Genomic DNA, 60,948 nt, shown 5'->3' on the forward strand with positions numbered 1-60,948 from the left:
AGATAACTATTAATGAAAATTAAAAATTTAGAAGTTAGATTCACACAAGCTTCATGTAATATTCAGTGAGATGGCTTGATGGAACATATATAACCTTCAAAAGATTCTTGCCAACAGTGTAGAGAGCTATTAACTAGAAAAGACTGCAAATCAACCATATGATTATCCAAATTCATCATCTACATGAAAAACAAACTCCCAAGCCACCAATAGAACAAGAAATCATAGTAGTCTACATTCAGAACACCGAAACCTTGGTTCTAAAACTAGCATTTCAGGCTGTCTACAAGGCAGCCAATCTTATGATACTTCTAACAATACATATATTATCAAGTAAAAGAGAGTAATAAACTTACAGCGCCGTTCAAGGAATCAATGGCATTTTCAACCTCTTCAGCAGAACTATAAGTAACAAAACCAAAGCCCCTTGATCTACCACTCTCCCTGTCGTAGACCACCTTAGCATCCACAACCTTCCCTTGCTCACTGAAAAAGCTCTCAAGTGCCAAGTTATCAACACTCCAAGAAAGGTTACCAACATATAACCTGTTGCCTTCAAGAGATTCGCCGCCGCCACCGCCGCCGCCGCCGCCAAACCTTGGGCTTCTAGAGAAGGAAGATTCCCGCTGGGGAGGAGGTCCAGAATTAACCCTCAGTGCCCTCCCTTCAAGTTCCTGCAATTGTAACAAACTCATGCTTAGATCAATCACCTCGCTTAGAACATAAACCACGTCATAGACAAACAAATGTTAAAATCAATTAGACATCAAGAATTATTGCACCACTAGATAAGCTCCTAAAATGATCTTCAATATCACCTAAAACTATGCACCATATAAAAATGCAGTAAATATTTACCCAATACGATACTTCAGCTTCCAATTATTTGCACAAGGGTAATTTATCTCAACCAAAAAGAAGTCGCATTTAAACCCAATACTCCATACATTTTCATACAAACAGAGACGCAGAACAAGTCAACTTACATAGCCATTGAACTGCTGAGCAGCAGCTTCAACTTCATCAATAGATGACATGGTCACAAAACCAAATCCTCTGCTTCTTCCAGTTACTTTGTCATATATCACCTTCCAAAAAAGAAAGGACACTTCATTTTAGCAAAACAAAGCAAATAATTACTAAACAGAGATTGATTAAACGCCTACACTATATCACCTCCATTATTTCAACAAAAACATTCTAAAGTTTGTGTCTTTACTACAAACTCAAGCGCCCTTTTCCACTAAACATTCAAAATTAAGCAAATTTCAACCAATTCTGTTCACAAAAATAAATATATAAAGCAAATGAAGAGGAAAAATAGGTTCTTTCATAATATTAACTATGACCAACCACTAAAAAGAGCAAATTATAAGCAACAAAATTTAAGCAAAGGAAATTGAAAAAAAAAATTATACCTCAACCATCTCAACATTTCCAGCGCTTTCAAACAAACCAGCAAGCTGAGCACTGTCAACATTAAAAGGAAGATTACCCACAAACAATTTAAGGTCTTGAGAGAAACTAGACTCGTCTCCATCACTAGAAACATCCTCTTCTTGTCCAAATTCAGAAGAAATGGCAACGCTCGGAACGAACCGAGAAGAAGAAGAATAGGGTTGCTGCTGGAGAGGTACAAAGGAACTGAAAAGTGAAGAGGGAATTGAGATTGGTTTTGCATGGAGCTTGAAAGAGAGTGAAATGGGTTTATTAGGGTTACATAAAGAAAGGGTTTTGGGATTGAGAGAAGGGAGAACAAGAGAAGAGGCAGAAGCGGTAGACATGGCTACTGGTTTTGAAAACTTGAAAGGATTGAGAAATAGATAGGAATGAAGGATAAGGTTTTGGGTAGAGAGTAGAGAGGTTTATAAAGGGGATTTTTGGGAGAGTAGATATTTTTGGGGCTAGTTTTGGAGTGTCGAGCGTATTACTCCTATTCTATATGCCCTTTTGTTTCAACAAATATTACAATTTTTGTAGGATTTTTGTTCCTTTTCGTATTCGACTGAAATTTGAAATTGGGATGTTTTGGGTTTAAATTAGATTCTACACTCGTGTTCATCGTAGCATTATGAACAAGTAACCTTGCTTTTTTAATTTTATCTAATTCTTTAAATAATAAAATAGTTATATTACAAACTAATTAATTATATTTATATTTGATATGTGATAAATTAATAATTTTATTAAATCTTAAATTTTAAAAATAATTTTATATTTTATTAAATATTTAATTATTTTTTTATTAAAAGTTTTATTAATAGGTACTCTACTCATTCCATCCTAATTGATATTTTTTTAGTATTTTATTTAAATTAAGAAAATATTTAATAAGCTTAATTACAATAAACAAATAGCCAATTGAGACTAAATTCTTCTAAATGTGTATATTAAATGAATTTTAAGTGTAGATTTGATGAATTTATAATTCGTAGATTATGAAGATTTGATGAATTTATAATTCGTAGATTATGAATTTGTTGTTTTAATCTATGAATATTGATTTGTTTTATGCACAGACGGTATATTCATCACTTATAATTATTATTAATGTAAACATGAACTCTAGATTCATCGTTTATAAAATATACATTCATTTGTTAATGGTGACAAATTTATTAAACATAAATTTTAAATTCATTATTTATAACTTGTATATTCATCTGTTAAATAAAAAATATATATCCATTAACTCTCATTTATAATATTTATTCTTAACATATAAATATGTTATTTATTATTTATAAAATATATATATCCATTTATTATTAGTATCAGGTTCATTACTTATATATTATATATTCATATTTTATTACTGTCAAATCTATTAAACATAAATTTTAGATTCATTATTTATAATTATATATTCATCTATTATTAGTGCAAGATTTATTAAATATAAAGTGTATATTTATTAATTTTTACTGGTGAACTTATTCTTAATATCTGAAGTTGTTTTTTTAATTTATGATCTTTTAATCTATAATTTATAACCTCAGATATATGTATAATGAATCTATAATTTAAAACATATGTACCTATAAGTCATTTTATAAATTTAAATCATAATGTTGATGTTTGGAGAAAAAATTGTTAAAATTATCTTTATTTTTTTGAAAATATAAAATTAATTTTTTTTTATGTTTACTCTTAATTATGTTGATTAAAATTTGTATTATTTTAATATATAATATTTTTCTTATAAAAGTATGAACATATTTTGAGAAAAGAAATTTAATGTTGTAGTAAAAAATAAATATAAAATACAATAAATTAAAAAAATGAAATAAAAAACATAATAATTTTTTTAATAATAATATAATATGTAATTAAGAAATGAGACATGATAAAAGAATATTTATAGTATATTGATTCATCTATTTTGTAATGAATTTAAATTTAGAGTGTTAATTATTATTTTTTTGTCTATTAGCCATATAATGATATAAAATGTCAATTAATATCTAATAAAATAAATCTTAATTTCATAATTTATCAAAACACGCGTTTTGTAATCTAATAATACATGTATATTTTGATATTAGATGCATACTTGTTAATGTTTTCAAATGCATGATATAACAATATGATATTTTGATATAAACCCTTGAGTTATCTTTAGATTTTCTCTTTAGAAAAAAAAGTGTCAATTTTGAATGATCACTTTATGCTTGATGCTTGCGCTTGAAATTAGAATGAATCAAGGCATGTATTAAATTTGAAATTAGAATGGCCACCGCTGGTTTGGAGCACATCTGAACCAGACCTAACCGGGCAAAAACTGAGCCAAAACCATAATTGGAACTCCAATTAGGTATGTTGTCTATCCAATGGGATATTAGTCCATTCTTAATCCCTCTTCTTGAAAACCGAATTAAAACTGAACCGAAATAGCCAATTGATATTGGTTCATATTGCTTTCTATTATATATATATATATATATATATATATATGTTTACTCCAATTAGATATTTATTATTTTTTTATAAAGTTACTTTATTGTGTAACTTTTTGAAATGAAATCTCGAAGTTAGTCTTGAAATTGTCTAGGAAAATTGGTGGCTCGGAGGGGCAATTGGTGACAGCATTAAATGAATTAATACAGAGAAGTTGAGACACAAGTTGGCCAGTTGGGTGCCACTAGGTTGTTGGACGGAGATGGCGGATGATAAAGATGTTGGCTTCCGAGAAGACCCTCAACGCATATTTATTACTTGTAAAAAATACAAGGAGGGTCTTAGATTGGAGCTGTGAGGATTTGATTAAGAACATGAATCAGGAGCATCACATTTTAGGCTGATATCCTCTGAAGAATGGTCAACAGAAATCTCATGAAAACAAGAAAGGAAAGACATAAGTTTCTTTTGCTGTCTAAATGTGTGTTGCTCTTTTAATATTTCTTTGATTAAATGTCAAGAGGTCAATTGGAAATGATAGCACAACAAAGGTGCATTGTCAAAGACAAGCTCTCTCATCTCTTCTTTTCTAGATTTTAAGCCTCTTTCCTTAGAGGTGTTTTGTTTTTTCTCTCTTTTTTAAGAATTTTTCTTGATCTTTTCCTCTAGGGTTTAATAATACGGAGTTTGTTATTTTCACCTATGTTCTCTTGTATAGAAGACTTTCAAATAGTGAAAGTAGAAGTTTTTTCATGAATGAATGAATTTATGAAGACTAATTGGCGTGACGGTCAAAATAATAAATTATTTTGGATTCTTTTTGGATGTGTCGTCACAAATTTATCTTTTTCAAGACCTTCAATAGACATTATAGACATAGTTTTTGAGTGGTAGAATATAAAACAATGCTTGTACCATTGTTTAAGGCTTTCCTCTTCCCCATTTCTAAGACAACCTCTTCTCACTTGAATCATTGTAATTTAATTGAAGTTTTACTCATGAGTTTAGTTGTCAATGGAGGTGGCTCTTTCTCTCCTTGGTGTTAGAGTTGTCCTAATTTTCTAAAATATTTTAGAATGAACTTTTTTTAATTGGGTAGTTATCTTTAACTAGGTTGTACTTTGGACTTGAACTTATATACTTATTGTATTTTATTTCTTGAGAAAATTATAAAATATCTATATTTTTTTATTTTTTATTTTTACTGTGTTAAAATATCAAATAATATATTTTTGGTTTTTTTTTCTTTAGTTGTTTTTTGGTAAAACAAAAGAACAACTGTAAAATAACCACGTCGTAAATTTGAAAGAAAAAAATTTAAAAAAATAGTATTTTTTGACACAGTATAAATAATATTTTTTGTTAATTTTAGAATATTTTTAAAAAAATCTTATTTCTTGTATTTCTTTGTGTAGGTAAAAAATTTCAAGTAATGAAGTGTTATATTAAAAAAATTGAAAATAATAACTAGTAGTATGTTGATTTTGAGGAAAGCAATTTTGGGAATAGAGTGTCATGCTTCTCCACTTAATTGTTTTTGGAGAGTGGGAGAGTTAGATATTGAATCTTTATGTGTATTATATTTTAAAATATTCATATTTTTGCAAACTCAAAGGAAATAAGATTGAAAATACTATAGTATATACATATGAAAGGTATTCTTAGAAAATTTAAAATACAAAATTGATTTCATATTTAAACAAACTTTCATTTCAGTTGAAACAAATTCTAGATTTATTATATAGCATATCAAAGAAAAAAAAAATCATTAAAATAAGATTTGAACCAAATGCAGACTAATATGAACTTAAACTTCAGCAGCTGAATTAATTTATTTTCGCAAATATTCCATGCCATTATCTAGCAACATTTGTTCCCTTTGCGAGATGAGTCAAGCAATGTTCTGCCATGTCAAGAGACAAAATGTATATTGAAATGTGGGTTTCTTTATGATCTCTTGCAAAAGAAAAAAGAGTTTAAGCAATGAAGACAGATAGCTAATACCCACTTCAGTTCTTTAAATATCAAGAGAAGCAAGTGGCTTCTGCAAAGTAGCATTTGTTCTGATATGTCAGAGAAAATGCTCAAAAGAATAGCATATATAGTTTGTAACACCTGAAGGATAGCCTTGGACCTAATAATTATTACAAAGGCTACTTTTATTTTGTCTTGAAAACAACTATAGATGCCATCTGATCAGAGGCCAATTTGAATTGGTTTAACCTCTCGTTAACATGAGATGGTAAAGAAGCAAAGTGAAAGATGATCATCTCCTTGAGATATTTAGCATGCTTTAGCAAATATTTTCCAAGCTCCAATTCGTTTCCTCCATTGAAAACGGCCAACTTTACTTTCTCCAATTCATCAAAACATGGCAAGTTTTGGCTTTCCCAATACCTCGTATCAAGCCCGCATCCTTCAAAAGGTAGTAAACTTCTCTTATTCTGAAATAACACGAGATATTAACAATATTAGTCAAAATGCACCTACAAACTTATTCCGACAGTTATTGTATATCTCAACTTAATTAAAGTTTCGAGTTTGAGTTATCTTTTTCTCATTCGTAATAATAAAAGAAAAATAAACATTGGCCGAACTTAATAAAAAATTCACTTCAAGTGCATGCACAGTGGTAAGATATTTAAACTTACGTCAGAGTTTTCCCCTTGGATGCATAAAGTTTTCAAGTTATGCACTCCAGTAAGAAGAGATACAATTGCTGGAGGAAAGAATGTTACATTTAAATCCTCATCTTCATTGACATGTATGAATAAGTTTTGTACATCATAGGATGGCCTTGTCAAGCAACCATGCTCATATAGATCCTGACAAAAATAGGAATAGAGATTAAAGATAAAAGACACACCTGATCTGGCAATAAGTATATATCTTTACTATACATGTATATCTTTTCTACACCAAAGGGAGAAAATAGAACATTAACTGTAACCAAATTCCATCAACCAATACATTAGTAATTTGTATTGTGTGAGTCTATCAGATGCAAATATACATAATTCTCTTGCTCACCATTATAGTTTCGCCATCAATGTGTAGAGTTTTAGTACTTTCCACACTGCCAAGTAGGTTGCACGAAATAGGAGAGGTGTATTCCTTAGCAGGAATAAGAGACAACACTGCAGATTCTAAATGCAACAAATTTTGCATTGTAATTTGAGATACAAAATTTCCACTCCATCTGAAGTACTTAAGATTGGGAGTGCGAAATCTCAACAATTTGCCTGTAGAAGAGTTGAAATTCCACTGCACAGATAATGACTCAATTCTGTCACCTGAAACACTGATATTGACGAGTCTAGAGTTAGAATCATTTATGAGTTCGAAAAGTTCCAAGGACGAACTCTCGATGTTGATGTTCTCCATCCCATAAGTTTCTTCAAGATATAGTTTCTTGATAGTGCGACAGGTCGAAATCCATTCTCCAAAACCATCGTGGATTTTCATGTCTTTCAGATGCAAGTGCTCAAGATTAGTGAATGTGAACGTAGAAGGGAATTTAACCGATCCATACCCAAGATCCAAACTCAAAGACCGCAAAGATTGACATCTATAGAGTTCCCTTGGCAAGGAATAAATATCAGTGTTTTCCATTAATCTAAGCTTGATTTCTTCAACTTCACATGCGAATGAGTAGAGCAAATATATCACAGCTCGATAGCTGAGGTAGAAAGAACTCCAAACCATACAAAGACTTGTAATCTTTACATAACCTCGGCGAAACAAGAACAAGTACAGAGATTTTGTTATATCAGAGGGGTCGATACCAGATTGCCTTATCAACGATGAATCAATAGTTATGGATGAGTTCAAAAGGCATAGATCTCTCCATCTTTTCGACAAGCAGGTCGCTCTGAGAATGTCATCTATATTAAGGAACGAAAGAATGTGGTGAATAAGTTCATCAGGAAGAGTACTAAATCTGTCGGGCTCTATCTCCGAGCAAGCTTGAATTGCCTGGTCTGCCATGATTTCTGATAGGGTAAGAGTTAGTAACTCGCAGGAATTCAAATTGATTATTATATTTTCGTCTTCTTATAATATATATATATATAGAGTAAATTATGAAAAATATAAAATAATTAGAAGGAAATAATTTGTAAAAGCAATGCAATGATGGGCAGAATATATAGTGGCACTGTAACTAATATCTGAGCAACGAAATAATTTGTACACAGCAAGTATTAAGTACGACTGATCACAAAGTAAACAAACAAAAGAAAAGTACAAAGGAAAGATATATAATGGTAGCTTAGTTAACTCGTTGAAAGTTTTGGAATTTGAGCAGGAACTGAAAATTTGCAATAGAGGCAATATCCTCCTTTGCTTTTTAGGGTTTAAGCGGTTGATGATCAAGTTGTGATTTTTTGTTTTCAATTTTTGCAAAAGTTTATATTGAGTTTTTTGAACTCCATTGTAGGTGTATATATACTATTTGATATAGTAATTCATCAATTTTTTATAGGATTAGGAATTATGATAGGATTAAAATTGATTTAAATTAAAAACTAACTAATTCTAATGTGATTAGAAAACTAAAATAATTATATATAGAATTAGAATAAGATAAAATTAATAATTAATTTTAGTGTCATTCTAATCTACTATAGGTATATCATATCATATAAATCTATAAAAATTAATTTTATTTTGATTTTAATAATATACTAACATAATTAAATATTATATTTGTCAGTTATATATAATACTTAGTTATTAATCAATCAAATATCTTATTTTTATTTATTATCTATTTCTAGAATTTATTTAGTAGTACTCTACAATTATGAGATTCATCTACATAATTTTGAATTATATAAATAATTAAAAATTATATATAAACTCATTGACAATCTAAATTTAATAGAAGAAAGTATATAACTAATAAATTATTTAAAATAATATTAATAATTAATTTTCTATAATTAAAAATATAATGGTAAATTACCATAATAATACTCTAGTAAAATTCTTAATTTTAATATATTTTAATAAATTTAATTTTTTTTCATTTCATACTTTTATATGTATGATAAATTAAAATTAGATAAATTATTAAAATTAAAGTATTGAACTCTTTTCCTATTTTTTCTTTATTAATATTTAGATTTTATTTCAATATTTTTTGTTGAATAATTAATAAAATAATATAATTAAATTACTTTAAGAGAATAAATAAAAATAATCATTCAATTAAAATAAATTATTTTTGACAAATAATAATTTTAATAAAAAACTTAATTTGATAAAATAAAATGTAAAATTTAGTATTGATAATGAATCATTGATGAAAGCAAACAAAAATGTTAAATATCTTATGATTTTAAATAAATCTTTTTAAAGTATAGTTAATTATTAACTTTCTAACATATGAATTCCTAATATACGTAAAAAAAAAAAATACTCATAAGTTTAGTTAACTGTACTTAGTGAATATTATATTATATACTAATTTATCAAGTATTTTTATTTTATAATTTTTATAATAATAATTTACATATGTAAAGCACATGACAGAAAATACTAATATATATATATATATATATATATATATATATATATATATATCTTAAAAATAGTAATATAAATTATATTTTATATTATTAATAATATTAAAAATTAACTAATAAATACTTTTAAAATAATTTTTATATTATTGCATTTATATTATTAAAAATATTTATTTATTATGATTTTAATATTAAAAATTATAAACTATTAAGAATTCTATTAAATTTTATTTACAAATTTAATTATTTTATTATTTATAATCAAAATAATTACAATAACCGTGCAACGCGCGGATAAATAACTAATTCTATTAATAATTTAAATAAAATTAATGTTCATATTAAATTAAGACAATTGATATTTTTAATTATAATTAAATTATGCTAAATGAAAACTTGCAAATAGGATCGTGATAGAATGATGTAAAATTTATTTAATATTAGTATTTATATACAATAAATTTTATTTTATTTTTAGAAATGAATGCTAGAGTTTTAATTATGTCATAAAATCGTTAAGAAGTTTTTTTCGATTTTAGTACTAAAAATGATTAATATTTAACATTTGCATTTTGTGTTTAGACATGAACGGGTTGATTAATAATTTTTAAAAAATTAAATAAATAACTTATGTATTTATATATGAATTGGAAATTGTTCGAAATAAACTTTTAAGAGCATAAATCATTCAAAAATAAGAAAAGCTAATCAAACCTAAATTAGTGCATAATCAGCATTAAATAAGCAATATGTATATCATGTTTAGGATTGGAAATAGAATATTCATGTTTACAGACATTTATATACAATGTGCTTCAAAGTAATTTCCGAGCTATATTATGTTACATCATGGCAACTTCTCATAGAGCCTTCCATCTAATATCAACAATTATTATTCCATTTTTGGAATTGATGAGATGATACTTCTCATTGATGCGCCCATTGTACACCACATCCACAAGATTAATATCCACATACCCCAACATTTCCTTCAACAATTAACAATGATCATTACAGAAATAATTACTATTAGATTATGTTTAAGATTAAAACAAATATATATATATTAGACCAAAGAATAAAATGGAAGAAAGAAAGTACAACCTTGGGTCGGAAGCTGAATCCTGTCCTCCTACTCATCACTTCAATATGGATCTTTTCCTGCAATGGAGCTTCTCCTAGTACAAACTGGAATTCTTCATTCCAACTCGGGTCTCGAGTTTTCTTGATCAGCTATAGAAGAATCACAAGGGTAAATTTTAAGTCAAGAACAGAAAAACTGAAATTATACAATCTTCTGCAGGACTATTAGCTTGCGAGTTAGACCTCAGTCAAGCCGGAAAAAATAAAAGGGTTAGAACTGTTGTATCTCAATTTTCTGTTTTCATGATCAAGTCTCTTCAGTGAAGATATTACCTTAGTTTTCTTTTGTTCTCCCCTGAAGATAACCAATGCATAAGGGTTATTGTGATGCCTTCCCTCAACATCCTCGGCTCTTTGAACTGTAACTAAAAGCAAACCACCTCTATATAATGAAATGTCTTCAGGAATTCTTCCAATGCTACTTCCTTTCCTCTCGTAACTATCTAAAGGACCGCTAAATCTATTATTATCTTCTTTGAAAGGATTAAATGTCATCTCCACAACAAGCTTGCCTCTATGTTTTTTGTTATGAGGATCGTTGCGATTTGTGTTCTTGACCAAGTCAAGTGTCAATCTTTTAGTTTCACAAGGACTAAGTAATCTCAATGGAACTACTTGCATCCCCAACTTATCATGAGTTCCAACCTGTGACAACAGCCATTTAAAGTTTGATCTAAATGAAGTTCCTAATCGTCTTACAAATCATAAACATGTAACTAAGGAATTAATGAGTACCTTTTCCCAGTCATAAACATGCAATTGAAGAACTTGAGAGTCAGGATCCTTGACAATAAGCTTGAAGTGCTCATTCCACTCGGGGTTAAGGTTCTTCATCTTAATAGAAGTTTTCTTTGCTGGAAGCCTTTCTCCAGACAGGCTGAGTTTAACAAAAGGATCAGAAGTTCCCAGCAAATCCATCTTCAAGAGTTTAAGTGCTCGTACGATCTTCACATGCAATATGCCCACAGGCTTCTTAATAGCCCCTCTGTTTGTTGAAGGCAAAAAGGAAGATATGTTATTGAAAAATTCTGCTATCTGCTACAGACAGTTCAAGTTAATTAAATGGGAACCAGCTAGCATTGTTCTTCCTAGTCAGCAATTTATTTTCCTGAGTAACCATTTATAATATTCTATCCAAATATTCCATCTCTATGTTTTACGACACCAGTGTTTCTTGTGGACAAGGACAAGGACAACTAGATTTATGTCATCCATCGTTAGTTAACATAAATACTTACACTGAACCATCAAGAATCGGTATGTCAAGTGCTTGTGGCCAGAGATAGAGACTAGCAATTTGTTTTGCAATTAATTCCTGGTTTCCATGAAAAGATATATCATTACATCAGAATATAACGTATACAGACACTAATACAAGGACATGCCATTCTCAGTCTTCATTTCTGATTATGTCTAATCTGAGCTTACTCTAATTAGGATCTCAATGATACTTGATTATCAGCTGAATTCATTTATTTTTAAATAATTCCATGACAAGACTAAATGCTCAAACTATGACAATCACTTCTATATTTATGAAATTCACACACAATCAACTTCAAAGAGCTGGTATCTGTCTCTATACATCGTTGCTGATTTCTTTCTTTCAAGAGATATATACCTTTGCTGATAATTGAACAAAATAGTCTCATCTCTACTTATTCTATTTAAATTCTTGTGGTCAATCATCATACAACACATAACCTTGATCGGCTATTTGGTAACGAGTTCTTGGTTATCACTAGTCCCTCATCAATTATGTGACAGTATTTATGCTCTTTTATCAGTTGCCATTATCTCGCAAGTAACCCCTTATGAAACATCAAATGAAAAAATGTAGTGTTAAATGCACTTTTATTTATGATCTATTCAAACTACAAAAGAATAGGAGTTCAGACAAAGTCATAATTCATTTTAGAATGCTTTTAATTAAGAATTGAAGACTGACAGATACTAGCCACTTCAAATCTTTAGATATCTAGAAAAGTAAGTTTACTTCTGTTAAGTAGCATGACATATATATATATAATTGAAGAAAATATAAGATCAAATGTACATCCAGACATCTCACTTAGGCTGACAATTTATGATGCCAACATCATAAAACTATTGTTACCTTTATTATTACAAGGAATAGTGAAATTGAACCAAGAAGAAAAAGGAACAGAAAAATGTGCATAAAGATTGGAACTCAATAAGCAACATTTATTTTACATGTGACAGAAGAGTATATATTGTTAATGCTAAAATTATCAGATATAGTTAACAAATTGGCAGTTTGTTTTATGATCATATTAGGTGTTTTTGCCATGCACCTCTCGGAAGGTTAACCAACTACTTGACATTAAAATATTACAATACAATAACCATCATTACCTAACCAAAGTCTAAGTTGGTGCTGCAATCTTTTTTGCAACAACTGAAATTTCAAATTGAAACTGTATTTGTGAGTGTACCTGAACAAATTGATACAGGCCAGGAATTGCCATAACATCAGCTCCAAGCAGTTTCAATCCGAAGTCTATATGTGGCTGCAGTTAGATATAGATATTCACTTCATTCAAACTCAAAAGAAAAAAAAGGTGAACATAATTTCATAAAATTTATTATCGCAGCATATGTTTTGCTCCACCCTTACCTTTTCTAGCAAGGAAACTACTACACTGGCAAAGCAAGGGAAAGTAGGCACAAGAGGTCTTAAGGTTATCCTTGGTGCTGCAGAAACTTGAACATCCAACAGCTGAGGAACAACATAAAGACATTTATTTAATCTGCATCATAAACCCTATAGCAATTACTGACAATGAAATTGTCATATATTTTGGTTGGGATATCGTGTGCAGACTACTTCAACCTGTACTATGATTGGTAAAGATAAGAATTTGAACACCAGAGTAATGTCAGAATTTCCAGCCCATTTGATTGCAGGCTCAATTAGTAGTTCTTTTTCATTAGTTTCATGCACTTTGATACCTGAATAATACATAATGTTGCAATATCAGTTCCTTCTAAACTCATTATCTTCATAAATTTAATACAATGAACTTCATTAAAGAACCAAATTAAAACCTAAATAAAAAACTTATGTATCAATCACACGTACCATGAATTATAGGAGGAAGAGTACCAAGACTCAAGCTTTTAAAATCTATAGACTTCATAAAAAACTTGTCGGTATACTCTGCAAAAATTGGATTAGCTGTGCTGCTTATTAGACTGCATACGGCCTACAACCCAAATCAAAATGATAAGCAAATAATCGAAAAAGAAACAGGATTGAGAGAATTCTTGGAGTTCTTGATCATTACCTTGTCAAGATACGGCCACAAATCGGATATAAACTTATTTAACCAGTCAATCTGCAGAGTTATACATATACACTAAAAGATCACTTACAAGTGTAGACCCACCAAAAAAAACACATATATAGAATGGAACTCACTCGGTCATAATCAGGATGCTTCACCCACATAGGAATCTCTGGCAAAACATCAAGCATAGAGTTAGTGTCCAATTCATGAAGCTTCCTGATTATTGGTTCCTGCAAATTTAGTCCTCAGATTGTTTACCAATGTAAGAAAAGAAAAAGAAATTCATAATCACCAGTTGCTTCATCAAATGTTGTAAAACATTTAAAATGGAAAAATATCAATCAGGGGTTAACTCAGTTGGTAGGCCGCTGTAACATACATATCGTATTAACAGAATGGTTTAAGATAGAATGTGATTACCTTAACATATTGAGGTTCGAAATAAATGAATAAAAAGAAACCAACTAAAAGACCAATTGAAATTCCAATTCCAAATCCTATAATTCCTAGTAAATTACTGAAAATTCCCATAATGAAATATTAGAAACTCTGAGGTATAAAGAGATGAATGAAGAAAGTGAATTTTGAGGTACCATATAACAGGAACAGAAATTTAAACAGTACTTTAAATCTTGAAGGTGAAGGAGAGAAAAAGAAAAAAAAAATTAGTGGAAAGAAGAAATCGGAAATGTAACCGATGGAGCGCGAAAAGAAAACTGACAAAACAGTTTCGTTTTTTGTTGCAATATTCTTGTTTTGGTTTTCGCACGCGTCTGAGATTCATGTCGTTCGAGCGGTTTACAGTTGTATAGTTTTGTTGTCGTTGGTTATTCACTTTGATGGGCCAAGGGCCCATGGACCATATATTTACACTGATCTTTTTATGCTTTACATTCCTAATACATGGACTGGCGCTGCAACAAACCAAAGGGCCTCTTCGGAGTCTTTTGTTTTTCTTGCCCACAGAAAGAAAAAGGAAAAGATATAAAAATTTGATCTTGTGTTTTAATTTTTTTAATACAACAAAGTTGTATATTATTTTTTTTATACTTTGGTACACTGAATTAGTAATTTATGTTTAAATTTATTAATAACAATTTTGATAATTGAATTTTAAATAAAATTCTATAGCTGTAAAATCAATCTCATCAAGTAAACGATGAAATATAAAAAATTTCTAATTTTATTTAATTTTATAAATTACAAAAGACTAATTATACATATATATATATATATATTAAATAGTGAAATATAAATTATGATTTAACACTTTTGTAGTGTTTATTAAAATTAAGTAAAACTAATTTAAAGGAACCCAACAAAATTATTTACGTCTTCCATCATCAAACACTATTATAAGAAAATAGATTTATCCTATTACATACTCATTCTATTTAAATTTTTACTCTTGTTTTTTTTTTTTTATAGCTAATTTTCTAATCTTTTAATGAAAGTTTTAATTACAACTTGTATTACGAAATGACTATTAAAGCTTTACTTGCTTACTCGAATTAGTTCTTTCCAATCAGTCCACTTGACTTCTTGTATTTAAAGCATAATTTATATTTTTTTTCAGAAGAAAAGGTTTTTATTAATATCAAAAAGACCTTTGTGGTTCTTACATCATTTGAGATAAGAATCTCAGCATCAGGAGGAGGAACCTCCTCAAGCCGAAACATGGAACAAGTCAACATCTCTCACATCTACTAATGGCCATACATTTTCATCTCCTGAATTCGATTTGGGTTGGACTTCATTTCGGATTTAAATTTCTTTACTTAACTTCGACAATTCAATCTTTATAAAGAATACTCAAACCCAACCAAGAATATATAACTAAATAAATAATTATAATATATATACACACATAAAGAAACAAATTGAAATGGATGGATGTGTTGAATGGATCATACTCCACTTTCAATTTGAACTATGGAAACTTATAAATGGAGAAGAGATTAATGTACCCAAAAAGGGTGACTGAGTGCTCAGGTGCCCATAATGTGTTCAATGTTTGTGAACATGGTTCTGAAAAGCAAAATAAGAAGTGGTTCAAATGAATTGTAAAGTAATTTGGTAATCCAATAATTAGTTATAGCAGTAACCATAAAACTATACTTCTCCCACTTCACAACAAAAAAACACAACACACTAACACAGTGTCCATTAGTCCCCATCAAAATCCCACCAATTTATTATTTTAGTGCCTCAAACTGTGTTTATTTCTCAATCAATTAACAAACACACTGCTACTCTCTCTTTGTTTTCTTCTTCTTTTATCCCTTAGAAGACCTAGCATGTTCTATGTGCTGAAATCTATTAAAATAATAATTCTTTTACATTACATAATTAAATATAATCTTTTATGTTCCATTTTTAACCTTTTTTAATAATTAAAAGGCCGGTTAAGTATTATTTAAAAACATTCTATTTTATATTTACTATTTACTACTTTACTGTATGTTTTTCCAAAATTAAATTCTAAAAAAATAAGAAGAATAATAAAAATGAGCAATTTCAAACTGGTAAAATATATATTAAAACATTTTTAGCTATAATTTTTAAATTTATAACATTTAATAAATAGAAGAGGTTTAGATTTAGTATTCTCCAATTTGCATAATATGCATCAATGTGATACAAAAGAGGGAAATGTAGATTGTTTTCAAATGAGAGTCCCTACTTAATTAAGGAGGTATGTATTAAAATAGGAAAGACTCGTATTAGTTTTTAGTTCACAAGTTGTAATGTTTCTTGTTAAGAAAGGTATGTGTGGTCATTTTTTCAGGGGTAATAATAAATTAGGAGTTATAAACTCCAATTAACACTTCATTAGGAGGACACTTCAATGTATGATGTATCTATGTCAGATACAATGAACAAAATAATCTAATACCCAATACAGTTAACTTTCTATATCACAATGTCCCAAAAATCTCAATCTAGTACTAAAGTACTAAATTCTTGGCAGCATAGTAACCTAACAAAAAGAAAAATAAATAATTTATAGAGTTTTAAATTCAATCAACCGAACCCATTAGTTCTAATTAATTTGATATTGGTTCAAACTGAATTTTATTATAGTTGTATTCTGATTCACTTAACACCCATCTTAGTTTATTAACTTAAATTTTTAATATGGTAGTAGAATAAATTCGACCCGACTTTCTCTTTAGATATCACGTTTTAAAAAATCGAGTCAGCGTTTTCGCTCTATTTTAATTCAGTTTCAAGTTTTGAAAAAAGAGTCAAACTCAAGTTTCAGTTAATTAAATAATAATTAAATTCAAACTAAATTCTATTAATTAGATTTTATATTTCACTCATTTGCTTAATTTAAAATTATATTAATTATCAATAATGCAAATAGCATAAAGTGAACTCCATAACCACATAATCTTCAAGCCCACATAGCACTAAAAATCTCAATCTAATTAACAAGATAAGAAAGACTAGAATCTTGGGTATAATATCAACTGCCAAAAGTGATTAACCAACCGTAGTTTTATAACTCCGATGGTAATTATTTCGATCACGATTAATTGGTGTGATTAATAGTATTAACTATTACTTAAACACTCAGGGTTTGCATGATCAATGTTCAATGTATATGTTTCAAAAATGATTTAAAAAATGGTTGTGTTGCTTTGATTTGAGTTATGTGCTAATTATATTATTGTCTGATGAGAATATTAATAATAACCAGAATAATAATAATAATAATAATAATAATGGTATAATTAATAATAATAAAGAAAATTTGCACATGGAAGGCAAAAGAAAAGTTAAATAAATAGGAGTTTGATGCATTGAATTGCCAACGGCTAGATTAAGCATGTGGAGAGAAGAAAGGAGGTTGTGTACACGTATGATCCTCTTCACTATTGCTATTATTTTTCTTTTTAATTAATTTAATCATTTTTGCTGCCATGTATAATCTTTTGATTCCCCACGTTATGTATTGTCTCCAATCATAATCCCTCAATTTTTACATATATTAATGCTCCAGGAATGCACAACGTGAGTACACATCACTTAATATTCACTATAAAAATAATAAGATTATAATCAATATTAATGAATAAAAACCTCAAAGATCTCTTCATAAAAAAAATACTAATTAAAGTACTACCCCATTGATATAAATGTATTTAATTTAAATTAAAATAATGTATGTTGAAATGAGTTTTATATAAATACATATTCAACTGATTTAATTGTTTGAGTAAAATGAAACTAACTCAACATTCTACTAACAAATTTAAACTTTCATAAAATATGTATTTGCAATTCAACTTGCAAATTAATGATATGTAAATATTTACAATGAGAAAGTGAAAATTAATTCGGAAAGGGTATTGTATAAAAAAATATAAAATTTTAGAATTATGATGAAATTGATCAATGAATGAACTAATTTATTAGAATTCTGAGATTTACAGTATGCATCAATTTTGTTATACATACATCTATATGTGCAACAATCTCTAATCTATCTTAATGTCTGTTTATGGTCTATGCAACGTCCAATTCTCATTTAGGAAATGTTGAAGTGACATTTCTTCTTTATGAAAATAAAATTTGCTCATTTTCTCTCTTTAGGGCCTGTGATGACATGTCTGTGCAGCTTTCTACTATACAGACCTGAGGTCTTCCCTTCTGCTCCTTTTCTGCATGTTTGCTATATGTTTTATGACATGGTCTTTCAACAAAAAACGCATATACGTCATGAAATATATGGATTTGAGTTCCACATATTGGAAATTATTAAAATACAGGGAAACTTTATTTGCCATATATGTGGTAATTATCAAATAAGCTTAAAAATAGAATTATACCTTAGAAATTCCGAATGATGAATGAGATTTACAGTTTCCAAAGATAAAAGGGAGGAACCATCAAAGAGTGTAGCCCAATACTTGAACTAATAGCCAACTTTCTTTTTAATCAAAATGTAGCCAACTTCCTTGGAGAACATTTTTCTGCAATTTAAAGGTATATATATATATGGCAGCATCATTGGGAACCATGAACAAGTATTAAATTAATTAAACTAACATTAGCAGTAAATAAAATAATTGTTGCATAATATAAAAGTATATTTAACAAGTGGATATGAGTTCATCAAGGTGGCCGTACTCTCCAGCACCATTTCACAAAACAATTAATTGCTTGTAAGACTAGTCATTTTATTTTCTTTCTTAATAATAGAATGGAGTGAATCTATTATTAAATATTCCTGCCAGAGTGCATAGCTTCCGATTCATTCAAAATTATGATCGATTTTCAAGTATTTTATTCTTAATTTAATTAAATTTAAAAGTACAAACTTATACTTTTATTCTAAAAATAAATACTCTTGAAAATAGAACCAGTTTTCATATATATATATATATATCGAAAACTTTAGGTTAGCATAATGTTTATAGAGAGACAAAAACCTTTTTAATACTAATATCGAGAGCTGTCACAGAGTTTAGGGTATATTTCACATTGAGGCTAGATGTTGTAATTTATATTTTATATTTTATATTTATATAAATTGATGTCTCTTTTTCGAAAGCAAATTTATAAAAAAAATTAAAAATTAATATTAAATATATATTTTCAATCCCCAGCAACAATTCCGAACATATTCTTACTCCAGCAGCAAAAAAGCCAAAAACAATCCATCAAACAAAGCATACCCTTCAATTAAGTTGAGAACTTTTTATTTTTTTTGAATTTTTTTGGTTTGGGGAGAGTTGAGATTAAGACAAGAAGCCCATGCCTTGATGTAGAGATGAGATGGGATAAACATGGGACCGAGTTTCATTAATTGATTGTCACCCAGAATCCTAAATCCAGACGTGTGATGTTTTTGCTTCGGTCAAAACATTTGTACTTTTGCTAATTTGTCAATTCCTTCTTCCAATTACCTTACCTATCATATAATTAATATATATATATATATTTTTATAATTATAATCATACTCGAATCGATATTTTATTAAATTTATCTAATTTTATTCTAATAAATACACTAAAGCATATATTTTTACAATAATTAAGTATTTATTAATATTTTAATTTACAAACTGACATATAAAAATCTAATTCAAAATTTTCCATTTTAAACTTAAATGTGTTTAATAATGAAACCCATTCAACCGGCTCAACTTAACCTTTATAGAATTGAATTCCCAGCACCTAGTTTGCAGCCCATACGTGATAAAGCCAAGGGGCGTATCTGTATGTGTTTCCTCTTATGCGTAATTACTTAGCAAAATGCATATTTAGTCCTAGACTTTGTTTTTCTACAATCGAGTCTCTCAACTTGTTCAATTGGGTGCAATTGAGTCTTCATACTTTCATGTTATTAGTACTAACCCTTTCTCAACAGATTTTTAACAGTGTTAACAAAGTATCTTTAAACTTTATCTAATATTTAAAAGGGGCTTAATTCTACTGAAGTTAAAAGTATAAGGACCTAATTACATCAAATTAAACTTGAGGGACTCAACAAAAAAACACAAAGTTTAATCTTTTTTGCCTAATTGCTTCTTACATAGTTTATCAATTTGGCATAATTTTTAATAATTTTACTAGTGTTTTATTCAACAATAATTTACAAGCACTGAACTTTTTTATTTTTTCAAGTACTTTGGACAATAAATTACTGAACCAAATGATAATAGGACAAAGCATCATGTCGAGATTTATACAATGAGACGAAATGGGCATATTGACTAATCACATGGAGATAAAAACCATGATTAAGACCTATTACAAATTTAGATAAGTCTCCAAGCATTTGTATACTTTCCTTGTAAGTACATTGTAATTAAATAATAAGTCATTTATCATGAGGCCCTCTTGTGCAATTCACACACTTAAGAACAAAAAAAAAAAAAAAAATAGAAACTAAATGATAGAAATGTTTTATCTTTAGAAATGGTCTTAAACTTAACCCTTTTCTTTTCTACTTAACCTTGTTTTTGGGAAGTTTTTAGGGAGAAAATAAAGTAAAAATAAAAAATATTTTTTATTTTTTTCTTTTCTTTTATATTTGGGTAAAGAGGAAAAAATAAAATCAAATTTATTTTTATTTGTTTAGAAAGTATAATATAAAGGGAATTTATTTTATAAATTTATGTTTTACTATTTTATTTAATAAAATAACTAATATTTCATTATAAGCATCAATTAAGGTAATAATAATATGATTTAAAATTAAATAAATAAAATTTAAACTTTTCAATTCTGTAACCGTATAAGTAAAAATGTAAAAAAATTTAGAGAAGTAAACTTATTTAAAATAAATAAAAAAATTTGAAGGAACTAATTCTTTAACTTTATGGGTCTATTTTAAACGGATCTATCAATCATTTGACTTCTTTATAGATTTTAAATAAATAATATAAAAAAGTAAAATATCACAAGTTAAATGAGAGCATAAGAGATTTTTCTTTCTTTAGCTATTCAATTTGTGAAATTGTAACATAAAAAAATTAAGATAATAATGTAACGTAAATAGTTAGATTTTCCTCTCAATCCTTTTTTTTATATTTTCTCTTCATTTTGGAAAAGATAATAATTGAAGATAAATAAACCATATTTTACTTTCTTCATTATTTTCTTTCTATTCACAAATAATATAAAGTTAAAATATGTTATTTTTCTTTCATTTTATTTTACTTTATTACAAAAATAGGCTAAACATATTATCATTTTTTTAATGTGAGCATAATGGAATAAAACTTCTTATTATAAAATTTATAGTTTATATAGAAATTTATAAATAATGAGACTAAATATTTTAATTCATTAAAATTGATTTTATAGAAAGTTTATATTATGCATAGACCAATTTAACCCAATTTTATTTTAAACAAATTACTTCATGTACAAAGAGACACTTAATAGTAAGTATGTGGATGGGAATTCCTTTATCCATGAATTAATTATTAAATCCTAAGGGTCTCTTCAGGAGAAACAAAAGGCAACACAGAAATCAAGCTGCAAGATATGGGTTCTCAAATGAGGCAAATATAGACATAAAGAAAAGCAAACCCAAAAAAAGTAGAGGGCAGAAAAAAAAAAAAAAGTGACTTTTATTGCCCATAAATGAAAAAGGTAAGAGAAAAATGTTAATTAATTTATTTTTTCTAAGAAAATAAAAAGACCTTTCTAGCTTTTACTTTAGAAGAATTACATTTATTAAAATTGTTTTTGTTTTTGTTGTTTTCATTTTTTTTTCAACTTGCATAATAAATATCTTTCAAAAAAAAGCTTGTATAAGAAATAAAAGTAATATATTTTAATAATATAAAAGTGGAAGCCAACCCAGAAAAAAAAAAACACCATTATATATTTTTCTTTTCACTTTCACTGTCTCTTTTCTCTTTCCTCAAAACTTTCCATTGAAACTGAGCTTCTTCTCTCTAGAAAATTGAAAAAAGAAAAAGGAGAGAGTGAAAGAAGGGAACTTTTCCTTTTTGGGTTATAATTAACTGCGTGGCCTGTCTTAAAGGCTACTTTGAGATCTATACTCGTAGAGATTTGCAAAAGGCAGAGAGATAGATAGTGTTACAGAGAGAAAGAGATAGATAGTGAAGCAAGTGCTAAGGTATAATTGATCTGTTTTTGAAACCCTAAATTGAAACAGCTTTAAAATTTATTACCCTATTGACTGTTTTCTGTTGTGGGTTCTTGGGTCATTTTAATTTGACTTCGAAATTTGTATGATTGGTTCAGATCTATAGCTGATTTGGGTCATTAGGGCTTGTCTTTTGGTTTCTCTAAAGCTGAAGTTTTTGAGTACTTCTTTCTTTGCTTTTGTTGAATAATGATTATGGGTTTTGTTTCATCTCAATCTTCTTCTTTTTTTTATTAGTTATACTGTGGTGAGATCTGAGTTGGGTTTAAAGTTGGAGTCTTTGCATTTTGTGGTTCTTTTTTTTGGAATTGGATTTTGATGAGTTATTCTTAGATTATAGCTTTATTTAGGTTGTCAGTATTTGAATTTCTTTTCAGTTAAATGAGTGGTTGTAACTGAAGTAAGTTTTGGAAAGAATAGTTGGGGATGTATCTCTGTCGATTTTTTGTATCTAGGTAATTAATTTTGTTGGGGACACTTAAGAGTTAATGATACTAGTTGGGTTCGTGTAGTCTGCATTGACTTTTATATTTTCTGATAAACTGATGAGACAATTTATTCTGATATATACAATTTGTTGATTCCTTCCAAAACCCAATTGCACACTTTCACATCTATTCTAGCTTGAGAATTGATGGTTTGGCTTCTTTATCCTTTCTTCAGATACTGATCTTGTAATTTCAGTTACTCCATCTATTCTGTTACCTGCTGAAGTATTGCTTAGATATATAAATTTCATTTTGTTTCCACTTTTGAGATTGGACTGATTTTGCTCACTGTATCAGGAGTGACATGCAAGAAGATAGAAGTCAAGACATTTTATGGATGTTTCACATGAATTGGATTAAAAGCTACTCTTGTTCAGGAGATGAAGAGCTTATGCGGCAGTAGAGCATTGGATCACTCTGTGATATTATGGAACTTAATTTAATTGCAAGGACTCAATTGTATCTGATGATCACAGCTAATTCTGGAACTGGATGCTAGCAGACCATCCTATTAATTGGGTGTTTAGATTTCATTAGATTGTAGCATCGAAAGTGCATTTTCTAGGCATATCTATACTGTTGGCCCATACAAAAATTGCTAATGTCCTTCCAAGAAAGTGGATATGACTTTGGCTTTTCCCATGTAAAGCATGTTTATTTAAGTTGCTAGTGTTTTACTGAATGATTAGTTGGAAGGTGGTGCACACTCCGTGAGATGCAGCCTTAAGCAGAAAAGAGCAATGTAATTTAGTTACCTTGGGCATTCATTGGGAGGTTATTCTGTTGCCTTGAAGTCCTATTTAAGTAGTATACTGCTCTGATACTTGCGTTTTGCTTGTGGTACCACAATCATTACCATGGAATCTGAGTTTGTGAATGCTAACCATCTACCTGGTACTATTCATCGGCTGCTTCCATCTGTTGGACCTGTAATCTTAGTTGCTCTCGGATATGTTGACCCTGGAAAGTGGGCAGCAACTGTTGAAGGAGGTGCTCGATTTGGGCATGATTTGATAGTGCCTATGCTCATTTTTAGTTTTGCTGCTATTTTATGTCAATACCTTTCCGCTCGAATTGGTGTGGTAACCGGAAGAGATCTTGCCCAGGTATTTACTTTAAGGTTTTACATGCCTTGTTTGCATTCTTTTCGAAATTTCTTGTTAATTTTACTACTACTAATTTTTGTATTCTTGATTAGGTGGTCTCTTGTTGTTCCCTCCTTTGTTATTGAATAGATTAGTAATCTATAGAAATGAAAAATAGTTTGATGTGAGCTTAGTATGAGGCTGTTCATGGTAGATCTCTTGCTTTTCACTTTGATCAATGCCTATGATGTGACTTTGTAACAGTTATATGGTGTTATATTCATTAACATGTGCAAATGTTATCTAATATCATATCTATTAATCTACTTCAAGATGTATATGCGCAAACATTATCTAATATGATATCTGAGGTATTGCATATCCAGAACAGACCCTATTTTGGCATTTACTGGCATTGTCCTTCACCATTTTTTATTTTTTAACATGGTCATTTTGGGGGTGGTTTGATACTCTGTGTCTTCCCACTCCCTCCTCCATTCTCCACCCACCAAGACATGCCTTTTCGTTTGAAGTTCTATTCATATTGTTTTCTTTTCTCTTGCAATAGATTTGCAGTGCTGAGTACGACAAGTTTACGTGCATGTTTCTTGGAGTTCAAACGGCGCTTTCTGTGATTGCGTTAGACCTTACTATGGTAACTTATGCATTCTTGTTTTAGATCAATCTCTGGTTGCTTTTCACGAGGATGTTAACCTAAGTCTAATACTTAATTTTAGTACATTTAGTCCCTTGTGTTTCGTCTCTAATGTATAAATTCTTTTGTCATACTAGATCATTGGCATTGCACATGGACTTAATCTTCTCTTTGGGGTGGATTTGTCCACTGGTGTTTTTTTAACTGCTGTTGATGCTGTTTTATTTCCACTTTTTGCCTCCTTCCTGGTAAATCCAATGACCTAGTCCTTTCTATCATCTAAATCTTAGAATTATCACTTATGATTTAAGTGATGTCTGTTTTCAGGAGAGATGCAAGGCGAATTTTCTATGCACATACATGGCAGGCTGTATATTGCTTTTCTACTTTCTTGGAGTTTTTACCAGTCAAACAGAAGTACCACTTTCCATGAATGGGATGCTGACAAAGTTAAGTGAGGAAAGTGCGTTTGCCCTTATGAGCCTTCTTGGAGCGAATATTATGCCTCATAATTTTTATCTCCATTCTTCTTTTGTGCTGGTATTTTTCTTTTCCTTCCACCTCTCCTGCCTTATGTGCATTTGGCTTTTTTTTGATTGATCGAATATCATTTTGGCAATATTGCTGAATGATTGTTATCATCATATCTTGCCTTCCATCTGTGTAAGAATTTTACTGAAGTACGAGTTTAACTACTGATGTGTGCGTATGCATGTGCATGATTGTCTCTAACATGGCCAAAAAGATAAACAGGCTTATCCTTTTCTTAGGATGTGAAAAAATTTGAAAATTTTCCATTTAAGATCCTTACTATGACAAATCAGTGCATGAGATCTGTCTGTATACTATAGGCATAGTTGTTAAAGGTTCAAAGGGGTCTTGGAGCCTTGGTAGGTGCATGAGAGACATGAGGTGCAAAAGCGGAGAAAATGGAAGAACTGAAATTCTGAATTAAATAAAGATTTACAGACAAACATATATAATTAATTATCCCTGATTCATTCGAATTTTTGACCAAAACCAAGTGAATAGAACTTAAAGCATATAGACATGGCATGATTAACAACTTAACACAAGGGTCATGCTAGAATCAATACTTAACTGTGGCATAACTAACAATTTAACATGATAGAAAATATTTTTACATGTTGTAAGTGTAGGACGTGAGAGGCTTCTAGAAAAAGAGAGCAAAGAGAAAAAATGGTTCTGAGAGCCAGACGGGGTGGACAACTGAGAGGCAGCAGAGCTAGAGCCTAGAATTGAAGGTTATGGGCCATCATGTTCTGGAATCTGAATTGAGCTAGTGAAAGAGCAAAATAAATGTAAAAGAATAGAAAAAGAAAGGACCTAGATGTGCTGAAAAAATTATAGGAAAAATTAGAGTGGAGGAGAATAGAGAAGAAGAAGGATGATGGATGGGTTGACAAAAATATATAAGAAAATTCGAGAGAAGAAAAAGGATGATGAAGAAGAAACCTAGTTGTGATGTAGAGTAACTCTGGCAGCAATGTTTTCTCTGCTCATCTAGGTTATCTTTTGATTTAAAGTAACATAGGCTTCTTTCTTATAGTTGGTTTCTTTTATTTTGGCATGCATGAGATCTTCATAAGATCACTTGCATATTCAAATTAATGCTGAAGATCTGTAGAAGAAGAAACAGTTAAAGAAAAGGGGAAAAACAAATTTAAGCTGAAAAGTTAAGAGGCAAGCCTAGGTGTGCACCTCATTTACTTTCTGACCTTTAAGTATTTGAGAGCACAAGAACTTGTGCTTATGCGCTTTGTGCCTCAAGCATGCATTGAACAACTTTTAGATTGGCTAGGAACATGGACCAAGTGTAAAGTGTATGCTTGTCCCTTGATTCTGTGGGTAGGCTTTTGTTTATGTTTGGTGATGGCCCCAAAAGTATGATGAAGGATGAAGTATTAGATCAAGTATCCCATACTTATTGTTGTTTTATTTCGTAGTATTATTTTTCTTGTTTCATCATTATGCACTTCTGGGCTGATTGCTGCATAGTTTGTACACGAGGTGGTGATGAAAAGGATTTTGTGAGATAGAGGTACTGTAAGACCCTGTCATGAAATCCTTATAGTCTTCAATTGGCTTGAAAGCATTCTGTTGCTGATTTCTTGTATTAAAAATATGCTTAAGCAAAGCTTGTGAAGATGCATTATGATAATATTATAACTGTAGTACTGGCTTTTGAAGATATATTAATTCAGGTTACAATTTATGCATGGTTGTATTGCTATTTGCTTGTTCTGAAACCTTTTAGCTAAATACTTCTTTTGTCTCAGTTCAAGATGATTGTTGATAAATTTTGTTTCTCTGTTTTCTAAAGTTCTGCTCCTTGATATTCTTGCAGCAGCAGCAACCAGGTGGTCGAATTGTTTCCAAGGATACCTTGTGCCTTCACCATTTTTTTGCCATCTTATGCGTTTTCAGTGGCATTTATCTGTTGAATTATGTGCTTATGAATTCAGCTGCTAATGTGTTCAACAGTACGGGCCTTGTTTTGCTTACTTTTCCTGATGCGATGTCGTTAATGGAACAGGTATGTTAATTAATTCTAATTACTTTTTATTTTCTTCACAGTACACATTATATCTTCATATAATCTCATTACATTTGACTTGTCACCCAATTGATTAATTCAGGTCTTCAGAAATCCGATGGCACCCCTTGCCTTTCTGATAATTTTGTATTTTACAAATCAACTCACAGCATTGACCTGGAATCTCGGTGGGCAAGTAGTCTTGCATGATTTTCTCAGACTAGATATACCAAATTGGCTTCAGCATGCTACAATTCGAATTATGGCCATTGTTCCAGCTCTTTGTTGTGTATGGACTTCAGGAGTTGAAGGAATATACCAGTTGCTTATTTTTACACAGGTTATGACGGCTCTACTGCTTCCATCTTCCGTGATCCCACTTTTCCGGGTTGCATCATCAAGGCCAATAATGGGTGTCTACAAAATATCTCAGATTTTGGAGTTCCTAGCACTGGTTACTTTTATGGGCTTGTTAGGCTTGAAGATTATATTTGTAGTTGAAATGATTTTTGGGGATAGCGATTGGGTAAGTAATTTGAGGTGGAATATGGGTAGTAGTGCATCTATCCCTTATGTTGCACTCCTCATCACTGCCTGTTCCTCATTTTGTTTGATGCTCTGGTTAGCAGCAACGCCACTGAAATCGGCTACATTGTTAGATGCTCAGGCATGGACCTGTGACATATCCAATGTACCTGAAACTTCCACACAGAGAAAAGAAAATTTTGTGAGTGAAATATTACATAATGGAGGGGAACCCATTCAAAATCAGGAACAATTACCAGCTCTAGAAAATTCCCTGGAGAATTATTCAGATATAGCTGGTCCAAACACTGAACTTGATTTGCCGGAGACAATAATGGAATCTGATAACGAACTTCATTTGACAACTGCTGAGGAAAACTATTGTGATGTCAAGTTCCATAACCCCCCAAAATCCTACCAGGAGGAATCAACATCGATAATGGACAAAGTACCAGTTTCAACTATTGTTAATGAAGTTGCTGATGGTGATCTACCAGACACTGAAAAGATTCAGATTGAATCAATGGAACCAATTGAGAAGACCGTGGGGATAGAGGGGGAATCACAGGCTGAAAAGGAGGATGATGAGGGAGAAACCTGGGAGCCTGAAGAACCATCTAAAGCTGCTCCTGGAAGTTTGTCATCTCTGGCACCTGATGGTCCACCGTCATTCAGGAGTTTAAGTGGAAAAAGTGACGAAGGTGGGAATGGTGCTGGAAGTCTTTCGAGATTAGCAGGGTTGGGGCGTGCTGCAAGGCGCCAGTTAGCTGCGGTTCTTGACGAATTTTGGGGACAGTTGTATGATTTTCATGGGCAAGTAACTCAGGAAGCAAAGAACAAGAAACTAGATTTGTTACTAGGTGAGTCAAAGCTTGCATCTTCCGCATTGAATGTGGATATCACTGGGAAGGACTTTAGTGGATACTTCCCATCATCAGTTGGTAGAGGATCTGATTCTCTGATGAACACAAGCTTATGTGATTCTCCCAAACAGCTGAGGGTTCAAAGCAATGTCGACTCTTCATATGGAGTTCAAAGGGGATCATCCTCAATGTGGTCCAACCACATGCAATTGTTGGATGCATATGTGCAAGGTTCTAGCCGCAATGTTGTTGATGCCACTGAGAGGCGATATCCTAGCGTGCGCACTCTACCATCATCTGATGGCTGGGACAACCAGCCAGCTACTGTACATGGTTATCAGATTGCATCTATTGTCAATAGACTTGCCAAGGACAGAAATCCAAATGACTTGAATGGTCAAATGGAATCACCAGCACCAATATCCCCATCCTTGGGCCCCAGAAACTACAGGGACCCGCTTGCAGTTGCCTTGGGGCAAAAATTACAAAATGGATTAAGCTCCCCTCAAGCTTCAAGGTATCAGAACTTTCCAACATCTGGAAATAGCTCTTTGCAATCTGAAAGACCATATTATGCTGTTTGCTCTTCTGGATCTGCTGATAGCACAGGTATGTCGGCCAATACAAAGAAATACCATAGTTTGCCAGACATTTCAGGGATTTCCGGTCCTTACAGAGATCTGTATATGTCGGAGAAGAGTAATCAGTGGGACAATACTGTTGGATTTGGAGCATCTGTTGGCAGAACTAGTTATGAACCTTCCTTTTATTCAAATACTGGGATGGGAGCTGGAGGTGCTTTGGCTTTTGATAATGTTTCAAAAGGTTATAGAGATGCTTTCTCCTACTCTGTGAGTTCAGAGCGTGGATCCATCTGGTCCAAACAGCCATATGAGCAGTTTGGCATTGCTAATAAAAGTCGTACTGTTGGAAGTGGATTAGGAAGCAGGTCAAATTCAATTACTCGAGAAGCCATCTCGGTGGCGGATTCAGAGGCCCAGCTTCTTCAGTCCTTCAGATGTTGTATTGTTAAGCTTTTGAAATTGGAAGGGTCTGATTGGCTATTTAGGCAAAATGATGGAGCTGATGAAGACCTAATTGATCGAGTGGCTGCAAGGGAGAGGTGTCTGTATGAAGTTGAAACAAGAGAGATAAACCGCATGGTTCAAATAGGTGAGCCTCAGTACTCCTATTCTGATAAGAAATCTGGTTCTGCATTGAAGAATGACGAGACAGGTATAGCAAACATTCCAGTTTCCTCGGTTCCTCATTGCGGGGAGGGCTGTGTTTGGAAAGCAGATTTGATAATAAGCTTCGGGGTGTGGTGCATTCACCGAATTCTTGATTTATCACTGATGGAAAGCAGACCAGAGTTGTGGGGGAAGTACACTTACGTGCTAAATCGTCTTCAGGTCAATTTCCTAAACCTCCTGATATCTTTTCAGATGTGATCCAATTTTGGGAAATGATTTTAGCTTTGCATTGTGACACATTTGATCTTAATTCCTTCTAGTCAACAAAGAAAAGAACTGGCGTTCCGCTAGTTTGGGGATTTTACAAATCCTGCATTTTTGCTTATTCTTTTTCTTAAGCCATGACGAAGTTCTGTGCTGTTGCACTCACTGGTCTCCATTATTTACTTAACCAATGGATTGAGCTGCTCACTTAGTGAGGGTCGGGGGAGGTTTGTTAATTATACAGCCTTCCTCTATCGTTTTGCAAAGTGTTTCCACGCTCACTTGCGTTTGTTAATTATAGAGCCTTCCCCTATTGTTTTGCAAAGTGTTTACACTTCCACTTGCATGACACCCCAACCCCAGGAATGCCAAATTGATCTTGGGATCATTATTAGGCAAGATATAATTATATATTTGTTTTTAGAAGGTGGTATTTTTTCCATAGTACTCATCTAGGAGGTTTATATGTGGTCTTTTACTGCTTGGATCTTAAACTTCATTCATGAACTTGAATTGTTGAACAAGAGTCGCTGAACTCTGAGAAGTGTCAACCATGGTGCTATTACCTGTTCTCACCACCATTATTTTGTTAGTCCCTGAATACTAACAGTAGTATCTTCTAATTTGCAGGGAATCATAGAACCGGCATTTTCAAAGCCCCGGGGTCCAATGTCTCCGTGCTTCTGCCTTCAACTCTCTGCAGCATATCAACGCAAGTCGAGCCCACCTGTTACAAATGGAATGTTGCCCCCTGCAGCAAAACCAGGGAGGGGCAAATGCACTACTGGGGCAATGGTTCTTGACTTGATCAAAGATGTAGAGATTGCCATATCTTGCCGAAAGGGTCGATCAGGCACTGCTGCTGGTGATGTAGCTTTCCCAAAGGGAAAAGAAAACTTGGCTTCTGTTCTTAAACGTTATAAACGGCGATTATCCAGCAAACCAATTGGGAGCAAATAAGGGTCTTTAGATCTTAGCAAGGTTCTGATGTCAGCTCCTCACAGATCATGGCTTGTGTCTCATCAGGCTGCCTCAACTGGGTGAAAATTGGGCTGTTTGATTTTGAAAAGCAGCTTACTGTAGATCAGGGTCATTCAGTTATGGGGCTCTCTCTACTTCTCTCTTTCTTTCTTTCTTGCTCTTCTTTGTGTATTAAAAAGTTATGCTCTGCAAAATTCACTACGTTGTATGTTATATATACATAGGATAAAGCCTACGGAATACGTAATTGCAGAAGAAAATGGGTAGAAAGGTGGAAAGTTGATAAAATGCATTTCTGGTTTCAGCAATTCTGTCACTTCTCTTTTTTAAAAGGCAATGTAGATACTTGGGATGGAAGAAAAAAAGTACCTAGGAAATTGTTAAAACATACTAACTAGTATGTATATATAAATGTGTATCTTCAGTTGCCTGTAAGTGACAAACTGACAATGTTATAGGCTGTTTTTAGATCAATAGCAAGGGCTTGGATGTGTTCATGTTCAGCTACTCAAACTCACGACTACCCTTTTTGTGCGATGGAAAAACACAACACGGTCACTGGGGGTGTATGTTTCAATGTCTGCATAATGTAATTGTTGCAGAAAGCAAACATGTAAATTACAAGCTAATTCTGCAGCCAAATCCCAATATAGTTGAGATTCTCCTTCCTAACATGTACCTCTATGTTACCCCTCTAAAATCCAAGGCACGTACCTTTTTCAAAAGTTTATGAAAAAAACATATACTTTTTGCTTGTAGACTTGGAATCCCTGCATGTTAGACATTTGAGTCATTGTATTTTTTTTATTATATTTGTTTATATTAAACCCTTTTTTAAGGGTAGTTAAAAAGGGGTGATTGTCTAAATTTTTTATTTTTTTTAAATATTTGTTATTTTTTGTTGAGAGAAAAAGCACCTTGTATTAAAAAAAATCAAATCACTTTAGAAGAAAAGTCTCATTAAAAATTTCATTAAAAAATCACATGGAAAAAACCTTAAAAAGGAAAAAAAGAATTCTCTCAAAATTAACAAGCAATATAATCAGAACATATATGCCAATAGAAGATGTCGAATACAAAGGATATTTATTCTCGAGCAAAATCCGTTCAAAGTCTAGACAAACTTCAAAACTAGCTAAATATTTGCATTTCAATAAGGAAATATTACACATCTCTATAGTTTTATTTTAGTGATTTTTATTTATATAGCTTTTAATATGAGCTTTTAAATTCTGTTAATTATGTATATGATTTTTTTGAAAAAAAATATATTTTTATTAATGTCACTGATTATATAATCTAATTCAACAAATTAAAAAAGGTTAATACTAAAAAAGATCATAAATGTAGATCCTAATATTCAAAAAATTTAAATCAACAAGGGAAAACACATTGTCTTATTGAAAGAAAAACTCGTAAAACATAAAACCACAAAGCTGCTATTTTTCTCCAATTCTTTTCTATATTCGACTAAATTCTTATGGATGCTCCTCGTTCTTTCTTCAAAAGTTGAACTCCAACTCAATTTTCTAGTTTTGTCTGTTCTTTAGAGAGAAAATGTAGGTATGGTGGCGGGGAAGATAAGGCAAAAATGATAATGGTGACTAATGGGGTTTGGCGGCAAAAGTTTTCTGATTTTACAAAATAAATACAAAAGAGATATTCAATTCGAAAATTCTTATCTAATTCTAGTATATATCCTGTAACATAATAGGAGGGTAATATATATATATATATATATATATATATAAATTATTTATATATTGGTATTTGACTAATAACGTATATTTCATTATCTAAAACTAATAAACATGTATCAATTATTTATAGGTTTAATGTATAAGTAGAAAGCATACATCAAATTTAAAACAAAATTTTTTCTTGAATAATGATGATGAAGAGGGCTTAATTATATCGATATTTGGTAATACAGACTGAAGTGATGGAGGAAGAAGTGGTTGTGACTGCTAGTACGGTGATCTACAGTGGAAGCGGCGGTGGAGAGAGAATAAACTTTTTGGTGTGAATTCTTAATTCTTAAATTAATTTATTATCTACTTTTAATGTAATAATTAGTTACTCTTGTAATTGATTGAACTTTATTTTTTATATTTTACTATTATATTTAACCTGGTTAGTGAGGAAATAACACATTTGTTAATTGAGGGCCTCAATTACACCAAATCGCTCAATTGGAGGGCTTAATTCCACAATCTTAAACTTGGAAGAACCTACATACAAGAGAAACCAACAAGCTGAGGGGCTCAATTATGAATTTTGCCTAGAAAATTTGGAAGAAGTTTGTAACCGGAGTGGGTAGATTATTGGTCTCTCTCTCACGTAACCATATAATATGAAAGGTGACACGTATGGTGTGACTTCGTTCCCTGCAGTTAGCCTCCAACACCTCCTCCATTCATTTCTTGTTTTCTTTCGTCTCCTTCCCTTTCCAACAAAAACCATCAGGATTTTTATCATAAAAGAGGTAAGCTTCTTCTTCCCGTTCAACAACTTATTTTGAGCTTTATCAGTATTAATCTTATTGTTTCTAGATATATAGACTATGCATGAGTTCCAATTATTCTTGAAGAGCCTAGAGTTATTTGACAGTCAGCTTCTTCTTTTATGTATTCTTTGCATGAGAATGAGTGTGGCAAGACATAATCTAAGAATTTTGATCCCAAGATTAATGATCAATAACTTTATTGGAACTTTGGAGGCTTAATTATTGTTTGTATTCCAGTTTACTTCAACATAGCTTCCATTCTTATCCAAGTTTTTAACCAGCTTAACACCATGTGGGATTGTTCCATCCATACCTTACCTATGGAGTTATTTGGTTCACAAATTTTTATTTGAAAAGGGGAAAGGGGATCGATGGTAACACCCGCCGCTAAGTGTGACCATATGTGCTTTCTTTTGCTACGTTATGAAGCGTTTTTATAAGATTCAAATGACTTTGGTTGCTTTATTTGTTGTTTCGAGCTCTCACCGCTGATTTCATTAATTACATATGATATATAAGTTCAGGAATTAAAGATTTTTCATGACTTATAAATGGTTAGGAAATTCAAACTTTTATGCTCTTTAATTTATATTAAACAAGCTAATAACAATAAACCTCCCAAAGAAGACCCCTGTAGTCATTTTCATTTCTCAAAACTTGCAATTACAACTTCAATGTCTGAATCTATTGAAATTTTAGATTACATATAAGGTTGATTTGATTCTCACGTCTATTAATTTATCAAATTCAATCTCTTTGGCTGCAGTGAAGAAGTAGCTAGCCGGACGTTCTCAAATTCCAAAAGCCAAAATGGGTTATGTAATAGTGGTATCATTGCCGTTAGTTCTGTTTATCTTAGTTGTAGCACTTTTATGTTATATTCTTGGTAGGAATTGGGGCAGAAGAGAAGCAGCTCGAATGCCTTCATATTATGGGCCACCTGCCCCTCCTCCTCAAGCCCAATTTCCACCTCATCAGGACAAACAATCTCAGGTTTAGTTTTGTTCATTCCCTACATAGAAATCTTTTGTCCTCGAAAGCACAAAAATGGATGAAAGATAATGTGTTTTTCTGCAGCTTTATGTTGTTGCCTACAGATATATGTCTATATTTTTGTCTCTAATCCAAATTCTTACCTTTATGAGTCTATTAAATATATATATGTATGTGTATCCGTTGCTGATAAAAGAAATAGAATTATCTGAAAAAATTTCAGAGCAATGCATGTTGGTTTCTACCGAGGGTTTCAGTAAGTTTGTAATACTAGGAAAATGTTGCTGCCGATTGATGGTGTCAGCTATGGCAGTTGTAGCCGTTTGGCTTTGTGGGTGCTGTGTCAGCTGTTCCTTTTGTAGCTTTAACCGTGCTTCCAGTAAATGAGATGAAGCCAAGGTCTTGACATAGTACCTTTGGATTGTTTTGGTCCTGCTTTAAAATGGCTCTTGTTTGGTCTGTGTATGGTCCAAAATGTCACAGTTCAGCTGTGTCGTATGAACCATCAGAATTCAGAAGATTATTTCTAGTGGTTATGAACTACTCTATTATTAGCTAAGGTAGATTCATGAGTGGGAAGCACACACACACATGTGCTAATCGGATCCATGGTGTTGGTAAAAATGGTTGGATATAAGTTGAAAACTAACAGGAATCTGCCAATACAATTTCCTGTAAGCGATATTTATATGTTTTATGGCAATGGGAATAGACTTTTTAGTATTGGCAAAAGTTAAAACCTATTGAGTGTCTCGAAAGATAACTATTCCATTGAAAATTTATACAGTAAAAATAATATATTATTATTAATTTTAAAATAGTTCAAATTCCATTGATCAGTTTGGTTAAGAGATGAAATGAAATGGGTCTATTATACCCAACTCAGGAAATCAAGATTGTGGATAGGCCTACGGAGTATCTAAACTCTTTACTTATTCATTATTGCTCCTACTCCACTAAAGTTGGCAATTTGCTCACTACTCCTCGAAATGTCCATAACCCATTTACAGAATATCTATCCTGCTATTAACTGGTATAAACCATTCACCCATGTCCTTCCAAATTATATTCCAAAATATTTATATATTTTGTATATTTTATTTATAAAATATAAATAAATAAATATATTTTTTAAATATATTAAATATTATTTAAATTTAATAATTGAGTGAGTATTATCTAAATCCGACCGGACAGGAATGGAAAAGGCCAAAACTGCCCTATTACCATTCCTATTCTCCACCACTTGCATCCTTTCTCCCAAGAAATTTGATAGACGAAAAAGGTTTAGTATTGCATGAAGCAAGTAATGGACTACAAAATGCCACGTTGCTCGACTCCATGTAGTATATAATATTGTTGTAGTTATAGTCTATTTTTAGATACCGTGAAGCTATATTTTTAAACCTAATTAATATATAAGAGTATTTTTAATATATTTTTTAAATATGATAAACTCTTTATTTTAAAGAGTTATATCATAAAATGATACAATAATGTATTTTTTTATTATTTAAATATAAAGTAGAAAGTCAAATTTGACTCTCTGCATATACATACAGAGCCAAACTTTACTCTTTATTTTATATTTAATAAACGCATTATAAATTTATATACACATGATTAATTAATATTTTTAATTTTTACTTTTCTATTAGTTAAAAATAAAATAAAAATAAAAAATTTAATTTTTATAAAAATAAATATAAAAAATAAAAATATACTAAATTTTAATAAAATATTTTACCATTTATATTTAAATATTTCTTAAAATATCTTCTATTATAGATATTATATTTTTTAAAATAAAAATCACAATCGAAAATAATATAGAATCATACAAAGTAATACCCACTACAGAAGTCATGTGGTTGCATCAGCCATGCGTACTCATTAACTGATAATGTAATACCTAATGCAAAATGCGAATGCACACAAAAACCCAAACCCATTGCTAGAAACAGCGACACATGAAAGATGTAATATAGTATCTAAATTTCCTTTCAAACTTTTTGCATAGAACCGCAAAGCGGGTAGGGCAAGTCACATGAATCGTGACTTCCCAAACCCACCGCTGCCTTTAGGGTTGATCTAAATTACGCCGGTGGCAAAAAATACAATCTCTACACTTTATATATTAGCATAATGGAAGGTTATATCCTTATAAGCTCCATCAATGTGATCTCCTTTTTGTTGAGAAATAAATGATTGAGCTAGCAAGTTGGAGGTGACCCATTTATAATTACATTTGTTATAAGCTCAGATCTAATGGGGGAGGTGACTGATGTATATACTTACTAAGCAAGTTATAGAAACCCAGTTCGTATAACTCATTTAATATTATGCAGGTTATTGTGTCATGTTACAAGATTACATATTTTTAATGCGATTAATAATTTAACATATGAAACAAGTAGTATGATTAACATATAAGTTATGCATTATTTTAATTATTTTATTTGAATTTTATTTCATTTGTTATTAATTCTATTAAGTAATTGTCATGTTACAAAAAAAAATTTATCATGTTATAAGCATAACTCATACTTGTGTATTCAAAATCTAAACCGTTTAACTAAATATCTTATAATGCCATTTAATCCAACAGTACAGAGAAATTGCTAGTCTTAAATTAGATAAAGTATAGAGTTTATTAACAATAATTGACATTATTAAGAATTGATCTTATTAAATTTGTGTTAATCATTACTAAGAAAATTACTAAACCCTTTTTGTTTATACAATTGTGAAATTCTCTAAGAAACTACATCAAGCATAAGAGTTCATACCATCTTATAAGGTCCCTGACTGCATATATCCTACGCAATCTTTAGTTATTTTTTCAAGCTTATGAAAGAAGGAAGAAGTATTCAAATTTGAGTCTCTCACCAGTCGAAATATAAAACTCACAACCAAACCTTTTGGATCCATTCAGTTGCCAATTTCATATATATCTAATGACAACAACTCCTTAGGTCTTCATTTATGGGATTGCTCAGTGCCAGTGATGCCACACTGCTCTAGATTTCATTAAATATAATCTAACGAAAAACATTACTTCTATTAAAGAAAAAAGAAAGATACTATTGAGAAGATTCAAAGTTTCTTATGCTAATGCTGATAATTTTAATAAAAATTTATGGATTTTGTTCACATATGTCTTCTCTTTTTTTTTGTTGTTTCAAAATAATTTATTTATTGGCTAATGTTTTTCTGAAATTGTTTTTAGATGTTAAAAAATATATGTTATTTAAATATATATATATATATATATATATATATATATATATATATATATATATATCATAAAGATTAATTTGATCCACCCACAGTGTCAAATAGGGTTTAAGTGGAGATGATGGAACCCTATAGAGTAATAGAAGGAAAGAGCAAACGTGGCTATGTATGGACTGAAGGAGTGGTAGGTGAAATATATGGTGTGGAATCAAAATTCTCTTCTCTGGACCCATTCTGCCTATTGCTATGTTCACATCACTGCCATCTTCAATATGTATTCCTAACTTTTCTTCTTTTCTTTTTTTCTTTTATGTTCCTAAATGATTTGGTTGGTGTTTATTTTATTAATACTGGGTCAAGCAACTAGTTTGTCACTAAGAAAAAATTTTAAAAAATAAAATAAAGAGATTGCATTATAAAATAACACTGAATTCTGTGATACATTTTGTTTTAGTACTAGTTTTTGAGCAGCCCAATTATATATAGTATAGATATATGTACCTTACATTGTTTGCTGCACCAAAAATTATATAAACAAGAATGATTATTGGGTTTTACTCATTGAATTAAGCGACTATATGGTTATAATGTTCATTCTATTCTATTATTTATTAAGTTAAGCCATTATTATGTCATGTTCCTTTTCTTTTTTTCTTTTATTCCGTGCTTTAAGGAATTGAAGCGATTTCATTACTAAATAAGAACATTTAGCAGTTTCTTTAACTATTTCAAAAGTTTAATAATGCATAAGAACAATAATAATTAACACTTTATAAGGTGACATTCGTAATATCTTAAGAATCTCAATATAAATAATATGACCCGTTTATCAAATCTTTAGTTACTAACTGAGTATAACTGAATCGATATATTTGCAAATAGGGTTACGGGTGGCAGTATCTAAAGGATTCTTTGGAAAAAGAAAAACCCTAAGTTTGCAATATTACCAAGAAAAAAAGAAATTAAGAAGTTGTCAGCTTCCAGGAATTTTCATTATCTTGAAAGAGCAGGGTCAGAACTTTAGGCTTCTTCTTCCCTTACCAAACCCCTAGTAGGAAAATTGGTCAAGATTGGCAAAGAAGACCAACATTTTTCTCATTAAAACAATCATGGTCCATGTCCAAGAACCTCTATTCTGACCTTTTCTTGATCCCTTTCTTGGCTTCTTTTTTAGCACTCATGTGGCCTTTTACATGATTGAATATATTAGTTACACCAAACACTGATAGAAAATAATAATGATAACCAGAACTTGATTTTCTACATCAAGTTGGCATATTATATCAGGGTTATGAAGAAAAATAGCCTTCATTCATGCACATAATTCCTCATTTTTCCCCATAATATTTTATCCAGTCAAATAGCAGTACTCTTTTTTGGGTTGATCAAGATTCAATATATTAATCATGGTGGAGTCAAGCCAGTAGGCCGACAATACCCTTCTTTTTAAAAGAATTTTCCTTCTTTAATTAAATTCAAGCTAATTTAAGTAATTGGATTTACAATTATACAAATCCTAGCATGTACTTAAATTAATATTCACTGTGCACTTCTTTTATTGGATTATATATTGAAATATTAATAATTTTGGATTTGTTCATAAAAAATTCTTTTAACTAATTAAGATATTAATATACCCGATTGCACATCATCAGTTTTATTCTGAATAATTATAATAAAGAGTTTTCAATGTAATTTATCACACTTTATTTTTATCAATATTTATCACATTTGAATAGTGAAGATGTTATATTGTCCTTTTTCAGCTGATTTGAAATCAAATTCTTCCTAAAAAAAGATGTAGATTCCCTGAAAACTCAAGATTCTAAAAATGTCAATTTCTTTCTATATTAATTAAAGTTTCGAGTTCAAGATTTGATACTTTGTCACTAATAAAATTCTACACAGAAGAAAAATAATTAAAATATAACCATGCACTCTTGTCACATTCCCAGTCTTAAAAATACAAATATACCCAAATATCAAACAAAATACTCAGACATTTCCACTCATAAAGCTTCTGCAATTCAAACCTCACTCTAGGACCAAGGTACTGGAGATCCAAAAGGACAACTCTAATTCAATACTATGTATGAACATATATTTTGAACTCTATAGGTTGTCCAAGATTTGTAATTGTTTATCCTTTTAATGTGCATTAGCATACATATATGTGAGACAAATAGACAAGCCATGCTAATCCACTTGAGCATATTCCTTGTTGTCTAATGTTCTTTCCCTTGATTCATATCTAATTAGTTGAAAATAGTGAGAAAAACTAAAAAAAAAAAAAAAAAAACATATTGGTTGATAAGATCTCATTATCAAGCTGCAATCTTTAGAGTTAATACGGCAGGTTAACTTATAAATTACCATATATGTAATCTAATTTGCTAAGTGAGAAAATTGAGAGAAACACCAACTGATAATGAATTTTTACATGTTAAATAAGAGAAAAATGAGGTTAAAACTCAGTGGTTAATGTTCTTAACCACCGACTAATCATGTGATCAATAATAAAGAAAACTTGATTAAACATCCAAAAAGAAAGAACTCTAAACAAAAGAATAATGGCTGCTGCTACACCGACCAATACCCACTACCAATAGAGAACCTGCTGTTGGTAGGTTTTTCATCAATCTTTCTTTCTTGCAAATTAAAAAAAGTAAATAAATATTCCACTTCTTATTTATAATAATTATAAAAAGAAAAGAAATAGATAAATGAAAAGAACTATAGATTAAGATTAGGTCCTAACTACTAAAAAATTTAATCAAAATATGATCTATGAAGTCATTAAGCATCATGTTTTAATTTTTACTATCATATTATATACTTCTTTTATTTCTAATTTCTTTGTTTGATAAACTATAAATTACACACTCCAACTACCATCTTCCATAAATATTATTCACCACATTTCTTCTGTATATATATCTAAATTTACTGTAGCTGCTAACTGTATGGTTTTGAAAGACATTAATGGTAATGACATCTACCTACTCCCAAAGAAGTTTCAAGCAAGGCAAAATGTTTAACTATATACATGGTGATTTCTCCTGAGTTCCAATTTTGATTTTTTTTTTTTAAATTGAAAAATTACAAAAGGGTAATAATTTATTTCATTAATAGCTTTCTACTATAAATCCTATAATAAAATTTACCTGTCATAAAAATATCAAACTATGCATCCATGGAATACACTTTAATTATTATAATTGAAAGAAAAAGTTTTGTGAAAAGGAAAATCTAATGTATCATATCACAATGAAATAATATATAAGATTAATTTTTAACTAAATAAATTATAATTTTTATAATGAATATAAAGAGATAATTGGTCCCGATTTTTTTTCATACGGACATTCTCTTAATTTCAGTTGAAGTAGAAAAAAGAAAAGGTAAAATCAGCCTTGTGATTTAAGGTCATTTATTTGATAATGGTCTCTCTGCTGCAATGTATTCAAAATTCAGAGGCTTATATTGTTCTTTGTTCATTAATATGTATGCTGGACTGAAGTATGGAAACTTAATTTAGTGCCACTTGTACATATCCACTTCTAGAGAATTGTTTTTTCTTTAAATTTTTCTTTTTATGATTAGATAATTAGTTAATGTGGCTGTACAAGTGAAATCTAAATTTTTCTGTTTTAATGACTGGACTGATAAATTTGTATGATTATTAAAAGTCTTAACAATTACTGTAAAGAACAAATATTACAAATTAGCCACTTTCCTAGCTATTCCAAATATATTACACTTACCAGTTATCTAAGTATAAAATACTTAAGTATGTATACCTCATTTAGATGTTGGATGCAATAAACCAGGATAATAAGTCATTCTCTGGCACTGACTTTGCTAAATAAAATATAAACATATACATCATCAAATTATAGATTCATACAATATGATCAAACCCATTATTTGATTAGGTGATATGGTGCTCCTGACCTAATTTAATGGATACAAAATTTTTTCCCTAAAGTTCCCACCAACCACACCCCCCTTCACCATGCACCACTACCACCACCACTAGTCAAATTTACCATCTTTCTCCAGTCATCACCATCTTCAAATCTCAACCCTTAGATTACATTAAATCAGTGGCTATTATTAATTTTCAACCAACCCACCCTTTCTCCCTCTCTCCTCCTTATGCTTACCTACCCATTTACATAAACTAATACTTCAATTCTTCATCTCTATATAAACCCCATCCCCTTCCCTCTCTCCTCAGGAAATCCATATCAAACTTGTGGTTTCCAGTTCTCTCTCAATCTTTAACTTCTTTTAACCTTTTCATTATCCGGGTCTTTCTTTAAAATGGCAGCAATGGCAGAAAATGGCAGCAAAAATGATTCTTTGGAGAGCTTTTGCAACATGGGGCGAGACCCACTGAGTTGGGGATTGGCTGCAGAATCAATGAAAGGCAGTCATTTAGATGAAGTAAAGAAGATGGTTGCTGAATATAGGAAACCTTTTGTTAAGCTTGGTGGTGAAACCTTGACAGTAGCTCAAGTTGCTGCTATTGCTAGCCATGATTGTGGTGTTAAAGTCGAGCTTTCTGAGTCTGCTAGAGCTGGTGTTAAGGCTAGTAGTGACTGGGTTATGGATAGCATGAATAAAGGTACTGATAGCTATGGTGTCACTACTGGTTTTGGAGCTACTTCTCATAGAAGAACTAAGCAAGGTGGTGCTTTACAGAAAGAACTCATAAGGTAATCTATGCTTTCTTCTTCATCATCATCATCCAAAATAGATAGTTTGGTTCTTTTCATTTGCTTACATAATGCGTGTGCATGACCCGGACGAGTTAACACAGTGAGTAAAACGGTGAATTGGGGTATTGTCATTTCTGGGGATTTTCATTAAAAATGAGCATTGTTGTTTTGAAGTTTGGGGTGAGTGAGACCAGGTTGACTCAGTTGAGTCCTTGCAGGCTTCCCATTTTTTTGCTTTTTGGGTACAATGCCGGCTTGTCATTTTCGGATTATTATGCATTGGACGAGATTTACCATGGAGAGAATTTATTAGTTTAATTAATTACATGTCTAACTTTGCTTGAAAGTTAAAAGAACCTTATAATTTAGTATTTTGTGTTCTTTTTAGTTAGGGATTAGGAAGCTTGAGGATTAATATTTGATCACCTAATACAACCTATTTAATTTCACTTTAAAATTCTTTTTTTTTCTTTTTATTATTGGTATATTAATAGGACAAATATGGTTGGTTTTTATTGGACTTCTATAGGAAGACTTGTCAATTTGGCCATCTTATTTGACTCCTATTAAACTCATTTAAATCATTTTCTTTTGACATTAACTCATATAAATTATATTTAATTCACTTAATGATCTTATTGGTCTTTTCAACTCATGATAAGATTGTTTGGTTTTTTTCTTTCTCAAGATGTTTATTTATTTTCACTTCAAAAAGGAAATTTATATTTAATTTATCAATTACATGTAACTTCATGGACCTATCTTCACCTACCACCGAAAATAACTTTATAGAAACTTTAGTATAGGCACATCAAAGTTGATATCTGTGTAAAGGAATGGTGGGTGTAGTAATTCATTATATATATAAATAAGTACTGTAACAGTTAACTAAATAATTATTTTTCTCTTTGGAATCTGTCATCACTTCTGTTACTTTTTACTTTTTTTGTTTTACGAATATCAATTTAACCAATTTCCTTCTAGTAATATCAATTTGACAGATTCATGTGACTGTAACTAATTATCTGCTTGATGCTAATATCTTTCTCCAGATTCTTGAATGCTGGGATTTTTGGCAATGGAACAGAATCATGCCACACATTACCTCATTCTGCCACAAGAGCAGCAATGCTAGTTAGGATCAACACTCTCCTACAAGGGTATTCTGGCATTAGATTTGAAATCTTGGAAGCAATTACCAAGCTTCTTAACCACAACATTACTCCATGTTTGCCACTCCGCGGCACAATCACTGCTTCAGGGGATTTAGTCCCATTGTCTTACATTGCTGGATTGCTCACAGGCAGGCCTAATTCCAAAGCTATTGGCCCTAATGGTGAATCCATGGATGCCCTTGAAGCTTTTCGCCTTGCCGGTATTGAATCAGGATTCTTTGAGTTGCAGCCTAAAGAAGGCCTTGCTTTGGTTAATGGTACTGCAGTCGGTTCTGGTTTGGCTTCTATGGTTCTTTTTGAGGCAAACATTCTTGCTGTCTTATCAGAAATTCTATCTGCAATTTTTGCTGAAGTCATGAATGGCAAGCCTGAATTTACCGATCACTTGACACATAAGCTAAAGCATCATCCAGGCCAAATTGAAGCTGCAGCTATAATGGAGCACATTTTAGATGGCAGCTCTTATGTTAAAGCTGCTAAGAAATTGCATGAGATGGATCCATTACAGAAACCAAAGCAAGATAGATATGCTTTAAGAACTTCACCACAATGGTTAGGCCCTCAGATCGAAGTTATTCGGTTCTCGACGAAATCAATCGAAAGAGAGATTAATTCAGTGAATGATAACCCTTTGATCGATGTTTCGAGGAACAAAGCCTTGCATGGTGGAAATTTCCAGGGGACACCAATCGGTGTCTCAATGGACAATGCACGTTTGGCTATTGCATCGATTGGGAAGCTGATGTTTGCTCAATTTAGTGAGCTTGTTAATGATTTCTACAACAATGGATTGCCATCAAACTTGACTGCTGGTAGGAATCCAAGTCTTGATTATGGCTTCAAGGGAGCTGAAATAGCAATGGCTTCTTACTGTTCTGAGCTCCAATATCTTGCAAATCCAGTCACTAGCCACGTGCAAAGCGCGGAGCAGCACAATCAAGATGTGAACTCGTTGGGGTTAATCTCTTCAAGAAAGACAGCAGAAGCTGTTGATATCTTGAAGCTCATGTCTACAACTTACTTGGTAGCACTTTGCCAAGCCATTGATCTGAGGCATCTGGAGGAAAACTTGCGGCAAGCTGTTAAAAACACTGTAAGCCAAGTAGCCAAGAGAGTTCTAACTACAGGTGCTAATGGAGAACTTCACCCTTCAAGATTCTGTGAGAAAGATTTGCTCAAAGTGGTCGATCGCGAGTATGTCTTTGCCTATGCTGATGATCCTTGCAGTGCTACTTATCCATTGATGCAAAAACTAAGGCAAATTCTCGTCGAGCATGCCTTGGCAAACGGCGAAAATGAGAAGAATGCTGGTACCTCAGTCTTCCAAAAGATCAGTGCTTTCGAGGAAGAACTCAAGACCCTTTTGCCTAAAGAAGTTGAGAGTGTAAGAATTGCATATGAGAGTGGAAATCCAGCAACTGCTAACAGGATCAAGGAATGCAGGTCTTATCCACTTTACAAGTTTGTGAGGGAGGAATTGGGTACTGGATTGCTCACTGGAGACAAAGTTATGTCACCTGGAGAGGAGTTTGACAAGGTTTTTACTGCAATGTGCCAGGGAAAGATCATTGATCCAATGATGGATTGTCTCAAGGAATGGAATGGTGCCCCTCTTCCAATTTGCTAAGTGTATTCCTTTTTCTTTTCTTCTTTTTTTTTTCTTGTTTTGTTTCTTTTCATTTTGAAGATTTGTTTTCCAATCCCTTACTATGTACTTAAACAATTTGATGGGATTGTCTATGTACTACAGTTTGTAACATAAAAAGAAAGTCTTGAATGGTTTTCTGTCAATCCTCAATATAAATCTTTTCTTGATTTTCTTTTGCAATTGGAGCCATGAACATAGTTGGGTGCTATCCTAAAAACTAAATAGTACTTCGTAGTCAAACTGAAAGTTCAATACAAGAGACTAGAAGTTAAATCTCTAGTTAGATGTGAGTATGTGACTAGAAATAACAAAAAATATCTTGCATTTGTATGCATAAAATATTAGAACCCAAGAATAATAAAAATTTAAAAATAATATCAATTTTCTCTATCAATGTATTTAAATCATAAACTTCATTCGATTTATATCTATTTCGATCTTAACATCTTTTACGAGAATCTCACATAATATAATCGTAAGACTAATTAATTAATTCTAAAATTACTTATCCTGAACTGAATCTCAATTTTAAAAAAATCTAAAATATTAAAAGATATTAATCAACTCTATTATAAATTTAATTAAAACCATTCATGATTTACTTTTTTAGTTATTCTTATTATTTTTAATTCATTTCAAGAACTTCTCCCTATAATTATATAGAATAAAACAATAACCAAATTTATTCCATTTAATGGAGATGTTTCCTTTACATTGATTTTAAAGAATTAATTTACAAGATGACAAAAATATTATTTGATCAAGCAATGAAAGACAACCATATTTTTTCTTGAGGCCAAGAATGATGACAGGCAGCACACGAAGCAGTTAGCTCTTTGCTGGTCCTGCATGCTCATTATTAGCTACCCTACCCTGGAGTTTTTTACAGAAGAATCCATCTCAGTTCCTTCATGTTTTTCATTAAGACTCTTTAATATTGAAGAGATGGACAACAATACACATCTTCCATTTATGTTTTTCTTGCCTATGTAACGCTGGAAACAGGACACCATACCAATTCTTGCAAGGAGAGCTTATATATATATATATATATATATATAATAAAAGAAAACAAGTAAATAAATGATATGCTTGGCATTGACATTGGAAACGTGGCTTTATTTGCATGGCAGTTTTAATGCAAAAGAAAGGAAAATATTAGAAAAAGATTTATCCTAATACAAATGGTTCGGTTTTCAAAGTTTGGAATCATAATATACCTAATTACGGAATTATTTGATCATATATTTTAAAAAATCTTGAATTCAAATTTTATATATTTATTATCCATAAAATAATGAATTATAAAAAATAATTTTTTTTTTATCATGTAGCTTCCGATTTATTTGAAAATTGAACAATTTGTAATTTAATTAAAATTCATATTAAGGGCGTTTAAAGATTAGCTTATCCCTTGGACATTGCTTTTGAAGCTCTTAGTTTTACCATTTCGAAAGGAGCGAGTGGTAGTCGATTAGTTGTTAATGGTTGAAAATATGTTATTCGACCTCTTAAATTGGTACATTTTATAGAAAGTATTTTTTAACGGAAATCACAACTTAAATAGCAAAAAGAGAATCCTAAGTAAGAATTTTAATTGACTGAACTAATAATTAGGGAAAATTAAAGCTTCCATTGATATGGATAACCCCAAAACATAGTAGAAATTGGAGTATCAAAAAGTAGGACGAAAGAAATACGCCAAATATGGTATATTAGCTTTAAACAGAAACTGGAAAAAAAAATTAAGGAAAAAGAAACCTTGTGAGCTGTTTTGAAGCCCATATAATGACATGACAATTAGGCCCATCTGTTCAGTCTGGAAGCATTTTGAAGCCCACAAAAAGCCGGATTAAAGCTACAAATTACAATAAAAAAAATAAGCCCAAATATTATTATAATTTATTTATTCTTTGAGGAACCAAGAATTATTATTATTATTATTATTATTATTATTATTAGATAGTTTCGAGTACTCCTCAGGTTTTCCTATTACACACTTTCATCACTATGTTTTTTAAATTAGCAGTTTTCATCTTTCAATAATTTGGTCTCTATTAAAAAATAAACAATTTTTAGTATTTTACATTATAAAACAGTTTAGCCCTTTACAACAAATAATACCCTGACCTTTTCAAGTCTATATATTTTGAATTAACATCGACTAATAGATGAGTAATTTATGTGTTGTTAAGCCTAAACTCGTATATTTTGATAAAATAGAGCGTGTTGCTTTATTTTATCATGCCTTGAATTTATTATGTGTTATAAACTTTATCACAAACGAACTTCCGTATCAAAAGAGTTGACTTTTGATCCAACAGTTTGGATGCTCAATTTTACTTCTAACGGGTCTTGTAGATATTCCTACTTCTACCGAATTGAAGGTGTTGATAAAGAAAAAGAAGAAGGATCTTTATAGAAGGGAAGGAAAAGTTATAGGAATGTTTAATAATTTTAATTATTATTGTAGGCCTATAGGTAGTTTTAGTTGGGCTTCTTAAATTTAATAACTTCTTTTTTATACCCTTTTATTTCTGATGTAAGTTTGGAGCATTAATTTATAATTTAGGTTTAATTGCTAAAAGGATCTTGTATTTTGCATTTATTGTCAAATTTGGCATGTAATTTTTATTTTAATTTAATTTTGAATATTATACTTTAATATTATTGATATAATATGAATTCTGACGACAATAGAGAAGAGTTGAGTCAATAAAATTGTTGACTTATTCTATTACTAAATATTATCGATTAAGTACATAAATTTAATTTTTTTTCCATAAATTTTAGAGTTTCATTAATCTTATGTGTTTAAACGATAATATTTTAGTAATGAAAGTGTTGATACAATTTCTTATCTTTTTATTGTCTCCATAACTCACGTCAGTTAATAAATTTGACTGATAGTTTCATTAGAAACTAAAATTAAAATTAATATTAAAATAGGATGCTGAAATTTAAAACTTTAAAAACTATATGTTAAATTTATAATGAATACAAATAACATAATTTTCTTTTAGCAATTAAGCCTAGAATTTATGTCTTATTAGATGTGATTTATCCATTGTGTATTGTTGTAGATTTTTAATCCTCGTAATTACTAGTAATTCTTTAGAAAAAATATAAATATTTTATTAATAAAAATTAATAAATATATATTTATATAAAATATAAAAAATACATATAAATAAATTTATTCTTAACAATCATAAATTATAACGACGAGTATTTTGTCATTCTATAAAAAGAATGTTGAACTTGGTAGCACCAACCTACATATCAACATTCAGCAAGTCCTATTATTTAATATCAAATTGAATCATTCACAACTTACTGGAAAGAAAATCCAATATCCGTATAATAGAAGTATAGAGTTTTTATGAAAATCTCGCCTGATAAAACACCGTAACATTCCTAAAAAGATATATTATTTATTTATTTATTATTATTATTAATGATATAAAACAGAAAAAATAAATCGTCGTGCTTTAACAAAAAATAAGAACGAAAAAAAAGCTGCTACTAGCAACATTTGTTTATTATTAAAAGAAAAGGTAATTATTTTTAAATATGAGAATGAAAACGCATAATAACAAAACATTAGTAAAGTATTTTCCTTATTATATTATTGTTCTAATAATGAAAATTAAAATAAATAACGTTACACAAAAATAAAAATAAAAAATAAAAGGAGTGCATCATATTCTCTTCTTTACTTTTCAATCGGACCGAATCAATAATGGCTTCTCAACTCCTCAGACGCGCTTTTGGAAGCCGGTCCTCTTCTCAGATCGGTGCGGCGGCGGCGGCTAGGGCTTTGTTCTCCACTTCCACTCCGATCACAGCCACTCTCTTTCCCGGCGATGGTATCGGCCCTGAGATCGCCGAGTCCGTCAAACAGGTCCCTCTCTCTCTCTCTCTCTCTCTCCGACTCTGGTTTTGCTTCTCATTTTCAATTTCTAGCTGCTTACTGACTATAGTCTCTTAAATTTTAGGTGTAGTATTTATAATCATATTACTATATTATAAACAATCGGAAATTTTGTTTAGTGTGCATGCGTTACGGTTGTAGTCTTCATTTTCTTTAGTTTGCTGTCTTATGCGTCTTGATTCGGTTTTTAGATGTAAAAACTTTTGTTTATTATAATAATAATAATTATTATACTATAAAGTGAGTCAAATCTTAATGGTCAATTTGCAATCATGATTGCTAAGTTCTATATTATGGAAACGTAAATGTAGCCATTTTCTCAATGCAATCTTAGTTTCTCTGTATGCCTTCAGATTAGATTATTCTCGTGTACATGCTAAATGTGTTCTGGTGTTTTGATTTTAATTTTGTAACATGCATGTTTGCTAATAATTAGGTTAAGATAGTAATTTTTGTGAATATCTTCTTCGTAATATGTAGTTTCGACTGGATGATTAGTGGTAGATATAGCTCAATCAATCAGGTTAGCTGTGCCATGACTAACAATTGTTGATTGCTATGGTTTTCTTGTTGTAGCTACTTAATTTAAGGTTAAGATAGATGTTTAAATAAAGCTTGTGTTTTTCTTTCCATGGGGAATGTGACATTGTAAAATGTCCCTCTCTAGCAATAATTTTAGAAAGTCTTTCTATAGTTGTAAATGGTACTTGTTTTTCTGTATCACATGTAATTTGTGCAGTAATTTATAACTTTTTCAATCACCACAGGTTTTTAAAGAAGCTGAGGTGCCAATTGAGTGGGAAGAACACTATGTTGGGGATCAGATAGATCCTAGAACTCAGAGTTTCCTAACATGGGAGAGTTTGGAGTCAGTTCGGAGAAATAGAGTAGGCTTGAAAGGGCCAATGGCCACACCAATTGGAAAAGGCCATCGGTCTTTGAATCTCACTCTAAGGAAAGAGCTTAATTTGTATGCCAATGTCAGGCCTTGCTACAGTCTTCCAGGTTATAAAACCCGCTACGATGATGTTAATCTTATTACTATTCGTGAAAATACAGAAGGGGAATACAGTGGACTTGAACATCAAGTAAGTTTCCTCTAAAAGAATGTTGCTTTGCACTAACAATTGTACAGAGTATAGCTTAATGCTTTATTTTTTTTCCTCTTTTGATGTCAGGTGGTGAGAGGTGTTGTGGAAAGTCTCAAAATTATTACACGCCAGGCAAGTTTGAGGGTGGCTGAGTATGCTTTTCACTATGCGAAGACTCATGGTCGAGAAAGAGTGTCTGCAATACACAAGGCAAATATTATGCAGAAAACTGATGGTCTGTTTCTTAAGGTATGCTGGTTGTAAATCTTTTTTGCACTAAAGACTGCATGTAATATACCCCACAGTGCACATATGAAGTTGTTTAATTAATTTGCAGTGCTGTCGTGAGGTAGCAGAGAAGTATCCAGAGATAAAATATGAGGAAGTTGTTATTGACAACTGCTGTATGATGGTACATTAAATCTCTTTCTTTTATTTCTATACTTTCTATTTTAGTTTCTAGGTTAAGGAAAGGTCTCAGTCTTCTCTTCATATATATGCCCCTTCCTGAAACCAGCCCCCTCCAAAGAAAAACCTCCTTTTTACAGTAATGATACATCTGATTTCTTGTTTCTCTGTGTACAGCTTGTGAAGAATCCAGCACTTTTTGATGTATTGGTGATGCCCAATCTCTACGGTGACATTATCAGTGACCTTTGTGCAGGGTTGATTGGTGGTTTGGGATTAACACCAAGGTATCTAAGGATCTTCTTACATTTCCAATAGCATAATTCCAAGTCTTCTGATGATTTTGACATCCTTTGCAGCTGCAATATTGGCGAAGGAGGCATTGCTCTTGCTGAAGCTGTACATGGTTCAGCACCTGATATTGCCGGGAAGGTTAGCTCCATTGCCAATTTACATTTTATTTGGTTTTATCACTGTTTATGCTCATAGATCTGTGCAATGTTTGCTTATATGTCTTCATAAAACTTTTGTTAAATATTAATAATAGAGGAGGAAATACTTGGTATATAAGTGGGATCCGCTGGTGCAGAAAAATTGATGTTTCTTCCTGGCAGTCTAACCAACATGTGACACATGAAATAAGCTGTATTCATGTCCTTGTTGAACTATATATATGCTGATCAAAGACCCTTTTTAAAGGTAAGCCAATTAGGCCCTCCCCTCTCTCCATGAAATAATTCAAAAACAATGATTAAGTGGGACCATGATTTAAGCGCCCAGCACTTGCATTAGACAGCCAGTGAAGCATGAAGGCTGGGCCCTGTATAAAGGCACCGCACCTGGAAGATTGAAAAGCACTAAGGCTACACCTCATATTGCATGCCTGGTGCACTTTTGACTACACCGACAAAAATATTAAGTTGAAAATATGTGATCCACGATTAGAACTTTAGGAAGTCTTCTAGAACTTCATCATGAACTTGTGATGGTTATCTAGGGAAAGCATGGGTGGTTAAGGATTGAATCTGTGCCCATCAATGGAGTTTGTCGACTAAAGTTATTTTCAATATTGCCTATTTGTGAATGCATTGGTTTGCAGTTCATGATTCAAACACCTCCTGAATAGGAGCTTTGATTAAAGATCTCAGGCATTTGCTTTGGATCTCTTAAATCTTGTCAGTGTAATGTTCCCCCTGAATGTGATCTCTGAATGAGCCTTATTTGTTGTCCCTTTATTATTTGTTCTCATCATTTATATTACTCCTAACAAATTCTCTGCGTGAATGCCAAATAGAATTTGGCGAATCCCACAGCCTTGATGTTAAGTTCCGTCACCATGTTGCGCCATTTAGAGCTCCATGACAAGGCGGATAGGATCCAGAGTGCTATCCTCGACACAATTTCTGAGGGAAAGTACCGAACTGCGGACCTTGGCGGCAGTTCATCTACAACTGATTTTACAAAAGCAATATGTGATCATCTTTAAAGAATCCTCCGGAGAAATCTAATTTTGCATTGTTTTGAACAAAATAGTTCACTTTTCTTTTCCAGAGCCATGTTTTAAACCGCTTTTTAGTTGTTCCAGAAGGGGAAATAAGACCACATCACGATGATGGTTGTATAGAAGCTCGTTGAATTGCTGTTCTAAACATAGAGGAGCTGGATATGTTAAATACTAGCCCGATCTTCATGCTCCCAACCTATTTAATTATCCGAAATGAGCAAATGATTTGGATTTGGATTTGTTAAAAAGGGCTGAAATTTCTTTGCTGTACATCTTATTGTTTCTTTTTTTTTTTTTTTTTTTTTTTGAATGTGGGTGATATATTGTTGTCTTTATTTTATAACATGAAATAACGGGTATAATGATGTGGCTCTATTTCACTTGTCCCTTGTAGTTCTGAATTTAACTCTTTTTTTACCCTTCTCTGTATTTCAGAAAGATGAAGCACCTGTTTAACCATTTCTCTAAATACTACCTTTATTGGCATTAAGTCCCCAGGATTGGTGGTGACATTCTTTTTGCACCAGTTCATTGCACTGTGCTATGTTTGTTTGGGAGAGGACAAAAGTGGATGGATTTGAGTTATAAAATTATGAACTGTATAAAGTGGATGAATTAATAAATTGATTTTTAAGTTTTCTATAAATTTTGTTTGTTAAATTTGTATTTGAAAAAGAAAATGAAGAACTTTTAACTACTTGGTCCGATGGCCGAAGGTCACAGCAAGTCCATCCCAAGTTCTAAGGATTCTGGAGACTGATATGGAGCCCACAAAAATGAAGAACTTGATAAACTGACAAAATCTTGGATAAACTTAACAAACCATGTCCGATGATCTTTCTGTAAGAAGATTCGGTGTTCCAGTCAAGCTCTTAGGAAAATCCTAATTTGGCACTCTAGTAATAAATATTGTTGGGGGTCATGTTTGAGCTTGACAAATGCTGATTTTCCACTCCATAGCTAAGTGCTGGCACTAAACATTGTGATATGGAAGCCCGAAGGTGCAGAGCAGGGCATCGAAGTTCATATCCATTTTGCAATTCCCCCATGATATCACCTATGGGAATTGAATATGGTCTAACAGAACCATTTGCAAGATCTTGTAATGGCTGGTTAATCACCTCCACGGATGATGGTGTCCGAGGGCTTCAAGGATATTGTTCAAGCCTCATAATGGACCTTTGAGAAGGATTCTGGTTAAACAGCTGAAACAACTGATTCGTAAGATTAGATGCTGGTGCTATTAAAGAAATCAAGCAAAATCAGAGAAAAAGCAAATAACAACATTGAATGCAGATGCATATGATGCGCCGTTGACGCAGACACATACGAATCCGATCATGGCGCATAAGATTGTACAGTAGGATGCCTAGGATCAAATGGTCCTCAAAATAGAAGGAACTGGGAAAAAAAAAATGAATTCCCATTTTTATATACCTGCTCTTGAATCTGCCGTCTCAGCTGCATTAAGATTACTTTGCTTCAGCATCAAAGGCTCAGCCAGAAACTTACTCGCATAAACTTTTTCAAATTTTGTTCCATGATCCTTTCTCTTGTGCAGTAATGCTCTCTCAGCATCCAGCAATAACATGTCATACTTCTTGTGTACCTCTTCTATTTCTCTATCTCGTTCAGATTTGATATGCAATATCTGATAAACATTGCAGATACAGTAATTAACAAACTTTACCCATTGAAAGATTGAAAATAATACTAAATTTTAAGGTATCTTGAACAAACAGGGAATTGGGAACTCACTATCTGTTCATGCATCTCGCAATCTTGCTCATCATCCTTTCTTATTCTTTCCATTTCTATATGAAGTGGGTCAGACCAAGCAAGGTGATGAATCTCGGGCATCACATGGTTAGCAAGAAGAGTAGATTCGACAGATCCTACATCATTAACCATGCTTCTATAATCCTGCACATTTGCTCTGCTGCTGGGCTCCTGACTAAGTGAATCATGACCGCCCATTTGTACACTTCTTGATTGTGGCAGAGGCAAATCCTCGATTGAAGGGTTAGTAAGTCCCAGAGGATTCTCAGGCATTGGTTGCCTTGAAAACTGTACTTCCTGAGCAGAGAGAGGCAATGAAACTATAGGTATTGGTGACTGCAAAAAATAGGAAGCAGAACTTAATTTATTAAGATTACAGCAATTAAATGTTCAAGTTTCCTTGATAAAACTTCTGAAACTCTAAACAGAAGGAAGAAAGTTGAATGTGGCCAGTGGCCACCTGGAACACGTCAGGTTATGCATGCAGCCAGAAAATATTTAACGGGAATTGACTGATAATGTACAGTTCCATTTCCTATTCAGAGCAAAATTAGTGTACTTCCATTGACCGTAATTTATGTACCAAACCATATAATCAATACAAAAGCCAATGTTAACTGACTGATCAATCGTGATGATTAGCCTCATAAGTAAAAGAGTCAAAAAAGATTTCTGGCGAGTGATGAGTATGATAAAGATGAATAAAACAGAGACTTCTAATTAATCAATATATCAGTATTATGGAGTGAAAGTTCAAGCTTATTGGGATTCTAAGGAAACTGTACAATTTCACTATATATGAGTTCTCACAATCAAGATATTCTTGCTGTCAAGCTGGAGCATCTATATTCCATAGTAGCCAGTGTGACCTAATCTAATTGCCAATCAAGTATGATATTCCCAGATATTATTTTCTGGTTTTGTATATCTTTCATGAGCAAAGCTGTAAATCAGAATCTGAACATATAATGCAAGAGACACATGTTCTGACTGACAAGTGTTTCTCAGTATCTTCCACACTAGGCCAGGCTTTAGTTTCTTTGCATCGAAGAAAGGACATCAACTAGCCCGTAGAATAGTTTATCGCGAAAGCTATATCAAATTGAAAACTTTTGGTATGTAGACGTAATTCATATAATTTGCATGTGTGTATGTTGAATAAAAGCATGTTATATTATCTCCAGACTTCAAGCGTGTTGAGACAGTAAAACAAGCCAAATGAAACTAAGGGAAATTAGAAAACCTGGTGAAATGGGATCGACTTTTTGTGGACAGCATTTATATATGGCTGTAAAACACATGAGCTGGTCTCAGCAAGCTCCAGAGGGAGCTCTGTGCAAACAGGAGCTACTGATATAGTATCCTGCCTGACCTCAGACGCATTTGCTCTGTCCACACCCATAGATTGGTTTTGGATATACACAGCTCGAGAAGAACGATGCATATGCTCATCAACCATGACTGCTCTATCGAATGTACTTCTAGGATCTTTAGAAAGTCCGACAACAAAGTCAATTATCTTTCCATTGTTATCTAGACTCTGCCTTCCTACAGAGACCAAAAGCACACCAGTCAGGGACAGACGGGGGAGACCTATGTGACGTGGCGGAATCTGGAGAGTCATGGACCCATTTGGTGATCTGGAGGTCTTTTCAATTGTTTTTGTTTTAAGGAATTTTTGCTTCTTCCACACGCTTTCTGCTGTGGAAATTACAAATAGCCTCCTAATGTTTAGCCTCTAACTAGTTAGAGTATAGTTTATTTTTTACGATGTTATATTACTTCCTTCTAATATTTACATAATAACTTATTTTACGGTTGGTTAAGATATACTATCTTATTAGAGAAGAAAGTGGACGCTAAGGCAATAATAGAATGTCAGAATAATGAATGGTTTCTGAAAAGTTTATGAGATGGAGGTGCATAAATGAATTTAAGTTGTATATTCAGAATACGTTACGAAAATAACTATTAGCATGTATGTAAAAAGTTGAACAAATAGCTTGTGAGACACAAGGACATTATTAGTCGAATTAAACATTAAAACAAAATATGAAATAGCTGATAGTATATATATATATATATATATATATATATATATATATGAAAATACTCCAAGTAAAGAAATTAATAGCTGTAAACTACACAATATGAAATTGTTAAGTCTTTTATATTTGCTACAAAGATGAAATTCACCAAATGCAAAAGGAGTTCCAAAAGCAATGCTCTTGCCACTTGAGTTAGACCTGAAATGTACAAAATAAATATTGACCGGAACTAAAAAAATAAAAATTCTAAAATTTTCCATGTTGTAAACTTGTTTAACGAGTCTCAGGTATTTTTTTAAAATAAACGTTTTCTTAGTTTTTTCTTAAGTCGGATTATAAAATGATTGCTTGTAAATGTTATCATTTTATGCAGTGATACTTTTAAATGAGACTGAATTTAGCAAATATATTTATGGCCTGTAGTTAGCCTCATGGATCTCTGTCTTGATGATTGAGGAAAAAGATCATAATTACATTGATATATCGAAATTTGAGTGATCGTGATGGAACTAGTTCTTATATGGTTCACCGTTTTGTATAATGTATGGAATAAGTGAAAACAAGTATCTTAGGCATATAACTTTTGTTTGTTTGTTTAAAAAGATGTTAGGCATATAGGGTAAAGTATAAAAATTGACGTTGTGATTTAATTTTTTCACACAAGAGGTTATTTGGTTTTTTTTTTTTTGTGACACTTTAATTCTTTGATAATTATATTATCAATAATTTGTGTCCAAATTTATTAACACTATTAATAGTTTTAAAAATTGAATATTAAAATCACTGCAATATCAGTTTTATCAGATAGATGACCAAATATAGTTTTATAATCTTATCAGATCATTCAAAACTCGTCGGAATTGATTAGAATTAAAGAAAATAATTGAATTCTGAGACTATTTTTTCTCTTTTTGAATTTTTTTTCAAAACTCGATAAAGATAGACATGCCTAGTCTTGGATGAAAGCTAAGTTGGTAAAGAGTGGAATGATGGTGGAATCACAACCAATTAAGACATTTTTATTATAATATTCTTTGACTGGTCTCGAATATATCTTTTTGATATATATATATATATATATATCTAGAGTTAATTTGGAGCATATCAGATAAGATTTGTATGGATGGAAAAATACTTTCTTAAGAATTTTAATGCAGCTACATATTTAAGATTCTAACTTAAAATTTTGATTAAGCTAGAAGAGACCCTTATCATTTTATCTATACGCTCTTAAGTAGGTACAAATATATTTATTGGAGTATTTAGTGTGAAAAAAGAAGAAGAGACATTTCAACGGATCAGAGCCTAAAGGGGGATCAACTAATATAATCTATAAAATACAACAGGAAAATAGTAAATACCCCTCAGAAACTAACACTTGCAATTAGGTTACTTTATAGTTTCCAATAAGCAAGTTACTATTTCCTATTAGTTCAAGTAAGAAAATAACAATACAATTTAGTGTTTAAAGTTATTTCGGAGAAATATTTTCTTTAATAATAAATAAACTATTGAAATATTTAAAATTTATTAATATTGTTAAACAAAAATATATTAGAAATGTATCTCAGTTCAAATCGAACAATACAAACAAATAATCACATAAAAGTGATCCCACAATAATGAAGTTGTATGTTTTAATATTCATTTGGGATTGGTTGCAACTGAGGTACAATTCATGTCTTCCCTGCTGACCTTGTTGTACAAGAAGGATACAAAATCATGCTTTATACATTTGGAACAAGCTAACATTAAAAAATTGAGCATAAGTTGTATAATTCATTATCTTTTTACATAATTAATTGAATTTAATTAACTGTGTTTATGTATAAGTTTAATGCTTAATCATATTTAAAAAGCCGCTATGTTATGGCTTGAAAATATTTATCATTTGTTGTGACGAGTTATTTGAAATAAAGAAGATTTATATTTTATCATGTAATTCGCATAACTTAGTAAATTGAAAAACATAAAGTATTCATCTAATGGTAAAAGGCTTCATATAAATTTAGATAATTTTTTAAATAATTTTTATGCAAACAATATAAAATATTTAGTAAAAGTATAATTTTCTCTTGAGTTATAAAAAGTATTAAAAAAATGGAATTATAAAAAATAAAATTATTATCTTTTTATATTCATTAATAATAGGACATGATGTTCGGTTAGATCAAGCTGTCAATTTTTAAAGATCGAAAATCAGGATGATAGATCGGAGCAATATCTAAAACTATATACCTTAAATGTAATCCCGAATTTTCAATAAACCTCAAATAGGTCGAGTAAAAAGCAATGGACTATTTAATTATAATAAAATATTATAAATATTATAATATAATATACAATCTGCTTTTTTTATTTAAACTATTAAAGTATAAAATTAAGTGAGTTTTAAAGAAAAAGAAAATCTAACTTGTCTTTTATTGGATACACATTTTAATATTTCCTCTAACATGGGAGATAGAATTTATAAATTAAAGAATCATATAAACATAAAACAAAGTTCCAAATTCATAAAATTGCAAATAATTGAAACATCTTACAGAAAAAGAAAGAAAATATATAATGATTGGAACGCGTGTTCGACACTACCCTGAATCATAGCGTGAAAATAATTCATCTTCCAATTCGAAATCGCAAAACTAAAGGAGGCACTTAGCTCGCTCTCTGTCTCCTTCTCTCTCTGCAACAAAGAAACGAAGAAACCAAACAAAAATCCCCAAGATCGCCATGACCGATCACCCACAATTACCCATAACAAATCTCCGGACGACGTCGCATATACTGAAATCTAGCGTCGTTTCATTCACAAACAATCTCTTCACATTTCTTCTTCTCTCTCTCCTTCTTTTCTCTTTTCGTTCTCTCGTCGAAAATGGGACCCACTTCCTCACCTCTTTTATCGATCGCGATCCTTCCCTTAAATCCCTCCTCTCCCGTCTCGACCTAGCCGGAAACCATCACCACCACCACCATCACCCCGCCCACCACCTCCCTCCTCGCCGCCATCGCCGTCCATTTCTCCATCTTACGCGCGTCGGAACCCTGGATGACGACTTCTTTTCCGGTGATGATGACACCGATAGGTCAATCTTTAACCCTAATAGAAAGCTTTCGCCTAATGGCAGTTCTGTAATTCTTTACAATTTCGATCCGAAATTAGGGTTTTCTGATTTAGTTACGGATGGCGGATTAAAAATTCATGGAATGGTGCGTTCCGGGGTTCAATTAAAAATTGAGGGTTTACCTAATAATTATAGTGATGATAATGAGAGTGAAAATAATGAAATTGAAGAAGAGGAAAGTGTTGAAAAAGATGAAGACCTTGATAGAATTGTTGATTTTGAGTTCTTTATCAAAGGATTAGAGATAGGTAGGCGTGATGCTGCTGCTTTGTTCTTTTTGGTTAGTTTTTTATCTGCTGCTTACGGTTGGGTGATTCTTGGTTTCACTGTTATATATTCTTGGATTTTAGGGGTTGTTTTTGTTGCTGTTGTTTATAATTTATTAGGGAAGTTTAATTCATTTGTTGGTGTTATTTGGGATGGTTCAAAATTAGGGTTAAAAAGACTTACTGGTTTTATCCTTATGAGGTGGGCTGTTAGAGATGCTTTAACTCAGCTTATTGGGTTGTGGTATTTTGGTGAAATTGAGGATCAGTATTCGTTCTTTAAGCTATTTGTTAGGTTGAAGTTGATGCCATTTTCAATTATGTCACCTTGGATTCGTGGGTTTGAGAAGGAAATTTCTGGGTTTTTGTTTACTTGGTTTTTGTTGGATGCGGTCGTGGCCTTCATATTTGCGGTGGATGCTTGGGTTACTATTGTTGATTCAAGGAGAACAGGGAGAGAGATTGTTAGAGAAGGTTGTTATTTGATTTCAACAATGTTTAATCAGGCTATTCAGTTAAAATCAATGGAGAGTATACTTTGTGGTTCAGCAGCGAGATGGGTGTTAACTCGGGTTTTTGGGAAGTTTTTGGCTGCATTTTTGCAGTCAACTTTGGAGGTTTACTTTATGGTAGTTTGGTTGATATTTTACTTTGCTGCAAGGTGTAAGGATGCTCATTCAGAAGGAAGGAGGTTTGGAAGGAGAGAATTAGAGGGATTGATTGATGGCCTTAGATGATAATCACCCAATGAGGAAAGATGATGAAGACCACTTCCAGGCAACATCACCTGCAGCCGCTAAAATAGCGTGTGCAGTGATCTTTCAGTGCTCGTGTATTCCTGTTTTATCCAGTCCCAGTCAAGTCAGCACTGACGTGGGTAGGTGTAATTGCCAGCTACATGTTGTATGTACTTTTTATCACGAGGCAATATACTACTTGTGTATATTTTCCATGAGAATGCTTCATGTGTATATCTGTTCCACGCATTATCACCTTCCAATAAATATTTTGTTACTAATAACGCTGTAGATTGAGAAAGGTACTGATTTACATCCATTTGAGCTTTATGCTATTTCATTCCTGAATTTGGGATTGTATTTGTTTACTATGTTTACTCAACTAAGCATACATAAGCATGGTGGAGTTGAGTTTCGTTTTGCACTACGTTATCTTCTTTTTTTTTGTTTTCATGCGGACGTTTTGATTTTGAGAAATATCTTGTTTCAGTTGGTTTTGTTATTCCTGCAGTGATCTAAATGAGTAAAACATAACCAAGTCTTTATAGTTGTGTTAAAGTAAATTGATTTGTCTGGAAGAAAAAGTTTTAGGCAAAGTTATAAACTTACGTTTTACTGATTTCATAGGATGAATAAGAAAGTGAA

General features: G+C 31.6%; 8 protein-coding genes and 1 long non-coding RNA gene across 11 annotated transcripts in view; 5 read left to right on the top strand and 4 right to left on the bottom strand.

Annotated features, from left to right (window-relative positions):
• The window catches only part of LOC8284518 (RNA-binding protein CP29B, chloroplastic), a 2,545-nt gene extending 675 nt beyond the window's left edge, over positions 1-1,870 (bottom strand). Inside the window, exons 1-3 of the mRNA XM_002519479.4 lie at positions 1,419-1,870; positions 987-1,088; positions 357-674 (exon numbers count right to left, since the gene is read on the bottom strand). Coding sequence (XP_002519525.2) covers positions 357-674; positions 987-1,088; positions 1,419-1,784 — 786 coding nt within the window. The 5' untranslated portion in view covers positions 1,785-1,870. The remainder of the gene's footprint in view (positions 1-356; positions 675-986; positions 1,089-1,418) is intronic.
• Positions 1,871-6,056: 4,186 nt separating this feature from the next.
• On the bottom strand, positions 6,057-7,884 carry LOC8284517 (putative F-box/FBD/LRR-repeat protein At4g03220). The gene is made up of 3 exons (XM_048380355.1): positions 6,928-7,884; positions 6,549-6,722; positions 6,057-6,341 (listed from the first exon to the last, which is right to left on the bottom strand). Exons 1-3 carry the CDS (start codon positions 7,882-7,884, stop codon positions 6,057-6,059), a joined length of 1,416 nt encoding a protein of 471 aa, XP_048236312.1.
• A 2,249-nt stretch (positions 7,885-10,133) lies between these two features.
• LOC8284516 (synaptotagmin-3) lies at positions 10,134-14,650 on the bottom strand. 2 transcript variants are annotated; one of them, XM_015719344.2, is made up of 12 exons: positions 14,300-14,650; positions 14,011-14,109; positions 13,877-13,927; positions 13,672-13,795; positions 13,423-13,541; positions 13,207-13,308; positions 13,025-13,099; positions 11,807-11,883; positions 11,304-11,553; positions 10,842-11,213; positions 10,530-10,658; positions 10,134-10,414 (listed from the first exon to the last, which is right to left on the bottom strand). In XM_015719344.2, the coding sequence occupies exons 1-12, from the start codon at positions 14,408-14,410 to the stop codon at positions 10,286-10,288; spliced, it is 1,638 nt and encodes a 545-aa protein (XP_015574830.2). In that variant the 5' UTR covers positions 14,411-14,650; the 3' UTR covers positions 10,134-10,285. The 2 variants fall into 2 exon arrangements, with proteins under 2 accessions (XP_015574830.2, XP_015574831.2); XM_015719345.3 differs by having other exon boundaries at positions 13,672-13,749; positions 14,011-14,648.
• Positions 14,651-22,240: 7,590 nt separating this feature from the next.
• On the top strand, positions 22,241-31,631 carry LOC8284515 (ethylene-insensitive protein 2). 2 transcript variants are annotated; one of them, XM_015719358.3, is made up of 8 exons: positions 22,241-22,487; positions 23,303-24,111; positions 24,659-24,745; positions 24,883-24,993; positions 25,073-25,285; positions 27,114-27,302; positions 27,406-30,102; positions 30,778-31,631. In XM_015719358.3, exons 2-8 carry the CDS (start codon positions 23,863-23,865, stop codon positions 31,105-31,107), a joined length of 3,876 nt encoding a protein of 1,291 aa, XP_015574844.2. In that variant the 5' UTR covers positions 22,241-22,487; positions 23,303-23,862; the 3' UTR covers positions 31,108-31,631. The 2 variants fall into 2 exon arrangements, with proteins under 2 accessions (XP_015574844.2, XP_002519522.2); XM_002519476.4 differs by having other exon boundaries at positions 27,117-27,302.
• A 1,643-nt stretch (positions 31,632-33,274) lies between these two features.
• On the top strand, positions 33,275-35,186 carry LOC112534871. The gene is made up of 2 exons (XR_003079105.2): positions 33,275-33,613; positions 34,401-35,186. It is a non-coding gene; the product is annotated as an uncharacterized LOC112534871 (long non-coding RNA).
• A 6,904-nt stretch (positions 35,187-42,090) lies between these two features.
• LOC8284514 (phenylalanine ammonia-lyase) lies at positions 42,091-45,591 on the top strand. The gene is made up of 2 exons (XM_002519475.4): positions 42,091-42,585; positions 43,641-45,591. Exons 1-2 carry the CDS (start codon positions 42,191-42,193, stop codon positions 45,388-45,390), a joined length of 2,145 nt encoding a protein of 714 aa, XP_002519521.1. The 5' UTR covers positions 42,091-42,190; the 3' UTR covers positions 45,391-45,591.
• A 3,488-nt stretch (positions 45,592-49,079) lies between these two features.
• Positions 49,080-52,618, top strand: LOC8284513 (isocitrate dehydrogenase [NAD] catalytic subunit 5, mitochondrial). Its single transcript, XM_002519474.4, has 7 exons — positions 49,080-49,315; positions 50,113-50,433; positions 50,524-50,685; positions 50,774-50,848; positions 51,022-51,131; positions 51,204-51,276; positions 52,139-52,618. Exons 1-7 carry the CDS (start codon positions 49,154-49,156, stop codon positions 52,328-52,330), a joined length of 1,095 nt encoding a protein of 364 aa, XP_002519520.1. The 5' UTR covers positions 49,080-49,153; the 3' UTR covers positions 52,331-52,618.
• A 1,104-nt stretch (positions 52,619-53,722) lies between these two features.
• On the bottom strand, positions 53,723-55,607 carry LOC125371379. Its single transcript, XM_048380356.1, has 3 exons — positions 55,371-55,607; positions 54,107-54,463; positions 53,723-53,999 (listed from the first exon to the last, which is right to left on the bottom strand). Exons 1-3 carry the CDS (start codon positions 55,584-55,586, stop codon positions 53,778-53,780), a joined length of 795 nt encoding a protein of 264 aa, XP_048236313.1. The 5' UTR covers positions 55,587-55,607; the 3' UTR covers positions 53,723-53,777.
• Positions 55,608-58,718: 3,111 nt separating this feature from the next.
• LOC8284511 lies at positions 58,719-60,651 on the top strand. The gene has a single exon (XM_002519472.3). It carries the CDS (start codon positions 58,906-58,908, stop codon positions 60,301-60,303), a length of 1,398 nt encoding a protein of 465 aa, XP_002519518.1. The 5' UTR covers positions 58,719-58,905; the 3' UTR covers positions 60,304-60,651.
• Positions 60,652-60,948: the final 297 nt, after the last annotated feature.

The sequence above is a fragment of the Ricinus communis genome, chromosome 10 (genome assembly GCF_019578655.1).
Source record: "Ricinus communis isolate WT05 ecotype wild-type chromosome 10, ASM1957865v1, whole genome shotgun sequence".
In the NCBI taxonomy this organism is placed as follows: Eukaryota; Viridiplantae; Streptophyta; class Magnoliopsida; order Malpighiales; family Euphorbiaceae; genus Ricinus; species Ricinus communis.

Coding starts and splice junctions, on each gene's coding strand:
- LOC8284517 (XM_048380355.1), bottom strand. CDS start 7,884: ATGGCAGACCAGGCAATTCAAGCTTGCTCGGAGATAGAGCCCGACAGA. Junction 6,723..6,927: donor TTGATGGCGAAACTATAATG/GTGAGCAAGAGA, acceptor TATTTTTGTCAG/GATCTATATGAGCATGGTTG. Junction 6,342..6,548: donor TCCAAGGGGAAAACTCTGAC/GTAAGTTTAAAT, acceptor GTGTTATTTCAG/AATAAGAGAAGTTTACTACC.
- LOC8284516 (XM_015719344.2), bottom strand. CDS start 14,410: ATGGGAATTTTCAGTAATTTACTAGGAATTATAGGATTTGGAATTGGA. Junction 14,110..14,299: donor TCGAACCTCAATATGTTAAG/GTAATCACATTC, acceptor CTAAATTTGCAG/GAACCAATAATCAGGAAGCT. Junction 13,542..13,671: donor TCTTCCTCCTATAATTCATG/GTACGTGTGATT, acceptor TGTATTATTCAG/GTATCAAAGTGCATGAAACT.
- LOC8284515 (XM_015719358.3), top strand. CDS start 23,863: ATGGAATCTGAGTTTGTGAATGCTAACCATCTACCTGGTACTATTCAT. Junction 24,746..24,882: donor TTGCGTTAGACCTTACTATG/GTAACTTATGCA, acceptor TTGTCATACTAG/ATCATTGGCATTGCACATGG. Junction 30,103..30,777: donor ACGTGCTAAATCGTCTTCAG/GTCAATTTCCTA, acceptor TCTAATTTGCAG/GGAATCATAGAACCGGCATT.
- LOC8284514 (XM_002519475.4), top strand. CDS start 42,191: ATGGCAGCAATGGCAGAAAATGGCAGCAAAAATGATTCTTTGGAGAGC. Junction 42,586..43,640: donor TTACAGAAAGAACTCATAAG/GTAATCTATGCT, acceptor ATCTTTCTCCAG/ATTCTTGAATGCTGGGATTT.
- LOC8284513 (XM_002519474.4), top strand. CDS start 49,154: ATGGCTTCTCAACTCCTCAGACGCGCTTTTGGAAGCCGGTCCTCTTCT. Junction 51,132..51,203: donor GGTTTGGGATTAACACCAAG/GTATCTAAGGAT, acceptor CATCCTTTGCAG/CTGCAATATTGGCGAAGGAG. Junction 51,277..52,138: donor CACCTGATATTGCCGGGAAG/GTTAGCTCCATT, acceptor AATGCCAAATAG/AATTTGGCGAATCCCACAGC.
- LOC125371379 (XM_048380356.1), bottom strand. CDS start 55,586: ATGGTTGATGAGCATATGCATCGTTCTTCTCGAGCTGTGTATATCCAA. Junction 54,464..55,370: donor AGTCGATCCCATTTCACCAG/GTTTTCTAATTT, acceptor TATTTTTTGCAG/TCACCAATACCTATAGTTTC. Junction 54,000..54,106: donor GCGAGATGCATGAACAGATA/GTGAGTTCCCAA, acceptor AATGTTTATCAG/ATATTGCATATCAAATCTGA.
- LOC8284511 (XM_002519472.3), top strand. CDS start 58,906: ATGACCGATCACCCACAATTACCCATAACAAATCTCCGGACGACGTCG.